We start from the raw sequence: 72,089 nt of genomic DNA, 5'->3' as shown, positions 1-72,089 counted from the left end.
AAGCACCAATCTCTTACACTATTAATAATACTGTTATGCTTGCAGACATGATCTTAGCATAACTGCCCACTGAGAGACTCCACCAGCAGCTGACTAAAACAGAGGCAGAGATCCACAACCTAACACTGGATGGAATGCAGGGACTCTTATTGAAGAGTAGGGGGAAGGATTGCAGGGCCAAAGGGGATTGGAACTCCAGAGGAAAACCATCAGAGTTAACTAATCCGGACCCTTGGGGGCTCTCAGAGACTGAATCACCAACCAAAGAGTATATGTGGGCTGGACCTAGGCCCTCCCTGACATGCACATATGTAGTAGATGTGTAACTTGATCTTCATGTGAGTTCCCCAATAGCTGGAGTGGGGGCTAACCCTAACACTGTTGCCTGACTGTGGAATATATCCCCTAACTGGGCTGGCTTGTCTGGACTCAGAGGAAGAGGATATGCCTAGCCATGGAGAGTCTTGATGTGCCAGGGTTGGAGGATAATGGAGGATAGGAGACACCACCACCACCCCCTCAGAGGAGAAGGGGAAGGGATATGGGGGAGGGACTGTTTATAAAGTGAATAAATTTAAAAAATAAACTGCAGACACCATTGCATATGTCAGCAAGAGTTTGCTGAAAGTTCCCTGATATAGCTGTCTCTTGTGAGGCTATGCCGGTGTCTGGCAAACACAGAAGTGGATGCTCACAGTCATCTATTAGATGAAACACAGGGCTCCCAATGGAGGAGCTAGAGAAGGTACCCAAGGAGCTAAAGGGGTCTGAAACCCTATAGGTGGAACAACAATACGAAGTAACCAGTACCCCAGAGCTCGTGTCTTAGCTGCATATGTAGCAGAAGATGGCCTAGTCAGCCATCATTGGTAAGAGAGGCCCCTTGGTCTTGCAAACTCTATATGCCCCAGTACAGGGGAACACCAGGGCCAAGAAATGGGAGTGGGTGGATAGGGGAGCAGGGCGGGAGAAGGGTATAGGGAACTTTCGGAATAGCATTAGAAATGAATATAAGGAAAAGAATAAATAAAAAGTATTTGAGGAAAAAGAAAATTAACAAAAAATTAATATACTTAAGCACAAGAAAATTGTTGGGAGTAACATCTTGGGAATTTAAAGTGGATACTTTTGCCTTAAAAAGTGTGTTGTAACTAGGCAAACTTATTAAAAGCAAATGGACTCAGGAAAGGGATCAAGGTGAAAAAGGTCCAGTCTGCTTAGTCTCCTTTTGTGTCATATGTGAACACATATAGTCTTAATATTACTTACATGAAATTTTATATACTTTTAAAAATTCTTAATAAAGTTCATTGGTGCATCACCCAGTATTGTATGCAATACCCAATGTTGGACAAATGTGTAAATAGTTCATAAAATATAATAACACTGTTTCCCATTATAAATAAATGTACTTAGTGTATTGTAAATGCCCTAACCACGCATCATTATATATAATTTGGTGTCACTGTGAAACAAAATCAATGTGTAAGCTCAACAAACAAAAACCAAACAGACCTTAGCCAAGGACACATTGAAAAACACTATTCCCTGGGAATGGCAACTTCTGTGGTGGTCACTGGAGATACTGTATCCAAGTGGCATGAGATGTGGTAGAAACAAGAAATGAGGCTGTCCTCCTATCTGCATCCTGTCATGCTGCTCTAGTGTATATGAAATTGTAGTTGTCCTGCAGGCAGATGAGCTGTAACTCCCGGCTAGTCAGGTGTCAAGTGCATCAATGATAGAGCACCTACAGCACCAGGCATAGGAGTGAGGTCCAGGAGCTAGACAGTTCAGGAAAGGGGACATTGATTAATAACAATGATGGCAAACAGTTGGGCTTCACCCTTACCCTGATGACCTATAGGAATTTTTTTTCTCCTGCTAGCAGGGACTCCCTTCCTGATGATTGGTTCAGCCTAGTTAGATATGCTCAAGGATAGACCATGAACATCCTATAGTAAAGTTGTAGACCTTCCCTTTATGTGTCTAATCTATCCAATCAGAAATAATTGGATACAGAACTATCCCAGTCCACCAAAAGCATTAGGGCTCCAGGGGAAAATGGATTTCAGTCATCCCTTGGCTCTATGCTTTGTGCTCTCTCTCTCTCTCTCTCTCTCTCTCTCTCTCCTCTCCCCCTCCCCGTGTGTGTGTGTTTCATAAACTGAAATAAAATTTGTTTCTTATTGCTGCCTGCTGTCTCTGAGATAATTTCCTGCCTTTGGACTCATTGCTTAGCAGAGAAAATGAAATCTATCTAAACCCCTACACAGTAACAGGATGTCTCAATAAGTAAAATCTCAAGAACCCCTTAAAATGGTGACTCTGGTTTTATACTCTTTTCCCAAAATATATTGGGATGAGTAATGGTAGACACCTACCATTTGAGTATGTGTTTGTATGTATTTGTATACTTATATGTGAAAAGTATTAATGTGTATATGGAAGTTGTATGTGTGTGTGTGTGTGTGTGTGTGTGTGTGTGTGTGTTTTCCGTGACTGTGACACTCAATAGTAAAAGAAAAATTAAAAACTGAAGATTATGTGTTAATTTTTAGCAACAGAAAATTGTAATATGAACAAACAGCATGACTAAGACAAATAAGTGAGGATACCTAAGTACTTTACTACAGTTAACTCTGCCATGAGAGCAGAACACGCACTTTCTTTCAAGTTGTCTCATAATATTCTATTTCCAAATTGCATGTCAAGGACTGCAGGTGTCACTTGCTCATGCATGAGGCCCTTTGTTTAAACCTAGGTCCAGCACACAAAAATTATATACAGCCCAATCAATGAGAGCAGAAGACGTCAGACTCACGTAGTCTCTATGATTGGAAATAGATAAAATACATAGCTAACACTACTCAAGGTCACTTGGCATTTTTAAATTTCCAACAGAAGGAACTTTTTGTTCTGTTCAAGTAGTTGGATACAAGAAAAACATTTTAACCCATAGTACCAGCTCTCCTCCCAGGCATTGAACCTCAAGCTGTGGCAGGGTAGTGCTAATGTGATTTAACCCAGCATCTGTCAAGTGCTAAGAATGGCTCTTTTAGTCTATTAAGTTAGATCATCACTATTTCAGCTCGCTCCTCTGAAGAGAAAAAAGGGAACAGAACCTTCCCAAGGTTCTGGTGGTCATTGTACAGTTCTCTCAAGTCAATAGCCTCAGTGTAATCAGAACAAAGTAGGCTTCAATTCCACAAGGAAAGTGTCTGCCAGCTCATTGTGAGCTACAAACGCAGAAATGTGTTCAGTTGTTTGTCATGGTTTAGGTTGGGCTGGGTTGGGTTGGGTTGGGTTTTTATTTCTCTAAAGCTCCAGAGATGGGCAAGCCTTTTCTTGAAATGACAAATGACAGACGTGAAGTGGCTGGCCTCCCAGGTCAATATGAGACAATATTTCAATAAAACTGTTCTCTTTTCTAAGCAAGAAGTCACCCCAAGGAGTAAGTCCTGAAATTAAGACCCACAGGAGCTCAAGAATCCTGTTATATTCCTTGTCCACAAAAAGAAAAATAAAACATTAAAAAAATGATAAGATTAGAGTGTGAGGAGAAAATGATAAATTTCCACAAAAAAAAACCAACTGGTAAAAAAGTTATAATAACATTATCAACACCAAGAGATTTTCAAGTTATTCTGCATGACAATTGTCCCTTTCATCTCATTATGTCACTTCTGTCAACAGTAACAATGCATAGCCTCTTGTTCCTCCCAAATTCTCAGCATGCCCACTTCTACCTCCTGCAACCTTCCTATGCTCCACATTCCTGTGCTCAGAGCACAACAGTTAGAAACTGGGAGACTGGCCAGCTTACAACTCTCAGCACTTTTATCTTACTAGGATTTCCCAGAAGCCATGCGGATGAGGATCATACAAATTAGCCTGGTCTTCTGGCTCTCGGCAGCAGGAAAGTGTCTGTTGATGTGATTTCGGTATTGATGGATACCGACGTTTTCCAGAAAGAGGATGGCATCATTTTCCATATGCAGGAAGCAATTTCTCAATGGAGATTCAGGCTCAAAGGCACAGGAAATGTAAAACGGTAGAGTTAAAAATGATGGTCCACGGGCAGGGTATTGCCAAGCAAAAAAAAAGCATTTTTATGAGTCTTCCAGTCAGGAGTCAGCACTACTGGTGAAAAAAAAATTCCCAACATTTAATAATACTAAGTGTCTTAGTCAGGGTTTCTATTCCTGCACAAACATCATGACCAAGAAGCAAGTTGGGGAGGAAAGGGTTTATTTGGCTTACACTTCCATGCTGCTGTTCATCACCAAAGGAAGTCAGGACTGGAACTCAGACAGGTCAGGGAGCAGGAGCTGATGCAGAGGCCATGGAGGGATGTTCTTTACTGGCTTGCCTCCCCTGGCTTGCTCAGCCTGCTCTCTTATAGAACCCAAGACTATCAGCCCAGGGATGGTCCCACCCACAAGGGGCCTTTCCCCCTTGATCACTAATTGAGAAAATGCCTTACAGTTGGGTCTCATGGAGGCATTTCCTCAACTGAAGCTCCTTTATCTGTGATAACTCCAGCTGTGTCAAGTAGACACAAAAATAGCCAGTACAATTGACCCCTTGTCAACTTGACACACAAACACATCACTAGTAAGCCTCAACCCTTACATTCTTACTCATCCCCAAGATCTAAATAACTTTAAAAGTCCCACAGTCTTTACATATTCTTAAAATTTCAATCTCTTTAAAATATACATCTCTTTTAAAATCCAAAGTCTTTTTACAATTAAAAGTCTCTTAACTGTGGGTTCCACTAAAACAGTTTCTTCCTTCAAGGGGGAAAATATCAGGGCACAGTCACAATCAAAGCAAGACTCAATCTCCAACTGTCCAACGTCTGGGATCCAACTCACTATCTTCTGGGCTCCTCCAAGGGCTTGGGTCACTTCTCCAGCCATGCCCTTTGTAGCACACACGTCGTCCTCTGGGCTCTAGATGCCTGTACTCCACTGCTGCTGCTGCTCTTGGTGGTCATCTCATGGTACTGGCATCTCCAAAACACTGCATGACCCCTTCAGTCCTGGGCCTTCAATTGCAACTGAGGCTGCACCTTCACCAATGGCCTTCCATGGCCTCTCACAGTGCCGAGCCTCAGCTCCTCTGCATGACCCCTTCATGCCTTCAAAACCAGTACCACCTGGGTGACCCTTACACATTACCAAGTCCCACTGCAGAAGGAGTACAACCTTGCCTATCTCTGGAACACAGCCTCTTTGTGCTTTCAGAAAACACTTCCCAGAAGATGTCACCTCAACGATGCTGGTCTCTTCTTAATCACCGCTAATTTCTTAGCTCCAGCTAACCAGTATCAATAGTCCCAGTAATGCAAAGTTTTTGCTTTAGTAGTTCTGGTATCTTGTTAATCACAGCTGATTCTTCAGCCCCAGCTAACCAGAACTACAAAATCTTCACAATCAAAACAGCAATGGCCCTGAAAAGTCTTTAATTTTCCCTCTGAAATTTCACAAACCAGACTTCCATCTTCTGCACTGTTCTCAACATTATCTTCCAAGCTCCTACACAACATCTGACAGAGGTCTTAACAACGAATGGATCTTCAAGCCCAAAGTTCCAAAGTCCTTCCACAGTCCTCCCCAAAACATGGTCAGGTTGTCACAGGAATACCCCACTCTGCTGGTACCAATTTGTCTTAGTCAGGGTTTCTATTCCTGCACAAACATCATGACCAAGAAGCAAGTTGGGGAGGAAAGGGTTTATTTGGCTTACACTTCCATGCTGCTGTTCATCACCAAAGGAAGTCAGGACTGGAACTCAGACAGGTCAGGGAGCAGGAGCTGATGCAGAGGCCATGGAGGGATGTTCTTTACTGGCTTGCCTCCCCTGGCTTGCTCAGCCTGCTCTCTTATAGAACCCAAGACTATCAGCCCAGGGATGGTCCCACCCACAAGGGGCCTTTCCCCCTTGATCACTAATTGAGAAAATGCCTTACAGTTGGGTCTCATGGAGGCATTTCCTCAACTGAAGCTCCTTTATCTGTGATAACTCCAGCTGTGTCAAGTTGACACAAAAATAGCCAGTACACTAAGTAAGTCCTGTTGAGGAATCTGGTTTCTCAAAATGTTTGGAATCCTAAGTAGGACAGGACCTGGAGTGAAAGTTCTACCGATGAGACGCATAATCTCTCTTGTCTTCATCTTCCCCTTTTGTCTGCATTGACACTCTAACAGGAAGGCAGCCTCTTCCAAAGAGGTTTCCTACACTGGGCTGCATGGATCCCTAATGCATGTTCCCTCACTGAATGTATCTATGTGTGTGTTAAATGTACTCATCATGAAGACTGCTAAACTGAATTCAATCCCTGGAACCCACGTGGTAAAAAGAGAGAACGGACTCCTTCCTGAAAATTGTCCCCTGACCTCCAAAGAGCTGTCAGCTGTATACCTGCCAACGTGCACATAAATAAAAAGTATAAATACATAAAAAAAAATTAAGAGAGTCAAGATTGAGGTCTGAGGATATGGTTCTGTCAGTAAAGTCCTTACCACATGAGCATGAGAACCTGACTTCAGAAAAAAATAAAGTGCCAGAAAAGGTAGCAATGGGTAAATGGAGACAAGAGGCTGCCAGAGACTCACTGACCACCCAGTAGAAAGAAACTGGTGGAATCAAAGTTCAATGAGAGACTCTGTCTCAAGCAATATGGTAGAGAGCAATAGAGGAAGATACTGTACATGTGTGTGCATCAGTATACACAAATACATGCCTACACAGAGGCATACACATGCACACACACACAGGGACACAAACTGACACACACAAGGGGGGGAGGGAGGGAGGGACAGAGAGAGGGAGAGAAAGAGAGCGGGAGGGAGGGAGAGAGAAGGAGAGGGAGAGAGAGGGGAGAAGAGGGAGAGGGAGAGAGAGAATCAGGATTGAGAAGGTATCTTAGATTATTATTTCACGGTGGTTGATGTAAATTGGGATATTTACTGGACTGGCCTGTCTGCACCCTCTTCTGCCAAATGATGCTTTCGTGTATGTATGGCTTGGGCTTTTAAAAATGAGAAATCTGTACTACTGTTTTTACTGAGTCATATTATGAATAGAAGTCCTTGTGGGATTTTAGCTAAACTTAAAAAAGTTATAGTTTTGTCTTGTTTTTTTAAATCAGCCTATTTTCACAAACTTCCACAGTGAGACTAATTTCTTTCCAAGCTCCACTGAGTAAAGTCTATTCTTCTAATGGAAAGCTAATTTTTACTGCCTTCTCTGATAGAGATGGTTTCCTTAGCTAGAGACTATTGTGGTGCTCAGAATACAGTGGGGCTGGAGCGGGTATAGCATATTAAAATGCATAGAGAGAAAAGTCCGAAGAACCATTGTGTCCACTCTTCGAGGCACTGGTGAAGGTGCAGGGATGGAAGGAGGAGAGTTCTTTCCCACGTTGGAGAAATCCACACACAACTTCCAAGTGCATCATTCTTGAGCAGACATGATGGAACCTGGTGGGGTTAGCTCTTCCACCTGGGATTTCCTCGGAACAGGCTTTACTCAAATGTAAATGTTTCAGAGCTGGAAAAAACGTCTCGGTGAACGGAGTGATCCGTAGCATGCACATGGAAGAGACACACCTGTAACTATAACACCAAGCAACCTGAAATAAGAGATCCTGAGAAACTACAAGTATAGTGCAGAGCTGAGGAAGATACCCAGAATTAACTTCTGTCCTCCACACTCATGGACACATAACACATGAACACACAGCAAAAATCTTTTAAATATTGTGCAAAATAAAGAAGAAAACTGTGTTTTGTTTCCAGTTTTATGCTAAAGACTTAAAGCATCCAAATTAAAGAGAAGAAAGAAGGAAGGAAGGATGGATGGAAGAAAGGAGAGAGGGAAGTGAATAAGAAGGAAGAAAAATAGGAAGAATAAAGAAAAGAAAGAAAAGAAAAGGGAAGGAAGGAAGGATTTGGCAGTTGTAAGCCAAAAGCCCAGTACAGTATGCAGCAGCAGCAGCAGCAGTATCTTGGAAATCTATTCCTCCTCCACTGCAAGGTGACAGGAAGGATACTGAGTGGCAAGTCAGCTGGCAGTTCTCCTCTCCATTATAAAATGCTCATTGCTTCCTTTCTGCTTTTATTATTTCCCTCTTACAGACCTAATCATTCATCTTTCTAGCAGTTGGGTCAGGAAAAAAAAAAAAACAAGAGAAAAGAAAATGAAAGATGAAAAGACACCCAACAGAAAAGCATGAGTTGTGTAGAGAAAGCAAAATTGACGTGGGGGAAAAGAGAAGGAAGAGATAGAAGATCCAAGACTCAAGCAAAAAGAATTCAGGGGAAGGCTAGAGAAGAGAATGAGGGAGGAGGGAGAAACTGAGTGTAGCACCTTGCATCTAAGTAGAAAACAAATGCATGGGAATCGTAAGAAATATTAATCTGGTTGATTAATTAGACTCTGCTCAGTAGTCATTCCAAAGATAAAGTTAATCATATTTTTGGATCGGGCTGGCTATAAGGATTGGACCAGATAGTCAGTGATGTGGATGAGACTATAGTCAAGCAATAAATCTGCCTTTAGATTTGTGTTGGTACCCACTGTCCCTCATATCAAAGTTTTCCTAGGTCAATAGTGCATATTTGGTGTGAAAGTCAGACCTGTGAAACAATAATAAAGTGCAATGTGTTTGAAAAATCATAGTTATAGAATAATAAATTGGAGTTTGCCTTTAAACCAAGAACTTCCCTCATGAATTTGTAAATTGAATATTCACATGATGAGGGATTTGGAAGACACAAGCACATGTGAGTTCCTATGGGGAAATCACCTGCTTCCTGGCCGAACTTAAAAAGGATGGAAGCAAGCACCTAGTGAGGACTGGGGTTCTGCTGGGGGAGGAGACTCTTAAAGAGACTAGAGGAGGAGTGTGACTCTTGGGGAACAGGAAGAGGCAAGAGAGCTTGGCCTTCTGGGAGCTTTTTCCTATTCTCTACCTCCACTATGAAGAAAACAATGAGATTTAATGATGGTGGCTGAGTTTGGCAGTTGGGTACACTGAACTAGAGAGGTCTGGCTGGCCGAAAATGGAAAATGGAGTCGCAGACATGCAGTTTCAGACACTGATAGTCAGCCAACCTGACTACACTAAGGTAGGTTCTCAAAGGCATTGCTGTTTCACAATATGCCCGGTCCTCCTCAGGATCACCCTCAGATCATGAAGTGCTGATATATCCATCTTCTCTCCTGATCAAGAACTCTGACTGGGCTGGATGTTGTTTCTACCTTCCTAAAGAGAGAAACAGGAAGAAAATCTTTGCAAAAGGTGTAAAGATGAAGTAGCCATAAAAGGTGTGGGGGAAGGAAACAATTACCTTGTCCTTTTGAGACACCTGAAGAGGATTCCTAGGCATGGTATAAAAGACGAATGAGGGCACATGTGGGCTTTTGAAAGTGATAGCTTTGGAGACTAAGAGAGAATGGAAGTAATATAAAAATGAATGGTTGCTAGACCCTAGGCCTTTGAAAGCAATAATAAGTTAAACTTAGATATGACTACAGGGTTTTCAAGACTTAAACAAGCCATGACACACTATCCCACAGCAGAATTTTAGAAGGAACCAACATTCAACCTCAGAGCCCAAGTGTGGCCAGTTAACTTCCTCCAGCACCTACACCTGCTTCAGATTTTAGGTAGTGGATAAATGTTGATTTCTATCTCAGAGTCTGCTTAGCTGAGGCACATCATCATTCCTAAAGTGAGATGTTTCTGAGACAGGCTTGGATATCCCATGCCCTTCCACCCTTAGCCAACCTGACTACACTAAGGTAGGTTCTCAAAGGCATTGCTGTTTCACAATATGCCCGGTCCTCCTCAGGATCACCCTCAGATCATGAAGTGCTGCTTTATAAACACTAATACTATTACATGAGTGCTACATTTAAGAGCAGCTCCTTGGGCTGTATGCTCTGGTTTAAAAATCTCAACTGCAATCCCCACAGTAAAGATGAAATAGGGGAATGTGGGTCCCTTGCTGGAGTTTGCACCTCTGGGATGAAGTGACACTGTGTTGTGGACAGCTCTGAGCTGCTTGTATTTTATGTTAATTCCACTCTCCTGGGAGAGGCTGCCAGGAATGAGGAATCATGTGCTTAGGTGGCTTCTTGTGAACCAATCCCCTAATGAATAAAGGAGCCAATCACTGGAGTGACTTCCAGGTTGGACTGAGGAAGAGAGGAAGCAGGAACAGGGACAGCATATGGGTAAGATGTAGCTGCTAGAGTTTCCTGGTATTGAAAGAAAGATGAAATTTCAAGACCTGTAAGTCATATAAAGTACTTAGAAATTGCTGGTTGTTTGTGAGCCTAGAGGCTGCCTGGGGCTGAGAAAAAAGAAAAACAAATCCGGGCATGCCCTATAGTTAAAACATTCCTGGGAACAGCTTGACCATAAAGATAAAGAGGAATGTGAGGACATAACAGGGCTATCTGAACTGAGTCAAACTGACCAGATACTCTGCTAGCATTGATAAACATCCAACTCACAGAACTCTGACACCCTGATCTGCACGTACATATAATTTTTCTGCTGATGTTTGAATAAGCCAATAGTATGTCACTATGCTGAATCCCCACCCCTAAGCCCTTTACCCCATAAAAACCTCTAGCTTTCGAGCCTTGTCATTGAATCCACTGTCTCCTGCGTGAGATATGTTTCGATCCAGAGCTCTGTCATTAAACTACCTCGTGTGTTTACAGCAAGAAGGATTCTAGTGTTTCTTTGGGTGTGCTCTCTCTCCCGAGACTAGAGTTGGGGGGGGGTCCCCGAAAGGGGGTCTTATAGTATCATGGCAGATCCACAAGGATTTGCCACCAGAGGAATCCTATCTTAATAAGGCTTACAAGATCAAATTTTAGTTGTTTCGACCAGAGATTGAGTTACCTTTTTCTGAACTAAGTTTGCGTTGCATTTTCCTTTATGCTGCAGCTCCTCTGGGTTAAAGGGAGAAAGGTACAGTGGCAAAGCATGGGTTTGCCAGATGTGTACCACAAAGGCCCTGGGGGATTTGAAGCAGGGGTCTGGCGTGGTAACAATTCACCAGTGAGAACCTAGCAAGCTGGGTGGAGAGATTGTGGAGTCCTGAGTCAGAGTCTCCATGAGATAAAAACAGGTCAGCTATTGCCCACCAGTGCATGACCAGCCAGGCTGCCAGGGCAAAGGAGCCTGGTAGTGGGAACTTGGAGACGGTTTAATTTTTTTAATTAATTAATTTTAATTTGTCACAATAACACTGGGACCCAGCAGCAGGAGGCTGCTCAGTTCCTCCTGTCAAGCATCTACTCCCTATCAGTGTAATAGAGATTGCTTTCCACTTAAAAACAGCCCTTAGAAGTCCTAAACTGAAGCCGGGCATGGTGGCACACACCTTTAATCCCAGTACTCCGGAGGCAGAGGCAGGTGAATTTCTGAGTTCGAAGCCAGCCTGGTCGACAAAGTGAGTTCCAGGACAGCCAGGGCTATATAGATAAGCCCTGTCTCAAAAAAACAAACAAACAAAAAAAAAGGTCCTAAGCTGTAGTATATTGATAACATTCTGGTGTTTGCCAAAGATTATTGTCCAGAGAATATCTCACAATCAAAATGGTTAAAGGGGCATTGAAGTTGAAACCCTCTGCATTGTCCCACCAGAGTAAAGTGGATCATGTGGGCAACAATTATGTGATGATCTTTTTGATAAAGGCGAACCTTAAATATAGCATTCTAATGCTTTAAACCTATTCCTTTTGTTTTAAAATTTTTTCAAATTTTGTTTTAATAATTTCATTATCTCAAAGATTTAGGCCATCTAACCCTACTATAGGGAACAGAAAATATTTGGGGCATTTAGGATTTGGACAACAATCTGGCTTGAGTCAGTTAAAACATGACTAACACCAGAAATTCAGGGGATATAACCTAATTGACATTAGATATTCAGGAACCTATAGTTAACAATGATATGTTTTATTCCTGGAATAATGCCACTTTTGTGTGTTTTACAGAAATATGCCCTAGAGAGCAGAGGTGAATACCCTCCACATCTTGGGAAACTATCCACAGCTTGTGTGCTGGACTACACCAGGTGTCAGTACCATGGGTGAAGCTCACATGTACAAGGGTGTTGCTCCCAGCATCTCACTAGTACTCTGTGTCCATGAATAAGCTTATGTTTTGTCTGCCTCTATCTCCTATCTTCTTCAATCTTCCACCTGCTGATGAAACTTTCCTGACTTCAGAGCCTGAACTTCATACCTGGTGGCTGTTGAACAGCTTCCTTAGGTGACTGTTATTTCAGGCTGAAGTCAAAGAATGCTTAAGCCATGTTGGGAATGTTCTCAAGAGCTTTTTTTTTTTTTTTTTTTAACTTGCTTCTGCCAGCACACTCTCACTCTCCTGTCCCATTAGCCTTCATATTAAAAATGTTTGGTTTACTTTTTTTGGTTTTGAGTATAAGATGCTAGTGTGACTTCAAACACCAAGTTATTTAAAGTCAGAAGCATGCCCATGCTTTTAGAAAACTCATTTGCAGGAGACCAGGCCAAGAGAGAAGGCTTTTCTTGGTTTTCATGGGCTGATGAGTTTTTTGTTTTGCCAAGGATAGAGAAGAGCATTTTCAGTTATTCCAGCTCATTTCCACCTTGTCACAGCCAATCCTTGTATACCCAGTATCTAGAGAGCCAATGAAGCATGTAGTCATTGGCTTCCAAAGATGTGCGCTCGCTCCATGATCACCACCACCAAGACAGATCTAACAGCTCCTTTACCTGTACTTCTCATGTTCCTAGTCCGTTATTCTTTTGTATGTTCTTTTGAGCTGAACTGTCCCCTTAAAAATAGTAGCCAAGGTATCTAATTGTAATGCAGAGATAGTTTTTTCTTTAACTATCTCCCACATTTATTTTCTACCACACTATTTACTAAGTATACCTTAGAGAGTCACATTAAAAATTATTTTTATCAAAAATCTCATTTTAATAGACAGGAAGCTCTGACTTGTTGTCGAACCCTGAATTATTGTCCTCATTTTATAAATGTGGTCACTCTCCCAGCTCTCACAGCTGTAGATGGTTTATTGAGGCTATTATTTGAATTGACCACTACGACTACTTGCCTTACTTGGCAAGGGACTTATCTTCCTGCTAACTCATAAGAACAGAGCTACAGTTTTAAAACAGAGGTTAATAGACAATAGAAACTTGGTTTTTAATCATTCTACTGTATGCTACTTGAAAATACAGCTGCAAGCCAGAGAGGTGCATGCCATGCATCACAGCACACCTAGGAAATTCTAAGTCTGGACAGTTGTAAATCTGAGGCTAGCTGGGACACCCAGCATGACCTTGCTTCAAAACACAAAACTCCAAATACAAAGTAAACTATTTAAAAAGAAACAAATGACAACTACTTTCCCAGTAAGTAGAAGAGTCTGCAGATCAGCTGGCTTGGCACCTTATTTGACAAAGATGTTAAGGATATGAGAAACAAAGTACACTATACAATATTGCTATTAGTCAAAATAATCAAGCAGCCAACCTGTAATCTCTTATGTGCCTGAGACATGTGCAGAGAGCATGGGCTAAAAGGGCAGTCGCTGCTTCAATGATTTATAACTTCATGAACCTGACAAGCACTTTGTCCTTTTGCACCACTGATATTTTCTGCATCTATCATATGGTCTCTACCATTTAATTCCAGGAAAGGGCCCCATCAGTGAGTGACACTAAAACACTCTACATTCTAATGGCAAAATATTTTCCGAAGGGCAACTAACGTTAAGTTAGCAGGATTAAACCGAATCCCACTTACTATACTTAGAGATTATAATAACCTACCTGAGAGGTAGATTAACGAAGAATTTTCACCAAGATTCATCTTACCTTTACTTTGGTAAAGAAACTGGGAAAAATTGAACTTAATAGCATTTTTTCTTTTACCAAACAGCTTACTACTATCTTTCAAAAGGAATAAATCAAATCTCCATTACATCAGTGTGAAGTGTGTTCAAAGGAGACACCTTGCCTTTCTGCCTTTTTTATTGCTACAGAGGTGGGAACAGGTAAGTTGAGATAGTCTTCTGTAAGTCGTAGGAGACTGCGGAAGGCCAGCAATCTTGGAGAAGTAGCAAAGTCACTAAGTAAATGCAGGAGACTGACCAGGGCAAGTGCAGTGAGCTCATACAGACAGGGCAATGGGCTGTGCTGTTCAGAAACCCTTGCATTAACCATGCGTACACTGCATAGATTTCACCAAGTCCAGGTACAAAAAGTGGAGAATGAACACTCAAGAGAATAAACACAGAAGAAAATTATTTTTTAACAAAGTAATATTTTCAACTGCTTTCACAAATGCTTTTATGTGAAAATATTCATATGAAAAAGCAATACACCACTCTGTTTCACTTGGTCATCACTATCTGTACATTTTGACACAAATGGAACCTGACAATCAAATGGCAGTATATAGGCTCAGGGTTATATACAATTCTGTGATCAGAGAATTCGTAATGCAGGCAATGTAGTACTTGAAATGATGCACTGATTTCTCATTTCAATTGCTACACATCTATTTGAGAGCACAGAATACATAGGTAATGGAAAATAAATACACTGGGCTAAACAATCAAAACTATTACAAAAAATAAACACACCATTTTTATAATATACTGACTCACAAATGAACAGTGTCATTAGTATAAAAATTGCATTTCTACAAAGCTTTCCAAAGACAAATAAAATTAAACCACATTAGAAATGAGTCAAAGCCACAGGTGAAAATCAGTCTACACAAAACTTTAGAGAATAAGCCTCTGAGATCAACATGCTAGGCTGAAGCTGTCCAAGGTTTTTCAGTTGAATCTCCTGCTTTGGGTAGCTGCTCAAAGAACTGACCTAGCAGGTTTCATGAGACTCCACCTTGGCTTCTGCCAGAAGCTACAAACTCACAAGGACCAAGTCAATGAGGTAAAGAGACACAACACTGAGAGAGTTCTTGTTGGCACAAAGATTTACACAAATACTTTCCAAACAGTTGAATGATTTGACAGGCTAGTCAATCACAAATGTACAATACTGGCAGGAATAACAGCAGGACACTAAGAGGAAAAACACAGAAAATCTGTACACACCAGCAAAAGCTCCATTCTCTCTCTCTTTCTCTCACTTCATGCTTAGGATTTTAATGCTGAAATATCTTTCACCCTTTTCAATTCTTTAAAACTTCCCTTTGACCTCCATTGTTTCCAAACTCACAAAAAGCCACATGGTAGATATTCCCTTAACTAGCATTTTAATCTCCTCCCCAAAAGATGTTACACAGTGCACTTATTCAAGCTTACATATACTCAAACCACATGGCAATATCTTAATTATCAGCCAGGAGTTGCCCCTAAAATGTGAGAGTGTAGCTTTTCAGCTGTCCAAAGCTGATCTGTGTCAAGCTTGTTTGCCTTCCATTGCACTAGTTATTATAAATAACAGGTACAGATCCTATGTACAGGATGAGACTGCAGTGGCTGCCACACAGCACAATGGCCTATGGAGTGAATGAGACATCTCTTCCATGTTCCATGATTAGCCTTCAAAACAAAACAATAACAACAAAAAAGTGAACTGCCTGTGCATTGCTCCCATAAGATTCGAAGCAAGTCAGTGTGGTTCAGCGTGGTTAAGGAGGTGAAGGGTTAAGAAAAAAACTAAAAGAGGTAATGGAATTTTCAGATATTCCAATGAAGAAGAAGGCACCTTTCTCTAACCATCTGTGCATAAAGCACTATACACCCTCATTCCACAATCGCTATCTCATTCACCAGATTTTAACATCCAGAAAATAGCAATCTATAATTAAATAGCAGGTACGGCAATGGAAGGGAAGCATGGTTTTTGTTTTAGAAAATCATATTTTCATGCACTTCACTTCTGGATTAAATTTATTATGTACACAAAAATGTATTAAATGTTTATCTAATCTTAAGTTGTTTTTCCCTTTAATTTTATATGAACAAAGTATTGAAAATAAACCTTAAGGCTTCATATGGAAAGAAATTAAGGTCCTGGACTATTTACTAGAAACCCAATTTTTGCCAGGATGTTAAAAACAGAAAAGCTAGGAAAAAATGATTCCTACAAATAAATATAATTTTAGTGGACTGGACCCCCTTCTCCATGACTTTTTCTTCCAGCTTCCAATATCTTTTAAGTATAATTAAGAAAGGAAATATAATGCAGGCGGTGGTGGCGGCGCACGCCTTTAATCCAGCACTTGGGTGGCAGAGGCAGGCAGATTTCTGAGTTCGAGGCCAGCCTGGTCTACAGAGTGAGTTCCAGGACAGCCAGGGCTACACAGAGAAACCCTGTCTCAGGAAAAAAAAAAAAAAAAAAAAAAAAGAAGAAGAAAGGAAATATATTATCTCATTATATTATTAGGTAGTATTTGAGGTCCAAATGGAACCTGGTTTTAAAACATTTACCAAAGCCAAGGCAGACTGTAATCCTTCAAGCTTTCCCTCTTGTCAAATATCCCATTAAAACCCAGTATGTCAATTTGGAGGAGGGTACTTCACAGAACAGAGATGCAAGTCATCCCTTTCCCACCACTCTGAACTTGGATTTACTATTGCTTAAACACTCTGACTCCATGCATCAAGGAAGGATTACAAGGGAAGGAAGGAAATATACTGGCAGAAGAGAAGGTGCAGCTCAGCTCTATTAGGAAGATGAATAAGTACCACAGAACCATGACACTTTTGAGTAAGGATGTATCGAAGGACAGAAACATGGAAGGGCAGTAAGGTCTCCAGTTCTGGGATGGCCTCAGCCTTGAACTGACAGTTAACTAAGTTACAAAGATGAAATAAAAACATTTATAAAGAATGGATTGTCACAATAAAATCTTTCTTTGTGCAAGGTTTGTAGCAGCCTTGTGCAGTACAGGAGGGCAGATTCTGAACCTCCACTAACAATGACCCTCCTGTTGGCAGCTAATGCAAAGAAAGTGTCCTCTAAGCAGCCAGAGAACTACACTACATACCCCTTTTTAAAATGATGAAACATTTTGAATTTCACAAACCTGTACTCATTATTCTGACTCAATCCAAGGGGGAATAAGATTGAATTTAGTCATCTTTCATATAGCTAGAATCTAATTTTATGGATTTATTCTCAGACTTGAGAGGGTAAGAGAGGAGATAGAGTTTTTTTTTATAAGGAATCTGGGTTCCTTGATACTGATATTGGATTGAGCAGGGAGAGATTTATAATCACACAATTCTCCAGAGGATCAAGGGAGATAGAAACAAATAAAATCTTTTACCTACTGAAATTGACTTTCATCAATTTTTTTTCACCAAAAGCACATCACTAAAAGCAAAGCAGACATGCCTTTTCAGTTGTTATTAAAGTGGTTCCAGAGAGGTTTCTTGAGATGGAAACTAACCACCACAGACCTGAAGTCAGCTGTATAAAAATACCTTATAGTGACCAGACTTAGAGCACTTTGGATTCAGAAAAACAAAGATTGTGGCTGAAGAAACTCTTGAAGAAGTTATCCTGTAACTATAGGACCCAAACAAGATGTTGCTTGTACCTGTCCTATGAAACTGCTACTGCCTTTTGAATTTTCAGAGAGTACAGCATGTCTTTGAGACACTTGGCAGTCTTAGCCTCCTCAACTGTGGTTCCCTCAAGCTTTACATCAAGTAAGGGTAATCCATGCAGATCACTGCTGCCTGCTCTTCTCACTACAGAGCAGCTGTGAACCATGGGAGTCTGCAAGTGCAAGGTGGAAAAGTCATAGAGATGAAAGGTAAGAAACAAAAGACAACAGAGACCAAAAGAGCTCAGAGGACTCCCAAGCTCCATGCTGAAGTTCTATCTATACCCAGGTCTCCACAATTTCTAGCCTCAAGACAGTGCTGGGGAGCTGTGGTACCTGATGTTTCTGACATGACTAAAACACAGCTTAACAATGAAGGCAAAGACTTCCTGAACTTCAAGGATGCTCTGGATGCTGTGGTTTTGCTCTCACTTTATTAAGCAGCAGCCTCACTTCTAAAGGTGCTAATGAGAACTGCAGAGAAGTCCTCTGATTTACTCTTTGGCTCCCAAGCACATCAACTTGTTCTCCACAAGTCCCCACAAAGTTCCTAACACTATGGTGGCTAAGTGCTACACCTCTCTTACGACACTGAGGCTTACTACTATGTAACCACAGGGCCAGAGATCATCTTTTAAAAGTGAACATTGCTCATCCAGAAAAACAAAACAAACAACTAAGGATTTGGCTTAAACTGCAGACCAGAGGGAAACGGACTTCTTTTTTGGCCTGTATTTTTAGAAATGTCATAATGTAACCTATGATCCCTTGTTGGCATTCTGACTCTTGCGCTGCCTCAGGGAGTCTTCCACCATGTCCTGAGTGTCAGCTGGGTGAGCTTCGTCTGCCTTTGGGGACACACTACCCTCCTTCACAACTCCTTGCTCATTGGTGTCACTTCTCTCCTCATCCATGATGCCTGCCAAGTTGTCCTCTTCCTCATCTTCTTCTCCTTCATCCTCATCTCCAAGGTCCTCTTTCTCTTCCTCATCATCCACAAGACTGTCTTTATTTTCTTCTTCATTTGAGTCATCCTTTTCTTCCTCTGCATCCTGTAGCTGCTCAGCTCCTTGAGCCTCTCCAGGACTCTGCTCCTGCTCTAAGGAAGGAAAAGAAAAAACAAACAAACAAAAAAAAACCTCTGGATAATAAATGGCAACTTTGTAATTAACTCACTGTTTAACCAGGAGATGAACAAATAGGGAATTTTTTTTTTTTGGTCTTTTTGGGGCAGGGTCTCTCTGTATCGACCTGGCTGTCCTGGAACTCACTCTGTAGACCAGGTTGGCCTCAAACTCAGAAATCTACCTGCCTCTGCCTCCCAAGTGCTGGGATTAAAGGTGTGTGCCACCACTGCCTGGAGAGTTTTAGCCTCATCTAAAAATTTCGTATTTCCCTACAGGAGCACCACTGAGTGTATGATAAGGCAGATGGGAATGGAGTACAAAGTTTTGTTTTATGGTATACAGTATGTATTGCATGCTGTATAAAATACTAAATGACTCACTGGTCATAGCAACTATTTCAGACAAGCCAATAAAAGTCATACTCCCCAGGAGTTTGAGACCAATGTCAGGAAGAAAAGATCTCCTCTTATCACAAAGTTAAATTGATAAAATATGTTTGGGAATACTAATAGTTACTGAATGAACTTCATAAACATAGTATCATCTGGGCTAGGCTTGAAACCAGAGAACTCCTGCAGCAGTTTACACTGGCTGCCTTTTGCACTCCAAAATGCTGAAGGTCATATAAGATTGCTAGCTATCTATGAAGTCTTGAAATCTTCAAGAACTAAAGATATAACCTTATCTGAACCCCTGAGAAATTCAACACTACAAATAAAGGGCATCAGAGTAAGGCCTGAAGTAGAGTGAATAAATGCAGATTTGGCATAGTGACCACTGTCATAGAGATTCAACAAATGTCAGCTCCTCTAAGAATCTTTCATTCCAATTCAAGAGTAAAAGTTGTTCACTGAAAAATACGGGGTATAAGCCCAAGGAGAAAAGTGCAATCTTCAATATAAAATATTTTCTAATTTTAAAAGAGGAAAGTAAATTTTATTCAAAGTTGTCTGGAGAACACATCTTTAGAGAACTCAGTGCAGGTTACTGAAGATCAGGGAGAAGTGGAAAGCTATGGCCAAAATGCTGAGCCACAGAATCTACGGTATTTTATGGAGCTCTAAAAATTCTACCCATGAGAACTCCTCGGACTTACCACAGCGTTCAGAGGAAGCTCTTGGAAGAGGCACACAGAAACATTCTGAGATCACCACCAGGATCTGGAAGAAACAAAGTTAATTTCACACTGAGTAGAGAAGACAAACTACCAAGATGCCTCAATATCAGATGTGTGTCCCTTAACCAGTTCTCCCCTAGCCAGACACTTAGCAACTAGTCAAAGTTTTCAGAAAGATACACTTGACTGGAAGACCACTCCAGGGTATAGAATTCTTAAGTATTTCAAAAAAGTAACTGGCCATATATAAGCAAATTCTGTAATACTGAAAGCTAAATTCTATTTTAAGCAGAGACTGGCTGGATCCACCTCTGATCCTGATGCATGAGTAGTAGATGGGGAGGTTTGGGGGAAGGACTGGAAAAGAGGTGGGAGAAGCTGAGGTTGGGGTGTATATATGATAGAATAAATTAATAAAAATATATTAAATAATCTAGTCAGGTTTAGATATTCATCTGGAGGATAGGAACAAGAAAATGGTCTGTCATGTAACTTGTTAGATATATTCTTTGTCTTTACCAGAGTGGTCAAAGCAAGGAGCATTATGTGAAGTTATAGCCAACTTGGTTGTTTTGGGAAATGATTACCAATTCATGTACAGTATTTATTCCTTCTTTGATCACTCTGTATATTGTTTGCAGCATTAATCTTCAGAATATTTAAGAAATAAGACTAGAGGGTGATATTTATGGTTTTCTCATTATATTACACATTATCATTGAAACCAAAAAGTAAATTAACTGCTTAAATGACAGAAAATTCTATTTATATACTTTCCTTTAATGGCCACCTTTTAATTTTACATGAAGTCCTCAGCTTAAAGGACAATAAAAAAAGACTGGCAAAGTCTTACCAGACCCATGAACAGGCCAAACACCAATGTGGCAATGACGAAAAAAACGTAAGAACACCATGCAGGAATTCCAAGGGTCACTGTGAAATAGTTGTGAAGGTGCTGCAATCAAATGAGAAATGAAATGTTTACTTGAAGTGCGGGATTCTCTAGCTGTATCTCGTCTACAAACTGTCTCTCCACTTATGTGACCAAAATTTATACTCAAGTGATTCCTAATGAACACGTCAAATTTTGTAGCACTGAGAAATAGTAATTACCAAAATTATATCTATTAAGAATTATTCTTTAGAGTTCAGGATCTTGATATAGGTCTGGTCAAATTACTTTGCCAGCTCCTCCTTCCATAGCAAAAGATTTTCTAATACCCTTTATGAAATCATTACCTCTTCCTCAGTACTTAATACTAACATGGAATTTTTTAAAATATAAAACCCTTTGGTTCCTTATCAGTTGTTACATAAAGCAAAGTGATTGATGCCTTAGAGTATGAACCATTTAAAAATTTCCACACTTACTTTTTATAATGTTAAACAATATGTGAATTACATATATGAACTGTTCATTTCAAATCCATGGGTACTCAGAGGTAGACTTCCCAGGTTCATACTTCCTCATGTCAAGTCATATTGTTTTAGATCATAAACTACAATCCAATCAAATAGTAGGCACATAATTAAAAGGCTCCAAGTTAGATTTCAGCAGCCCATAAAAACAATTCTTCCCAGAATTCGCGAAAAAATGATGAAAATGAGCCCAAGTTTCTAAATTAATCCCATATTTCTCAAAATCTAAGTCATCCCTATTAATTTTTTAGTTTATATTAAGAAACTAAATATTCTATTCTGACCTGTTCTAAAGGAGAAACATTTAAACAAAACAAAAATTTATTAAATGACCAGAACAATCTGACAATCCAAAGATTTACCATTTAGGAATATCTGGTGCTCATATAGTCTGGTAGCAGAGTCCATATTGGTTTTATGGGCATGTACTATGCAACATCATGAAAGGATCATGGATGCCAAAGTCTCAGAAACCTGTTGAGGCAAGAGAATATGGATTCTCTACAAAGGGAGCCCTAACAGTCTATTGTATAAAGACATGAACATGAGATGTAAAAACAAAAAAAAGTGGGCATTAGCCAAGAAAAGTTGTAGAGACCCCAAAAGAAAGACTATGTGTATTCTAGGTTTACAGTATTAGAGCTCTTTAGAGCCCAGAGAATGTCAGCATGAGTGCCAAATCTAGGAACCAGAGTGGCAAGGTATGGTGGTTGCTTATCCACTGAATCTGTCTCACTTTGATCAAATCATTCCTTGCTATGCCACCATTTCACCACCAAGAATGTCTTACCATATGCTAAAAATATCCAACCTGCTCTTTTACATTATAAGAGCTCAGGGTTAAGAGACTGCCCTGAGTCTAAGAAGAGACTTGATAATTTTTAAAAAGCACTTAACAGTAACTACGAGGACTTTTAAAGTAGGGCTTGTATGCCTCTTGTCATATGGGTACCAGGAGTAGGGTACAGTTTGAATATGTAAATGTACCCCACAGACATATGTTTGAATACTTGGTACACACCTAATGGCAGTGTTTTCAATGGCTGTACAACTTTAAGGGAAGAGGACTAGTCAGTGAAAGTAGGTCACTAAAGTTAGAGCCTGGCCTCAGTTCTGACCTGTTCCTGTACAGAAATTTGAATCCAGCAACATGGCTACTATGGCTGGAATACAGACACGCCCTTAGATCAAACCATTAATCTCAATGCTGTCTAATTGAGGGACAAATGAGATGATTTGACAGAAGAGGATAAGGCCAGCTCTCATGAGAACAGCACAGGCACTCGAGGCTATTTAAGAGCACAGTGGAGGCAGTCCAGTTCCACTCAGTTCATGCAGCAGAGCCAGGTGAAGCCAGAGAATAAGGAGGAGCCAGAAGATTAGAACAAATTGACAGAGTTAGTTTCAGGCCAAGCAGAGCAATTCAGTGAGAAGCTAAGAGAGGCCAGATTAAATCAGTTAGCTCGGGGAGGAGTTTGAGCCAGAACAGCTGAGTTGAACCAGCCAGCCAGAGTTCAGAAAGAACTAGAAACGGTAAGGATATTAAACAGAAAGCCTGTGAGATGACAGTTACTTTAAGTGAATAAAAATTACATTTACACTTTCCTCCCTCTCTCCTCTTGCCCCCATTACCACCCCCTCTCTACTCTCTAATATTTTATTAATTAGTTGAGAATTTCATATATTTGAGCATATTCAATACCTCTCTCTCAACATCCTTTATGATCACCCTCGTCAACTTACCCACCCAACTTATTTTCTTTCACCATTCTTTCTTTAAAAAAATACCTCTCCTGGGCATATATCCAGAAGATGTTCCAACCGGTAAGAAGGAAACATGCTCCACTATGTTCATAGGAGCCTTATTTATAATAGCCAGAAGCTGGAAAGAACCCAGATGCCCCTCAACAGAGGAATGGATACAGAAAATGTGGTACATTTACACAATGGAACACTACTCAGCTATTAAAAAGAATGAATTTATGAAATTCCTAGGCAAATGGATGGACCTGGAGGGCATCATCCTGAGTGAGGTAACACAATCACAAAAGAACTCACACAATATGTACTCACTGATAAGTGGATATTAGCCCAGAAACTTAGAATACCCAAGATATAAGATACAATTTGCTAAACATATGAAACTGAAGAAGAACGAAGACCAAAGTGTGGACACTTAGCCCCTTCTTAGAACTGGGAACAAAACACCCATGGAAGGAGTTACAGAGACAAAGTTTGGAGCTGTGTCGAAAGGTTGGACCATCTAGAGACTGCCATATCTGGGGATCCATCCCATAATCAGCTTCCAAACGCTGACACCATTGCATACACTAGCAAGATTTTGCTGAAAGGACCCAGGTATAGCTGTCTCCTGTGAGACTATGCCGGGGCCTAACAAACACAGAAGTGGATGCTCACAGTCAGCCATTGGATGGATCACAGGGCCCCCAATGGAGGAGCTAGAGAAAGTAACCAAGGAGCTAAAGGGATCTGCAACCCTATAGGTGGAACAACAATATGAACTAACCAGTACCCCCTGGAGCTCGTCTCTCTAGCTGCATATGTATCAGAAGATGGCCTAGTCCAGTCATCAGTGGAAAGAGAGGCCCATTGGTAGTGCAAACTTTATATGCCTCAGTACAGGGGAACGCCAGGGCCAAGAAGTGGGAGTGGGTGGGTGGGGGAGCGGGTGGGGGACTTTTGGGATAGCATTGGAAATGTAAATGAAATACATAATTAAAATAAATAAATAAACACAAAACAAAAACTAAAATGTTACCCAAATACTTTGGGGTATGGGACCTAGCCTCTCTCACTACATGCTGAGATTTTGTCTGGCTTGAGCTTGCCCATGCCCTTTGCTTGTAGTCACAGCCACTGTCTGTTCATACATACAACTGCCCTGTTGAGTCTGGAAACCACTGTTTCCTTGTAGCCATACACCACCTCTAGCTCTTATATTTTTCAGCCCCCTCTTCCTCAATGATTCCCGAGGAGAGGCATGTTAGATATGCCACATTTAAGACTGAGTACTCTGTAGGCTACTATTCTCTGCACACTGACCCGTAGTGGATCTCACTGCAAAAAGCTTCTCTGATAAGGGCTGAAAACGTATTAATATTGTTTATAGCAATAAATTATTACAAGTTATTTTAATACTGTGTTCATTTAGCAGAACCATAGTAATAGGTTTTCCCCTAGGGTTGATGACTTACCTATCCACAGGTTCCCAGTCCCCATAGTGCTGCCAGGTATGGGTTCCATTTCAAGGAAAAGGCCTTAAAGCCAATCAGGAAATGGCTGGTCATTCCTGTTACACTGGTCACCATTGTAGCTCACAAAGTATACAGTGGGGTAAGACTAATAATGAATTTTCTCCTCCAGTAGTATGCATAGCACCTTTCAGCACTATGAGAGTGAGTAAATAGAATGTAGCTTCTAGGTTAGTACCCATTTGAATTCGCCATGTTTTGTGACTCAGGTCGGTGGTATCTTCAGCAGCAGGTTATTACCACCAAGTTCTGGAGAATAGCCAAGAGAAATGGCAATAGCCTGTATGCTGTAGGTCTATGGGATCCCAGTGGCCAACTGCTCAAAGGGAGGTAACTGCAGGTTTTGTTTGCATATGACTCTTCTACTGTATCCCTCTTATAGAGTAACTCTAACTCCCTTTAAATTCTTTTTATTTATTTATTTATTTATTTATTTATTTATTTATTTATTATATGTAAGTACACTGTAGCTGTCTTCAGACACTCCAGAAGAGGGCATCAGATTTCATTACGGATGGTTGTGAGCCACCATGTGGTTGCTGGGATTTGAACTCGGGACCTTCGGAAGAGCAGTCACTGCTCTTAACCACTGAGCCATCTCGCCAGCCCCAAATTCTTTTTTCATATGTATGTGCATATAGTTTAGGACCCTTCTATACTAAAGGCCTTTAGTGTTAGCTTTCCTTCCCTAGAGTTCCTCTTCTACACTAATCTACTATCTCCCACCCCATTAAATCAATTTCTGTCTTCACCTCTGCAATGTCACTAGGTGCAAAGCCTCTACAACCATGTCTGGAGCTCGAGCCATCATGTCTACCTTCAGTGGAACTGTGAACTGAAGTAAATTCTTCTTCCATGAATTTGTTTTAAAAAGTAGTTTCCAGCTCTTAATCTTTTAAGAGATATTATTCAGCTCTGGCTTTAGGTTAAAAAAAATGTATATGGTAGGAGAAGGAACTCATAAATATAGTAAATGTTCAAATCCTTTTTTGTTGGTTCACCACTTAAAATATATCAAAGAATGCATTCAGGATAAAAACCTTCTGAATGTGATATTTGAAAAAAGGTCTTTACCCAAATCTCAGACCTAAGAAAATATCTGGAAATTTATAGTCAGAAAAATAGTGTCCACTGGAAAAAAAATATGGCATGTGCTTTATCCAAGCGGTATTGCTTGCAACACTTGAAGCTACACACTAGAGAATTATTATATATTTGAGGAAGTTGAGAAAACATTTAAATAATCCTCAAATCTTAGGAAGTACCCAGTGTTTGTGCTGAGAGAAACTGAAAATGCGACAATGAAGGAAATCTTTCATTAAAAGTTTTTACTTGTTCACTTTCAAATATGTCATGATGGAGAAGCTAGAAGAATATGGAGTTGTATAAGCTTTCCTGGAGACTGAAACGATCTATTTCAAAGAGAAGCTGTGAAATACATGCCTCAAAACAGCTAATGAAACTGACAGCATTCTGTATGTTTAACTCAAATGAACATACTCAAATTATACTTCTTAAAAGAGGATTTGACAAACTGAGCTACAAAGATAGGATGCTTTTTATCCTGTAGAGATGCCTACATATATGTGGTTTGTTCCCAATGTCTAGTATTCATTATCTGTATCATATGCTGGTTTTAAGTTTCAGGATAGCAATTGTCTTTGAGTCCCTTGTGCTCTCATTTTGCTAACTGCTTCCCCTAAGTCCTGTATGTAATTCCAATTAAATCTCATTGGTTTAACAAGTTAAAAAAATGTATATGGAACAGTTTACACTTTTCTTGATGTGCCATTGTCATTACTGGGCACATCAGGCTTAAGCTTTCAAGTATGTCAAGAAGACTGAGGACACCGAAGGCCACTATGTCTCATGGATATATTTCCCAACTTGCTTTATGAATACCTGCTGTTTTAGCTTACACATGAAGATTTAATTAAGTGACTGTGGATGAATAATGTGTAGTTGAGCAGTGTCATATACCTTTTCTCCAAAACAAGTGATTAAAACACTCAAAAAATGTCTTAAGTGATTTTTAATACAAAAAAAAAGGGTATTTGTCTCCAAATCTTTGCATTCTGGGTCCAAGATGGCTTAGTATTTGAAAGCATTCTCTTATTTTAGTAAGTTTTACTTCAAGTTTCTTATACCAATTTATCCTTCAAGGGATCTATTTGAACTTCTAAAAATATTCTGTAGTACTGTGATTTTCTTCGGTAATTATTGCTAAAGACTAATAACTAAATAATTATTACTAAGCACTAAAATTAATGAAGTTGTTTTTAAAACTACAGAAATAAAATTCCATGTTTCCTCTGAATTCAAATAGCTTTAGAAACCCTTATAAAGACTGGAATTGTGGTATCATGAAACTATATATGCAGTTGATTATAAGAGATCCAGTTTAGCTTTAGATTTTATGTTTATTTCATTTTTTCAAGAGTGAGAATTTATTTTCTAAATAATATTTCATATGATAAAACATAATTTTTGAGGACCCTTGTCCCTTCAATCGCTATAGAGACACGCTGCATTTTAAAAGTGACACGCTGCATTTTAAAAGTGATCATACTTTACATATGCCTGCTTAAGATTACATATTTAGCAAAATCAACTTCTGTTTACATTCTGTTAAGGCCTATTGATGTCTAGGTTATCACTTGATCTTCTGAAGAATCTCTGTATGTTCATGCTTTTCTTTGTACTATTTTCCCTCTTAGTGAATATTACTCAATATCCTTGCTTGGACTGGGTGGGACTTCCCTTGGAAGCTCTGAGGGAATCATCAGAGTATTTTGACTCTCCTCAATGTAGACTGGACAGAGAATAGAATTAAACTTAGATTCCAGCCAGTTTATCATTAATGTTGATCTGAAGACAGAGACTTTAGTCCTATATGTATTTCCCATAAGTCTCATAATCTCAGTGCCTTAAAAATACCTTACTTATTCCTTCAGAACTTCCAAAGGCTTTGTAGGTTTCTTTTCCTTCTCATTTTAGAAATTTCCATCATAAGCTATATATAAATCCTTCTTTATTAAAGTCATTTCCATCTTTAGATCATTGTAACATTTATAAATGTTACTACCATAAGATCCAATAAGCTTGACAAATAAATTCACAATCTACTGTGAGAGTATTTATTCAGAGATGGGGAATAAGCAACTTATAGCCCCTGTTTCTAAGTTCTCAATGTCACCACATTTCAAAAGTCTCACACTGGCGGGTGTGGTGGCACACGCCTTTAATCCCAGTACTCGGGAGGCAGAGGCAGGCAGATTTCTGAGTTTGAGGCCAGCCTGGTCTACAAAGTGTGAGTTCCTGTCTCAAAAACTCCAAAAAAAAAAAAAAAAGTATCACACTTCCTCCTAGGATAACAGTGAAATTATTAGTTTTACTTATAGAAAATTGACAAAGTATTTCATGTGAGACTGTAGATATCCTGCATTCAGTCATATTAAAAATACTTTACTCAGTATGTCTAGAGACAAATTCACATTACCTAAATAGTTATCCCCTTTCCAAATTGTAAAAATACTGGCCAGCCATGTCCTTTTTTTTTTTTTTCCCCCCTTTGGTAGAGGTTTAGTAACATTTTGTTTTGTTTTGTTTATTGGATATTTTATTTATTTACATTTCAAATGTTAGCACCTTTCCTGATTCCTCCCCCTAGAAACCCAATATCCTATCCCCCTCTTCCTGTTTCTATGAAGATGTGCCCGCACCTACCCACCCACTCCCGCCTCCTCACCCTCATGTTTTCCTACACTGAGTCTTCACAGGTCCAAGGGACTCTTATTGAAGCCCGACAAGGCCATCCTCTGCTACCTATGTGGCTGGAGCCATGGGTCCCTCCATATGTACTCCTTGGTTGGTGGTTTAGATCCTGGGAGCTCTGGTTGGTTGATAATGTTGTTCTTCCTATGGGGTTGAAAATCCCTTCAGCTCCTTCAGTCCTTTCTCTAACTCCTTCATTGGAGACCCCATGATCAGTTCTGTCTCTTTAATTATGTCTTTTAGGTTAACATACTAATACTTTCTCAATGTTATATGTTTTCATTACATAAAAGTATCCTACTCTATTTTATTGGAAATATTTTAAAATGTCAGCTGATTATCCTGAACTTTATTTAATATATAAATATATATTATAAAATATATACTTAATATAATATATAGGTATAACACATGATATATAACTATATAATTAAATATATTATATTTTATATAATATAAAAATACCTAAATATATATAACAATATATACAAGAATACATTACATATAATATATATGGTATGAAGTATTTTACCAGATGTCTAAGTTAGAGCTAATCTTTGCTACATATACTTGTATGAAGGGACATACATATACTTGTATGAAGGGACTAAACTAAGATCGTTTCTATCAGTAGCCAGATCAATACCTCCATGAACAGGTAAATTCTTCTGTGTCTAGGAAGGCCAACACTTACTCTAGACATCTAGATTGTTTCAGCCAGCACTACATGGTCTGCTGTGTCCCAGAAGGATAGAGTCTTAGGTTTGGAGTTCATCTGCATCACATGATATACATACACTCTTCAGGAATTCAGGACCAAGGTCATGATTCCTTTTACACATATTTTAGAATCCTTTTAATACTATTCTTGCATGGAAGCAATCAGTAAGGCCTCATTAGGCTAAGGTTTCTTGTCTCCACTTATAGTATGAATAGCTACAAGATGTGCTCTAACAGCCTTCTGCAGGCTTCAAGAACGGGACCTTATTGATGTACAGCATCTGAATATAACTTGCTAAGAAAATGTATAGACACTGTGGTAATGGAAGAAAAAGATGGGAAAAGAGATTCCCCCATTTAAATCACAGGAAACACATATACACGCATGCATGCATGCCAGGAACTCCTACAAATTTTTATCTTAAGTCTACTCTTATTAGCCTTAGATCAAAAAGTAAATAACATATTTAAAGTGTTGTTCACAAATAGGAAGCAAGCAATTCAAACAAAATATACAATAAATCTATGGCAGTAAGCTCTCTCTACAGAGAAGGAAACAAATGGTCAAAGTACATACAAAAACCAAGAAATAATTCAAACAATTGGCCTAAATAATTGTTGTACTTTGAAGTGGCTACAAGTCATTATATAAGCACATATAGCAGTGAGTGTTTTACACTAGTGGGCCACAATTCTTTTGGTGCTTGTAACTACTATACAACTCCATCACTCTAGTTAACAATAGTCAAGAAACATCAGATGCTATAATAATAATGGCTGCTCAAAGAAAGCTTTGTTTCTAAAACCAGGAAGCCCTTCTCAGGCTACAGTTTGCTGCTTGTAGATACACAGAATGACTTTCGTGCCTGCCTAGACAATCTTTGATCTATAAAGAGATTTTGCAAGGGGAAAATGAGATAAAATAGAGCCATATCACATAAACCTTTTTGCTTTTATAAGGACTCATCACCAATCTAATAAAATATGGGCCTGATACAGCTTCCATGAGTCTATCTTCAAATTATTCCTTTCTATAAATATATATTACTATGATGAACCAAACATGAAAGTAGTTTTATGGCTTAAGAATTGTTAAAGTGCTTACAATTTTCTTTTTCCCATTGTTTATAAGCTGTATTTCTACTCTTTAAAAATATATATCCTCAAATATAATTGTTTATAAGTACTCACCCAAATCTTGCCAGAGATGCTAAAAAGACCAGCCATTCCAGACATCCTACAAAAGAAAGAGAAGAATCCTGGTCAGATACAAAGACAAAACGAAGCAAAGCTCAGGCCAGGTGCCATACCTTCTCTGAGCCTGTACTTGCTCTCTCTCCTCCATTCACTTCAATTCTCGAAAAGGTTAGCATTCCTGGTCATTACCTAGACCACTCTGCTCTAAATACGTTCCAAATCTTTGACCCCTTACCCTTCCATCATACAAAAACAACAGCTGTGAATAAATTATATATGAAGAAAGACAACATATCCTGGTGACAAAAGTAAAAGCTCAATATTGTCTAGTATAGTATCTTTCATGATATAACTACCATAAAAGTTCCTTTGCTTTTTCTTTATAATCCTTACACATCCTCACTCCACAAGCACTGTGAGCTAACAAGCACTCTTTGTATGTCACTGTAAAATCAGAGGGCATTAGATGACTGGCATGGACCACCCCAGTCGGATATGGGGGTCTCTGAGGTGAGAATTCTCGAAGGCTAGGTGGGTAAGGATTCAGCATGATAATCAGAAACAAACAAAGAGGCAGTCTGAATCTGAATGTATTTTGCTGCTCTCAAGTAAGGGTTATAGAAACAAGTATTACAACTCTGAGAAGATGTGTTTAATGAAGCAATCACGGATAGGACAGATAACATAATTGCCATTTGGTACAGAAAAGCACAAAAATCATTCAAGGCTAGTGTCATATTTCCAAGAGCAGGTTAATAAATTTTTATGGTCAGTTATTATTTAATATCTAGTACCTAAATTTTTGTGAGTCTTCAAGATGTAAATTTAAACTATTTTAATTCTTTTTATTTAAGGCTTTCTTAATCATATACCAAAGCCCACTACCGAAGATATACATGTAGTCATATGAAATTTTATTGTTGGGAAAGTTTATATCTATATAATACTATTATGTAATTTTGAAATGATTCATGAAGTAAAGCACTGGTTTTCCCAGAGACAAGGTCATGGCAGTGATTCCATCTCAAGGGATGGTTTCTTATTCACCTTTCTCACTTAAAATTTTATCCTAGGTTATCAGGAACATCTCACAAATAAAAAAAGGAATAGAAGAAGATAAAACAGATAAATTGCCATGAGAACTACAGCTCAATGCTTTGTTCTGGCCAAGAGTTCCACAACCAGTTCCCGGAGGCCTCCTCCTTTTGAAGTTTTTACATCAGTCTATGGAACTTGTCACAAAGATTCTACCGGGGTTGGTGTGGCAGGTGACCACTTTCATCTTTCTATCACCAAGTATGAACCTGTTGTATAACATACCATCTTTGTATCAACAGCAAAGTCTACCTGGCCATTTTATCAACCTATGATTGGATCTTAACCTGTTTGTTTTGTTGAGGACACAATTCCATCTTCCCTTCTCCTGCATTACCAACTAGTCTACCTCCCCAGAATCAGTCTCTTTAGCATGAAGACATGTCACACTCACCTCCATCTTTTATTCTGAGCAACTCTAACCCTCACAATGTCCTCAAGCTTCAGAACAAACTCATCTAAGAAGCAGTCCTCTCTTGCAATTCCTTCAGTGGTATGTCTTGAGATCCTTTAAATCTGGCTACATCCTAACCATTTGCCAAGGCCATAACAATGTCACCCTGCTGCATTTTATGCCTTTGTCAGACTTTATCTTTCTTTGCTTCCTGGCATCATGGGACACAAGTAACTACTATTTCTTTCTTCAGTATCTTTTCTTTAGTTTCTAGAAAATGTTTCACTCTTTTTTTCCTTCTGTCTCACTAGTACTAATTTTCCAATTTCCTTTCTTAATTTTAATTATACACATTTATTGTATATATATGTAAATACACAGTTGGGCTACATGTGGTAGCCATAAGATAATTTGCTTGAATCAGTGCCCTCTTTCCACAATGGGAGACCGAGAGATCAAACTCGGGTCATCAGACTTGGAGGCAAATATCTTTTCCTCCTGTGTCCTCTCACTTGTCAACTTGCTTTTGATAACTTAGTGCTTAGTCGTTGACTTTGAGGAGGGTCATGGATTTATTCCAAGAACACTCACTACTCTTTTACTTCTTAGATATTCCTTTTCATTCCAAGACTTTAAACACCATCAAAGTCTTCTCTAATCATGTTCATCAATTCTCCACAGGAAACTACACACACACATCATAACAGCTTTACAAAGTCTATATCTCTACCAAGCCAAACAATCTTTTTTCTTCTTCCTTTTTAAATAATTTTTATTAAGACCTTGAGAATTTCACACAATAAATTTTGATCATATTCACCTCAACCCTTCCCAGATCCATCCCTACCTCCCTGCTCCCTTGCTTCATGTTGTCATTATCATCTTACTTCCTCCTCCTCCTTCTTTTTTCTAACCTATCAACTCCAATTAGTGTTATCCATAAACTCCTAGGTATGGGGCACCCTGTGGAGATGCTGACATACCAGAAGCCACCCTTAGGAAAACTGCCTCGCACTTTCAAAAAAGAAGTCCAGTACCATCCATAGCTCAATTTATAGGTGAGGGTGCATGAATCCTTTCCACTCCATGCTAGAATGGTGACTGAAAGCCATAGTCTTGATTTTAAATACCCCAAAGCTATCTAGCAGAGGATGTTTTTCAATATTTTAATTAAAATATAACTGTTTATCACTTCCCCTTCCCTTTCCTCCCTCCACCTCCATCACAAACCATGTCCCCTTACTTCCTCTCAAAATTATGGCCTCTTTTTTTTTTTTTTTTTCAACGTCTAGCAGAATCTTGATGGTGGGAAATAACAAGATTCACCAATTATTAAACTCGACTCCCAGAGATTTTTTTTTTCTTGTAAATGCCCCTCTTCATGTTATCCAATTCCACCTTCAAAATCAACTTTAAATGTACTAATTTTCTCCATCTCCACCACTGATTACCCCCTGATACAAGCTGCCTTTCTTTTGGCTGGATACTGTAAAAACCTTCTAGCTGCTTTCTCTTCACCTTTTCTTTTTCTTTTTTCTACTAGTTTATTTATTCCCTTTACACCCCCTCTCCTCCAAATCACCTCTTCATATAGTCCCTCCCCACCTCCCCTTTTCCTCTGAGAAGGGGGAGGTCCCCTGTGGGTTCCAAACTACCCTGGCACATCAAGTCACTGCAGGATTAAGCACCTCCTCTCCCACTGAGGCCAGACAAGGTGGTCCAGTTAGGGGAACAGTAACCAAAGGCAAACAGAGTCAGGGACAGGCCTAGCTCCAGTTGTTGGGGTCCTGCATGAAAACCAAGCTGCACAGGAGCCTAGCATAACTTCCCTCTGAGAGGTTCTACATAGCAGCTGACTGAAACAGATGCAGAGACCCGCAGCCAAACAAACAGAGTTCAGACAGTCTTGTGGAAGAGTTGGGGGATTCAGAGGGCATAGGAACTCCACAGAAGACCAAAAGAGTCAACTAATCTGGACCCTTTGGGGCTCCCAGAGACTGACCCACCAACCAAAGAGCACATATGGGCTTGACCTAGCTGCCTACATATAAGTAGCAGATGTGCAGCTTGCTCTTCAACTATTCTTCAATAGTCCTCTCCAATCTTTCATCCTAAGAGTCAATTTCTTTTCAAAGGTACTTATAGAAAATAACTAACTAAATCCTTTCCTGACTGTGGTCACAGTACCTGCACAATCTATCTTGCACAATCTATCTTCAGCCTACCTCTTACTCAACTTAGGCTCTGCTCCATCCTTTCAGAGTGCTCCACTCTGCCACCATGCTGCTACCCAAGAACTCCACAAAGTCCTTTCTCACACTGAGGCTTCTGTGTAGGCCACAGTCATCCTGCAACTATGCCAGCCTTGCTCTTATCTGAGCCACAGCTCCTCCTGTCCTGGAAATCACACCACAATTCTCCCTTCAGAGCTACATTTCTTAACACCTCCTCAAGTAGGCCCATGACCCTTGTTTTTCCAGCCTAATAATAGAAAATATGCTGCTATTTTTAACAGCTCTATCCAAATGATCATATCCCTCTAGTTTGTTTTGCAATCTGTCATACTAGCTTTAAGTTCTCTAATAAAAGGAGTGGAGAAAGCAAGCCTATGTAGTGAAGTCATAAATACTTGGCTCTTACAATGTCTAACATAAAAATCAGTGTCCAGTTATTTGTAGAATGAAATGATGCCAGAGGTGAGTTAATTTTAGGATAAACTTCATATCTCCAAAGCACTAACACATGTGCCATGTGTTAGACGAACTATTACATATATTGTTTCCATGGTATTAAGGATATTTCTTATACATGTATGTGCAAACTAGAACTACTTACTAAAATGACCATTCAAGATGAAAGCCAGATAAGGAATGAGTGAATGCAGTTCAGCCTTACCTACCTTCCTAGATATTAGCAAAAACTATCCTCAGGAAATTGTGCCAGACAGCCAAAAATACCAGTTTCATGTTCAAAATAAGTCACAAGAATCCCTGAGTATTGTAACTCAAGAAACATTGACCTTCCAGATAATAGCAACCAGTACTCAATACCACTTTTGTAAAGAGGAAACAGCTGGCATGGTTTGCTGCAAAAGTTGGAGAAGTTTTCTGTAACACCTCCCTCCAATCTAGCCATTCAATTCCCAGTACACTAAAACCACTTGACGTACATGTGGGTCACAAAACAAGAAACACTACATGGGTCAATCAGTCTTAGATAAGAAGAACTACAAAGAAAAATCTACACTTGTAAGGTCTATACACTAACATGAGACCTATTGATAACTTACGTTAGAGAGGCTGGGGACTTCCAGCCAGTGAGAGGCTCAACTGATTGCCATTTCTTCTCTAATATGTAATTCTGTAAATCTTCATAGATTCCTGGACCACGGTAACGGCGGAATATCCCATCTTTTGCACTATAAATTATAAAATTAAGCAGAAATTATATAAATCAAAATAGGAATTACATAATAATAATGAATTATTATTTATCATACATGTAAATTCTGCTTGAATTTTAAATTAGCTCATATGAGGAAAATACTGTACCCAGACATTAACCCAGAAGGCATGTGTTATTTTAATCTAATACAAATTAGAAATTCTAAAACTTAAAGCATATCCAGGGATCCATCCCATAATCAGCTTCCAAACGCTGACACCATTGCATACACTAGCAAGATTTTGCTGAAAGGACCCAGATATAGCTCTCTCTTGTGAAACTATACCGGGCCCAAACAAACACAGAAGTGGATGCTCATTGTCAGCTATTGGATGGATCACAGGGCTCCCAATGGAGAAGCTAGAGAAAGTACCCAAGAAGCTAAAGGGATCTGCAACCCTATAGTTGGAACAACATGATGAACTAACCAGTACCCCGGAGCTCTTGTCTCTAGCTGCATATGTATCGAAAGATGGCCTAGTCGGCCATCACTGGAAAGAGAGGCCCATTGGACTTGCAAACTTTATATGCCCCAATACAGGGGAATGCCAGGGCCAAAAGAATGGGTATGGGTGGGTAGGGAAGTGGGGGGGTGGTATGGGGGACTTTTGGGATAGCATTGGAAATGTAATTGAGGAAAATACGTAATAAAAATAAATAAATAATAAAAAAAAAGAAAAAAAGAAAAAAAAAGAAAAGCACATGACATTAAAAAAAAATTCTATTTCATCACTGTATAATCTGCAACTATAAGCTAAATTTCCAGTAATTTTTAATCAGTCAACTCATTTACTAACAAACTTGCAACCAATTACTTTTATTTTTTCTAGCAAAATAGCCACTGTCATCACATTAACAAATATTGTATTGACATTTTCAAACTCATGTCATCCAAGTTTCTACTTTATGATCAAAAACAAAGCACACATCTCACATCTACCTCTAACCCTTCCTTCTCCCACCTACTCAGCCCAATCCTACTCAGGATTCACAGGAAGCGTCTATACATTCCCTTTCCTCTCCATTCCTAATGTACTGCGGGGTGAAACTGACTCCATTGAACCTGCTTGGCCAGTATCTGGAATGACCCCAAGTGCTATATCCATGGAAGAGCTTTTGCCATTTTCCCTTCACCTCTCATTAGCATGGTTCACTAGTACCTACTTAACATATCCTCCTGCAGTGCTGAATTTTAGTCTCTGTAAGATAATAAACTTAATAAAACTTACTGAAAAAATGCTGGGAGAGTGGTGACAAAGAAGCGGCCACTCAAACCTAGGAAAAACATAAACAAAAACAGTTAAAAGTTAAACTCCAAGTAACTTAAGTATCCAGTGCTGGGAAGTAGCATCAAGACTGCTATTATGGCCATATGAACAAACATCACTGGAATTACTGAATTACATTTACTGATTATCTTTTGACTTAAAAAGAAAAAACTTTAGTCACTTTTCTTTCCTAATACTTTCCAGTCACTGACAGAGACATGTTTCACATGTTACCCTAGAATTTTCTGGTTTATGTTTTACCTGAGATTATATGAAAGTTAAATGAATATATTATATAATAGATACAAGTTAATTTTCTCTACTAGTTGTTGAGGCTTTAGATAATCTCCCTACTAGTTATTGTGGCTTTAGATAATCTTTTAACCTTTTTATGTTCCAGCTGTCTCATCTATATAATGGGTATATTAATGCTTAATTATTCTACAGTTATGTGAAGAACATAACACAGTCCCTAAGATAGTGAAGACTCAACAAATTATAGGTATTGACTACCCCAACTGTCAACGTAAAAAGAACAGGGTATTATTTATTGAGAAGGAGGTCCCTTTTAGATTCTCCTTTGTATAATAAAAAGAACTTCAATTTCTGGAGTCGCTACATTTTACACTATGTAAATAAACCAGGAAAGGCAGGGTATAAACCAGAAGATATAAGGTGGTTCAGAGTCCTTATAAATCAGTTCAAAAGTCAGAATTATATCCAGTCCTTACCGTATTAGATTTTTCAAGAATCTCTTAATATAGTATCTGACTCAATATGGAGAGTTGTTTTGAATATAGAGACTGCTAAACTTAGAATGATTCTGAATTGACTTCACTGTTTATGCAACTACAACAAGTGATCATAAGTAAGAATCATTCATTGTATATAACACATTAGTTCCATATAAGTCTGCCAGGTTCTCTGACACAAGGTAATAATGAAATTGATCAGCTATTGTTATGAAGTGTACTGGAGGTTTCAGAATTTCATTAAAAAAAAAAAAACAATAGAATGTTAACAGCAAAGGTTTAAAAAAAGACTTTTCTATCACCTGGAAGCAAGCCAAGGCAATTGTAAGGAAATGCCCTACTTGTTCTTTATACATCCAAACTCCATTACCTATAGGAAGTAACCCTAAGGGTACCCAAAGAAAGGAAATTTGGAAAACGGACATGTTTCATTTTACAGTTTGATAAACTGAAATATGTCCACTGTTCTATAAACACATGTTAAGTATCTCAATGAGCAACTACCTTAGCTTCTGAAAAGACTGATTTGTATCTGTTGAGGCCTGTTTTGTGACTGATTTTATGGTCAATTTTGGAAAAGGTTCCATGAGGTGCTAAAAAGAAGGTATATTCTTTTGTTTTAGAATGAGATGTTCTATACATATTTATTAAATCCATTTGGTTCATAACTTGTTAGTTTCACCGTGTCTCTGTTTAGTTTCTGTGTCCATGATCTGTCCCTTGATGAGAGTTGGGTGTTGAAGTCTCTCACTATTATTGTGTGAGGTGCAATGTGTGCTTTGAGCTTTAGTAAAGTTACTTGAATGAATGCGGGTGCCCTTGCATTTGGAGCATACATCTTCAGAACTGAGAGTTCATCTTGGTAGACTGTTCCTTTGAAGAGTATGAACTGTCTCTCCTTGACTTTTTTTTTTTTTGATAACTTTTGGTTGAAAGTCGATTTTATTTGATATTAGAATGGCTACTCCAGCTTGTTTCTTGGGACCATTTGCTTGGAAAATTGTTTTCTAGCCTTTTACTCTGAGGTAGTGCCTATCTTTGCCACTGAGGTGCATTTCTTGTATGCAGCAAAATGCTGAGTCCTGTTTATACATCCAGTCTGTTAGTCTATGTCTTTTTATTGGGGATTTGAGTCCATTTAACTTTAAGAGATATTAAGGATCAGTGACTGTTGCTTCCTATTATTTTTGTTGTTAGAGGAGGAATTATGTTTGTGTGGCTATCTTCTTTTGGTTTTGTAGAAAGATTACTTTCTTGCTTTTTCTAGGGTGTAGTTTCCTCCTTGTGTTGGAGTTTTCAATCTATTATCCTTTGAAGGGCTGGATTTGTGGAAAGATATTGTGTAAATTTGGTTTTGTCGTGGAATATCTTGGTTTCTCCATCTATGTTAATTAAGAGTTTTGCTGGGTATAGTAGCCTGGGCTGGCAGTTGTGTTCTCTTGGTGTCTATATGACGTCTGCCCAGGATGTTTCAGTCCTTAGAAGGGGGAACAAAATACTCACAGGAGGAGGAGGGAGGGAGGGACTCAGTAGGAAGAGAGGAGGGAGAGGGGGAAAAAGGGGGAGACAGGATTAGGTATGGGAGGAGGGAGAAATGATATACAGAGGGTCAGGAAACTGAACAGAGGCATGTAGGAATGGAAGATGGGGAACTGGAGATAGCCACCAGAAAGTCCAAGATGCCAGGAAAGTAAGAGGCTGCCAGGATCCAATGGGGATGACATGAGCAGAAATGCCCAGCAAAGGGGAGAGAGAACCTGTAGAGACCATATCCAGAGATTAGGCAAGGCCCCCCTGTTGGGGGATGGGGCTAACAACTCATCTCCAAATTTTTATCCCAGAATTGCTCCTGTCTAAAGGAAATACAGGGACAAAGTGTGGAGCAGAAACAGAAGGAAAGGTCATCCAGAGACAGCCCCACCTGGGGATCCATCCCATACACAGACACCAAACCCAGACACTATGGTGGATGCCAAGAAGTGCTTGCTGACAGGAACCTGGTATAGCTGTCTCCTGAGAGGTTCTGCCAGAGCCTGACAAATACAGAGGCAGATGCTCACAACCAACCACTGGACTGAGCAAGGCGACCCCAATGGAGGAGTTAGGGAAAGGACTGAAAGCTTTCTTACAGCTAACCATTTTTCTAATTTTCTTGGGCCCCTAAAAAGGAATTCTTCACCCCAATTCAACAGGAAGCAATTATAAAAATATCACTGTCCCTGTCCCTCAAATTGGGATGGAGAATTTTGGTATTTTATGCATTATACATATGTAGGGGATTACAAATAATTATGGCCTTGAATAGGAAGTAAAGAAATAGGTTAAATTCAGGAATTTCGTTTCTCTTTCCCTTCCTTTTCTCTTTCTTTCTCCCATCCATCGGTAAGGAAGAGGGTTGAAAAGAAAAGATCTTTTCCCAATCTGTTGGTTGCCAGTTTGTCCTACATACAATGTCCTTTGCCATACAGAAGCTTTGCAATTTTATGAGGTTCCATTTGTCAATCCTTGATCTTAGCTATTGGTATTCTGTTCAGGAAAATTTCCCCTGTACCCATGTGCTTGAGACTCTTCCTCACTTTCTTTTCTATTAGTTTCAGTGTATCTGGTTTTATGTGGAGGTCCTTGATCCACTTGGACTTGAGCTTTGTACAAGGAGATAAGAATGGATCAATTTACATTCTTCTACATGCTAACCTCCAGTTGAACCACACCATTTGTTGAAAATGATGTCTTTTTTCCACTGGCTGGTTTTAGCTCCTTTATCAAAGATCAGGTGTGTGGGTTTATTTCTGGGTCTTTAATTCTATTCCATTGATCTACCTGCCTGCCACAGAACCAATTCCATGCAGGTTTTTATCACAATTGCTCTGCAGTACAGCTTGAGGTTGGGGATGGTCATTCCACCAGAAGTTCTTTTATTGTTTAGAACAGTTTTCACTATCCTATGTTTTTTGTTATTCCATATGAATACCTGAGTTATACAGAAAACAGGTTGCTGGAGACAGGCAATGTTTCCTTGTTCAGATGTGCTATGAATACATCGATGGTCCTCAATAATCTGGAGACTCATAGAATACAGCATTTAAAGATGTTTTTCTTAACTTAAGGGCTTTTTGACACTGAGGCATGTCAACACCTGCCAGCACCCCATTATACTTCAAAGAAGATGGTGAGCATCAAAAGCCTCCACATGGCATTGCTTCAATTGTGGCAAGCTAGCCACTAGGCAAAGAAAATGCCCTAACTTCGTAGGCAGGCAGACTGTTGTTCAAAAAGGGCAAATGGATCCAAGGAGGCTGACTGCCAACCTCTGCCAATACGGGGTGAGCAAGTTCATCATAATCCCTGCTTTACAAAAGGTCTATCAGATATTCTGGGCCAGAAGGCTGAAGATAGCTTCTCCAACGTGTCAGGATTTTCCCTGTCCAATCACAGTAAAATATTAGCACAGCAGGAGACCTGTGGTTGGACAGGGAAAAGGGAGGTGGAGGTAAGAGTTGCAGAGACAGAGTGTCTCGGGAGTGAGAGGATGGCCAAGATGGAGGCAGATGTGAACCAGCTTGGCTTTAACCAGCCACAGGTAGTTATAATATCATAAAGGTTAGAATATTGGGATAATTTGTCTAATCTAGGTGGGTAGCTTGTATTTATTGTGTAGGCATCTTGTGCAGTGAGAGCTTGCTATATAAATCTGACTGGTTAACTATAAGTTTTAAGAGTTTTGATTTTACCAGGTTACTGGATATTGCGATATCTAACCATGAGGTTGACAGTTCTATCTGGTTACTGGGATGTGGGACTGCCAACTACAGGGGTTTATGGCTGAGAAAGAACTAGAAGCTCCAGGGACAAGTGAACCAGAGCAATCGGGTACTGAGAGACCAGGTGCTGTGGGAGCAGGCTAGAGAGAAGAGCCTGGTGGAGCCAGTGTTGGAACTGAGGTGGTTGTCGGGGCTGGGCGTAGTGGGGGAACAAGCCATCCAGTTTTTTAATATTTCCTGCTACACTCCAGCATCATAGAGAATATTGAGGACGGTCCAAGTAGTCAGCTGACTTTATCCTTTCTATGAATTTTTAGAAACTGTGTCCCTGTGCTTTCTGCATACTCAGATAATATTTATTCAATCTTACATCTCTGGTAGTGTTGAAGACTAGATAGATATAGTCTTAGATAAGCTTAAGATGTTTAGGATTTAAGAAGATGTTCTAGGTCTAATATGTTTTTAGGATGGTAATGCAAGTTAGAGAAGAAATGATTTAAATACAGAAGTCTGAACTCATCAAGATATATTAACTGATAATACACTTACGGTTGCCAAAAATAAATGGACTGGACATTGTGATTGTAACTCTTGTAATTGTTTCTACTGTATGTTGTTTACTATTATAAAAGAGCTTTTTTACTTAGAAAAAGGGGGGGGGGGGAGAAATGTACTGAGTTGGTTTGATGCTGTTTGAATTCTAATGCTAAATACTGGTTTTTCAAGATGTGGCTCCCCCTAACCTTCATCTCCTCACAAACATAAAGTGATCCTATGTGAGCCTTCCTCCTAGAGCCTGGGATAGGGCAGTGGAGGAAAAAAAAGGTGGTACTAGAGGTTCGAGTGAGAGGTTGCAGGTACAGGGAAGAGAAGGAAGAAGCAGGTGAAGGAAGCCCCTGCAGACCAGGACTGCATGGCCAAGAGAAACAGCAAGTAACAAAAGACTTTATAGCTGGAGAATAAGTTAGTATAGCACTAAGCCTGCCCAATGTAGTAGGCTTATAGCTTGTGAATAAAATACCTAGACTGTGTGACTTTTATATGGGCTTGTTAGAATTATAAATTCTTTCCACAGTCCATACTACAGTAGATGGCCTCACATCCATACACATATGGGTAGCAATAAGTAAACTTAGTAAGTTACTAAGCAAGACAGAAAAGAAGAATAAAAGAAAGACAGGTACACGTAGTTGAAAGCAGGACATGTTGAGGAACTGGGGGAATCCAAGGGAAGATGGGATATCTCATCATATAGATATATGAGAGTCCCTTAGAATAATTTTTTAAAACTATAAAGAACATTTAAAAACAAAAATAAGTAGGCCAGGCATGGTAGAGCAAGCCTTTAATCCCAGCACTTGGTAGGCAGAGGCAGGTAATCTCTGTGGGTTTGAGGCCCCAGGACAGCCAGGGTTTATTACATAGAGAATCCCTGTCTCAGAAAAAACAAGCAAGCAAGCAAACAAACAAACAAACAAACAAACGAGTTTAAAATGTAAGCCAGGCCCAGTGAGACTGGTAATCCCAGCACTACAAATCTGAGGAATGACTGACTAGTCTATATATCAAGTTTCATTCCAGTCTAAAACTAAAGTGATGCCCTATCTCATAAAATGGAAAATAAAATAATATAAAGATACTTGTACTATTCCATTCCATTAATGAATATTTTAAAAGGTTTAATGTCCTAATTATTTTACATAATTTTGTGTATTTATAAAATTTCCAAGTATTGTACATGAATCATACTTATTTTCATTGTTTTCGCAACTCTTTACTAAACATAAAGCACATATGATGTCACTATCTATATGTAAAGGTAAACAGAATAAAGGCCTCCCTCACTCAGCAAACAGTTACTAAGAAACTTCTTTGAAGAACCCTGGTAGTTCCTGAAGATAACTCAGATGAGGAAAGTAGGTCGTGTTCTCACAGAGGGAAAGATTTTCACTCATCACAATCATGGCCTGATAGAGACATTATACAAACAACAAAATGCATCAAACTCGACTCACAATGACTGCAAAAACCTCTCTATCCTATAAATGTAACTTCCAAATCAATTATATTTAGAAGGGTACCTGTACTTAGTGTAGAGAAAGAACGTATCAGGAGAAAATAACATACATTCTTTTAACACTTATTATTTCTACCTACCTCTCTTGCTGAACAATACCAACAAAAATCAAGCATCTATGTAAATCATCTGTTTGAATTTTCTATCTCTTGGGTCACTTGAAATTTGATACACTGAAGCACTGACAATCTGTTTTCATTATTTTTATAAAATAAATCTGTATTTACATAATACTTCCTACCCTAGCTGGGCTTGCTGACTTACTTATGCTTCCTCACAGAATGAGGGGTGGAATAGCCATTCACTCCCCCCAGTTATATGGAATTCTGCCCTAACTGCATAGGCCTTAGGGAAGGGCTAGAGTATATAGGCAAGGAAAGACTAAGGAAATAGACCCCATCTATACAGTAATGAGGGAGTCATCATCCTTATTGGGGTAGACCATCTAGTGTGGCTGCTTTAGGGATATCCACACTTGCCTGTAAACTTGTTCTGTAAAGAAGCCTGATATTAGTTCTCCCATGGTGAACTTTTGCAGAATCAAACTTTGGTCATTTGGATCTTAGAAGGCGACAAAGGGTAGAAGTTTCCTAGTCCTACCTAGGGTAACAATTCTGACACATTAATGTAGTCAGCAGACTATGACCAAATCAGACTTGAGTTTGGAAAAAGCAACACCATTGCTCCTGATAGGGATAGTAAGACAGCTGAACCTATACTGTTCAGAGGTTGGAGCATTTACAGAGGCTATTTTAACAATTTTCATGTGGCATGTGGCCGATGTGCCCTTTGCAAAAGTGGTAGTGGCATAGGCAGTGTGAAGGTTAGAGAAGTATCTCACTAAGGTTTGAGGCCCTCTGAGCAGGAGATATCCATAAGGGGATATCCTAGGCCGGCATTCTTATAAGTGCAATGGAGTGCCATGCCTGCATGATAAACACTCTGCCAAGTATGAGAGCATGAAAATGAAGCTGCTAGAAACCATAAGGTCATTAGTTGGAAATCCTAGTGGTAGGGTGAGTTATCTCCTAAGAAGCATCAGGCATAGAGACCCCAGAAGCTTCCTAGGCTACTGCCATTGTTATTGATTTCATTCCAGAACTGAATGGTAAAACAACTCAATGGTAAGATAGCATCACCATAGTTTATACTTTAGGACTTGGAGAAGTAAGGCTAGTACTGAGACAGAGTGTTCACTTCCCTGCAGAACAGTTTTTACAGTCTGTAACTAGCATAGTCTTTTTCAGCTGTGAATTCTTCATGCTTCATGACAAAGTATCACACAATATGTGCCAGACCCTAAAATAGTGACACAAGTAGTTACAGACAGAACAAGTGTTCTGATTGGACTTAAGGCCTGATCCACGGGTAGAAATTCATATCTGATACTTGAAACCTAGACAAAAACCTGTGTGGCCAAGGAAGTCATAGGCCCTAGTGAAGAAGCAGATGCTATTTCTTTGTTAAATAAATATGTACCAGCTAAGGTACTGCCTAACATTTGTGTCATGTATACAATCAAGTTATTACTTGACTCAGTGTTTTCATTTCCCATCTTTCAAACTTTTCCTTGCTTATATTTTTTAGGAGGAGTAATACCACCCAAGACTTGCCAAAACTCATGCTCTAAGATAGGGGGACTAACAGAGATCCTGGGGTTCAATGCCTCACTGAAGTTGGAGAGGAATTGTCAGACATCTATGTCACCCCTTCCAAGGCTCAGAGAACCTTGTGGAAGAGAATGGCAGAAAAAAAAATTAAGAACCAAAGGAAAAGCTTGAGTGAAGTGTATAACTATCTGCCATGCCAAACTGCTTGTTGACTGTTGATATTCCTCCATGGAAGGAGGGGCTGGGAGAAGCTTGGATCCAGCCACTTCCCACAACACCCACAACAGGTTATATGCAACTCTGCCTGCTTGAATGTGATCCTGGGGAAGTACAGTCATAACGAAGTTACCAACCATGCAGAAGTGCAGACCTTCCCAATGTGGCTGCCTTAACTCATTGTGCTGGCTACTTTTATGTCAATTTTAAAAAACTGCAATCATTTTAAAAGAGGGAACCTCAGGTGAAAAAAATACCCCTGCAAAACTAGCCTATGGACAAATCTGTGGTGTTTTTGTGTTTGTTTGTTTGTTTTAATAATTGATATGGGAGGTGAACTAACCTCACTGTGCTGGTACCTGTGTTGATAGTCCATGGTGCTTTAAGAAAGTAGGCTGAACAAGCTATGAAGCAAATCTGCAAGCAGCACCCCTCCATAGCTTCTGCTCTAGTTCTTGTTCTACCTTCCATGAGTGATAGACTTATAAGCTATAAGATAAAATAAGCCCTTTCCTCCCCAAGTCTCTTTTGCCTTGGTGATTGAGCACAGCAATAGAAACTCTTAACTAATATACCCATGATCTTTAAGAAAGCCTATAAACCTAGTACTCCTTTAGAATAAACTCTGGTGGAATCCAATTCTGATTAGTCATTGGTACCTTAGGAAGAGGTTGCCTAATCTACCCCTAGAGCAAAACTTCTCTGTTCTCTCAGAATTAAAATGTGAAATTTAGAAGGAGGACTGGAGATACAGCTCATGCAGTGGTTTTCTATCTGGGTTCAATCCCCAATACCACTCTCCACTGACACCACCCTCTCAGGAAAAAGGAAAGATGGAAGGAAGGAAGGAAGGAAGGAAGGAAGGAAGGAAGGAAGGAAGGAAGAAGAGAAGAGGGAGAGGGAGAGAGGAAGAAAAGGAGAGGGGGAGAGGGGAAGAGGGAGAGGGAGAGAGGAAGAAAAGGAGAGGGGGAGAGGGGAAGAGGGAGAGGGGGAGAGGGGGAGAGGGGGAGAGGGGGAGAGGGGGAGAGGGGGAGAGGAAAAGGAAAAGGAAAAGGAAAAGGAAAGGAATTACAAAAGGAAGTACACTCCTAAACCTGCAAAGAGAAAACAAAGTTTGGACATAGTCTTCCATGCCTTTTCTACTGTAACTTCTGCTTTAAAATAATACTGCAGCAAAGCATTAAAAAGGACATAAATCTTTTTATGTGAGGCCACTTCAAGTTATTAGTTTTCAAGATTTTTTGTTGTTGTTGTTTTTTTGAGACAGGGTTTCCCTGTATAGTCCTGGCTGTCCTGGAACTCACTCTGTAGACCAGGCTGGCCTCGAACTCAGAAATCCGCCTGCCTCTGCCTCCCAAGTGCTAGGATTAAAGGCGTGCGCCACCACCGCCTGGCTCAAGATAATTTCTAATGGGAACAATTTAACCAAAACACTGCCACAGAATTTTGAGTTTAATTTAGATAAAAATAAAATGTAGCATATTAATCCAGAATATGTAAGATTTTAATTCCATATCATAAAATTTATCTAAAACACATTTTAAAGAGGAACTAAAAGCTTCCAGGAAGGATAAGATAATGTCAGGAGCTGTACTGTGATATGCAAAGGCAAGTGCAATCAACTCCTGAGGGTAAGTCAGCCTAGATAAAAGAGTACACAAATGGAGATCTGAAACAAATACAAATTTTATATAAAAATATCTAGTGATATTCACATGGGTGGTATTATTTTAATTGCTCAGTCAGAATATTGATTTTGTATAAAGTATTAAGAATGATTTCAGGCAAGATGTCCTCTCTACATCAGTTGATAGACACTAGGCTTTTTCAAGTTCCTGACTACTCTACTATTGAACAGCAATGAACATGAATAAGCAAGTATCTCTATAGTAAGGCAGAGTCCTCTGGTTACATGCCCACGTGGTGTAGCTACATTATGTGCTAAATCTAGTTCTAGTCCTTTGAAATCCATGCTGACAGTAGGTACACAGGTTTGCATTCCATCAGCAGGGAGTAAGTACCTCCTTTCCCGTGCCGTGCCAGCATTCAGGATCATTTGTTGTTTTGATCTCAGGCAGTATGAGGAATTAAAATGAAATGTTAAAGTAGTTGCATTTCTCTAGTGACTAAAGATGTTGAATGCTTTTAAAACTGCTTCTCAGCCATTGTGTTTCTTTTCTTTTTCTTTTTGAAAACTATTTAGTTCCATACCCCACCTATTGACTGCTGTCTCTGTCTCTGTCTGTCTCTCTCTCTCTCTGTGTCTATCTCCCTCTCTCTCTCTCCTCTCCAACCCGTGTGTGTGTGTGTGTGTGTGTGTGTGTGTGTTTAGTTGGGTTTTTTTGTCATTGTTTTGTTTTTTGAGTTCTTTGTATATAAATTCTGACAGATATATACCTGGTAAAGATTTTTTCTCTGCCCCAAACCTGATCCTTCACACTTATCTTCTCAAAACATCTTATAACTCATCTATCAAGAAATTCTAGTCTCAAATCCAAAAATTTAATCATTATGGCTTCTAATTCATCATGTTCTTAACACTTGCTTACTGAACTAATCTCTCAAGTATACTTATTACCTGTTTCCATTTCTGAGCCCTACCATTTTTTTCACATATCAACTAAAGGAATTCTTTTAAAATATAAGTCATGCCAAGTATCTACTCAAATCCTCTAGCACCATCCTTGCAAGTATACTTTGTAAATGCACACTTGGTGCCATGGCCGACAAGAGTACTTTGGTTCCTGGCTATACTCAGCCCACTGGCCATACTATTTTTCAAGGTAGTCCAACTGGCACATGGTATTTGCTCTGCCTGGAACATTCTTCCCTCAAAGACTGATGAAGTCTGCTGTCTCCCTTTATCAAGATCTCTTCCTGTTAATAAGCAGACCTTCCTTGCCCTTTATATCTTAAAAAAAAAAAGAAACAAATGAACAAAGGAAGAAAGGAAGGAGCGAGCTAGATACTTTTATCTGTTTTCCCCCTTTGTTTTTATTATTATTTATTCCCTTCATTAGAATGTAAGCTGAATAAGAGTTATATATGTCTTTTTTAGCCATTTCTAAATCATTTGTCCCTAAACTCAAATATCCAGGATTATTTCTAAGCCCTAGTAAAAGCATTAAACTAGTAATTGAAAGTAAAATTATAAACTTGAAAAGACCATAGCCAGTATCATACAATCATGTATCACTTAAAGATAGAGACATGTTTTGAAAAACCCATTTTCAGGTGATATGTTGTTTTGTGAATATAACAAAATACAGTTGCACTGACTAAGGTGTGTCTATATTTACTACATTCCCTACAACTGGAGCTACTGTGGAACTGGAGACATGGACAGTTGGGAGCCACCATTTGAAGCTGGAACTGACTGGTCCTCTGCGAGAGCAATAAGTACTCTTAACTAAGTCATTTCTCTAGCCTCTCCAGCAATTTTTGATTTCGTAATTGCAGTTAAGTTTTTATAATTTAAAAGAATCATAGATGGGTCTGGAGAGATGGCTCAGTGGTTTAGAGCATGTGTTGCTCTTGCAGAAGACCTAGGTTCAACTCCTGGCACCCCCATCATAGCCCATAAACATCTCTAATCCAATTTCAGTGGATCTGATGCCTCTTCTGACCTCCAAGGGTACCAGGCATGTACATGATGCACAGATGTACGTGTAATCAAACTATTCATACTCATAAAATCTAAAAAATTTTTAAGGAATCTTAAGAGTTTTCCCTTAAAATGTGTCTTAAAACATCAGACAATGGTTTCTTTACTATTATGGATGCCACAAGGGAGAGTTATTTTTCCTTCTTTGGTAAGTATTTCAACGGCTGTCAGTTTACATTTACATAAAACAATGTGGCAGAAATAAGCATTTTTAAAATACTTCATAACACATTTTTCTTTATTCTTGATCTACATGCAATGGAAAAAAATAGCAAAAATTCTACATTTTAGATGGAAACCTATTAAATTAAACATTAGAATCATTAATCTACCACTAAGCTATTTATCTAATTTAAACCATACTGAACTCACAAGGAGATACTAAGGACTAAAATGTGAATAGGATAGCTACATTTTAAAGAAATCCATCATAAATTATGTCTAGTGGGTCTAACTCAAGTTTACACTGAACACCATCTACTAAAACATGAAAACAAATTGTGGTAGTTTGTTCCTCTTATAAATGGATGCAGTAGCTAAAAATAGAATTCTAACACAAAAGAATACTACTAAAAATTGAAAACATATATGTTTTATATAACCCAACTTGTGTTTTTATGTATAATAGTTATTTTTAAACTAAAAATAGTAACATAATTTATCTTTTCAGAATTTAAAATTACTTCATATTTCACAATGAAGGAAAAAGTAATTCTTGATATTTATAAATTATAGCTAACATAGTCACATGGAATGACTCAGGAAGCTACCAGTCTAAAACCCCAAATGATGTATCTATTAAAACAAGAACATCACAAAGAGAAGGGGGGAGGTGTTTCTTCATATTTAATGTATTTAGTGTTGCTAAGTGCTCAAGCTTAATTTCACAAATGGTGCCACTCAGAGCCTTCCGATGAAATGCAACATGAAGTCACAGCACTACCTGTGGAGTACTCTTCTGTAACCTGAACCGAATCACATCTCTACAGCAAGCTTCCAGTTTATAGAAAACAGGAAAATAAGTTATTACCATAAGAAAATATCTGTACATCATGGACTGTTCTCTTAAGTGTATTAATGCCATTAAAAAGAGAGGATAATTCCAAGTTGTGAGAAACTAAAAACAACAAAATTCAAGTTATGAAACTTGACTGGATCACAATTCAAAAAAAAAAAAAAAAACTATTAAAAAAAAACATGGGAAACCAGAGTTAACAATGCTAAAAACACGATGGGTGAACTATCATGATATTTACAACTTATTGTATCAACAAATAGTAATAATAACAAACATATGTGTGTATCTGTATGTATACATGTATATAAATCTGTAAAGACCCACATACACAGACACAAATACATCAAAATGTAATCTACTGCTTCTAGCTGGAATGTTCACCATCCTACTTGGCAAATCTTCTACATACATGAACATGTCTAAGTAAGTAGCTGCTAAACATTCCCATCTGTAGACCACATTTACAGTACCTGGTTCTTGAATGACATCCACCTTTCCCACACTGATCTGAAGTGTTTCTCCATTCTTTGCAAAAGTCTCCCATTCAGAATCAGTCTGCTGGCAGGATGGACACCATGGAGCATAACTGTAAAACCAGAAGAACTAATCAACACAAAATATGTGGAGTAAAATCTATAAACAAAATTAACAGAACATTCAAAGATAAATTCTTAACTAAAGAGGAGAATAAAAGCAAGCTTTCCAAAGTTATTTGACATAGAAACACAAAAGTGTATTATCTCCCTTCATGATTTTATATACAAATATTAATTCTATTTAAAAATTGGGAATATTTTCAAAATAATCTCAACATACATTTCCTCCATGTAATTTTTTAAAAATAAATGAATTTAGTTTTATCCTCTAGCTTTGATCTTTGAGGCAAATATGTTCCCAGCACCCAAAGTAAAATAACATTCAAGGATGTGCCGTTACTAGCCAAGCCAATTTCAGATCTCTCAAGTCTACAGAAATGATAGGCAGAGGCCAGAGACCTATCACTACTGGGTCCGCTAGTATGTTTCCAAGTATATACTTGATAAGTTCTTAACTTTTCCAAAGAAAAAAGAACTACTCAATACTTTTTAAAACTGAAAACATTAAGAATCTGGGCCTTAAAGCCATAACTCTGCTTTTTACATGTACTGTTCAGTTAGAAATGGGCAATGATATCTCATAAGAGCCTGCTGAGAAAGAAACATCTGTGCTAAGACCTAAGGAGAACAACCAGCCAAGAGAGGATTAACAAATGTTTCAATCTAAGCAGGAAAATGGTATACAAGAAGAATCTAACACTGAGTAAGAGAAGGTGACGATATTTTTCACAGCCTTAAAAAAAAAAAAAAAAAAAAAAAAAAACAAGGACTAGGGAGATACAGCTTACTGGGTAAGAGCACTGTTGTATAAGCATGCAGACCTGAGGTTCAAATCCCTAAATCATGTGACATAAGAGGAGATAAGCGTTAAAAAACACAAAAAAGTTAGGAATTAAATGAAAGGTAGTATATATAAACCAACATAAAGAAAAGATAGCATCAGAAAGTGTTTAAGGATAGCAACTAATTGCAGTGAGAGAGAAGAAATGGGAAATAACACTATAAAATAATACATAAAAATAAATGAGAGGGAAGGAGAGTACATTAAAAAAACCTAAAATGAAAGAAATTCAAATAGTAATAAAGTCATTTTGCAGCTTTGTAAAAATGTTTCAAAATAAATATAACATATTATCACAAATTCATTTTAACTGGTATTTCTCAAACAGAATAATTTTCAAAACTGAAAATTCAAGTCCAAGGACCACAAACATTGATTTTTTAAAAAATACAAAGAAAACTTCACTAATTAAATTTTGTAATAGTTTTTCATGTCTCAAATCACCAAACATTGCTAATATTTAAGAGCAAATACCAATGTAGGCATGAACTGTAACACAAGAGCTTGTCCCAAAGAATGGGAGTGTATATGAGCAAGTGAAGAATAAGAATTTAAAATGATGTCAAAATTTTACCAATACGATCACAAAGCTTTCTAACTCACTTCTTTACAGAAAACATATACATTTTATCTGTAGTCCTAATAATCTCGAAATATAACCAGACCATCTGAAAAGGCACTGACTTGAGAGGTCATATAAGCATGTGTAATACATGAAATATTAGTGTGTGTATGTGTGTGTGTGTGTGTGTGTATGCAAGTTTGTATGTGGTTATACATATACATGCATGTGTGTACATGTGTATAGGTCAAAGGTCAACACTGGGTGTCTTCCTCAATTGCTCTCCACCTTATTTTTTTTGAACCAGGATCTGTCACTAAGCCTACAGCTGACCTGTTGAATAGGGTAGCTGAGAAACAACTATCAGAGGTTCTCCTGCCTCCAGCTCCCCAGAGTCAGAATTAGAGAGAGACGTGGTTAACTGTATCTTGTTTCTACATGGTCGTAAGGGAGCTGAACTCAGGTCCTTATGCTTGTGTGGCTTCTCTCTTCTACACATTCTGGAGTAGCTATTTTGAAAGAACTCTCCAAAATGTATTTAGAGTAGGCCTATAGTGGTTATGGGAATACAAATAGAAGTTTTGGAGTTTTCTAAAGAATGAGGAATATAATCCAGTAACACAGGAAAATAGATTAAAACAAAACAAAAAAAAAAAAACAAAAACAAACAAACAAACAAAAAGACAGGAGGCACAGTAGCTCTTCTGAACCAGTTTCTGGTATCCAGAGAGAAACAGAATGTAATAGTTTAAGTTCCTCCCTTTCCATCCTCACTTCCTGCCTACCAATTCTTTTAAGACAAAATGCTTTAAAAAAGAGAAAGAAGAAACCATTTTACATATGTGTGTGTGTGTGTGTGTGTGTGTGTGTGTGTACAAAATGCAGCTAGACACATACCAAGTCCCAGGAATGGATTATAACTATCTAGGTTGGGGCATTTTAAAACAATAAAATAGGAACCATACAGTAGTTGTTAGTTAGCACTAAATTGGAAGCTTACTGGGACTTACAATCATCTCAGTTTTATTGTTCTTATTTCTTTTCCTTAAAAAAAGCAAAGAAATAAAAAAAAAAAAAGGACCCACTAAGGAGTTAGTAGCAGATCTGAGGCCTTTTCACTGGGACTGCTTTTACACTTCACATAAAACCACTTAGTCTAACTGGAAAACCATCTAGATAAACACCTGAATAAGGAACTTTGAAATGATAGCATTATCTATAGAAATAGCTGACAAAAGCTGTTTCTCAAAGCTCTGAAATACTGCCAGCTTGGCAGTGCTAACATAAAGCTTACTGTTTTTAACTCTAGCACTCAAGAGGCAGTGACAGGCTGATTTCTGTGACTTGGAGGCCACTCAGGTCTACACAGCCAGATCCAATCTAGCCAGAAATACATAGTGATACCCTCTCAAAAAAAAGAAAAAGACATTTCTCTCAAATAAAATAGGCCCTCATTTCCATCCAAATAGGTTATTCATATCCATAGCCTTATAGTTTTACTGATCTGATGATTTAACTGGAGTACTGCATTTTGAGGTCTAGATATCTCCATAGTTTGAGGGGATAAGTACCCATTATGTTCTTTAATTTACATATTTTTTACTCTGATTTCAGGCATCCACTTACAATCTGAACTGAAGAATTCCAAATGTGCCCTTGGATAATTTTTTTAAAAAATACAATTTTGAGAATATCTATATCCTCAACATAAAATTAATTACCAAATGGTAGTGATAAATCTGTATTACCTGAGACCACCTGCTATGGTAATGTGGTCTCATAAATTATGTTCCCAGACATTTTTTCATTTTCCCTGGATGCCCATGAGTCTATGAGCCTTTTCAGATGACTGTCCCCTTCCCTGGTATTAATTTCATATTACAATCAACATAAATCCCTTCCCTTTGTCCTGACAGCTTCACGTAACCTTCACGCATGGCACTACGCACCACTTACAGACTTATTTCCCTTTATGCCATTGGCGCAATCCAATTATGATACTGACTCAAAAGTCCTACCTCTAAAAATTATGGCGTCGGAATTTAATTTCTTTTTTAATTTAGCCACCCGTGTTTATGCTTTTGCCCCACAATGACATCTCAAGGTCTTCCAAAGGAAAAGTAGTATTTCACACAAACTGGTCTTCCTTCCCTGTTGCAATGGTTTATTTCAACACACCTTACCTAGCTGTATGCATCCCTGAATAGCTGCTCCTTTTCTAATATGGCTATACCTCTGAGGACTTATGGTTTTCTTCCCCCTGTCCGACTCCTCCCCCTGGTGAACTGCCTCCTCCACTTCTAAAACACTTCTGGCCTAATGCAATGGTGAAAGCGGCTAAGGATGCAGGCTTTGCTTCTTCATCCGCAGCCTGACAGCGCAGGGCAGGCAATGTGCGCATGCTCAGTGCGAAGGCCGCAGCCCGCCGCCGCAGGTGCTGGCAAGCAGGGACGTCGCGGCCCGGGTCTAGCCCGGGTTAGGACGACGGGCACCGCGAGGACGAAGCGACGTGCGGGGAGGGTGGGGACACTCACAATTTCAGCATCCACTCGCCCTCCATCACCAGCGTCCAGTTGGAGGCGGTCATGGGCTGCACACGGCTCTCCTCGGCCGGCAGCGCGGCCTGCTCGAGACCCTCGGCCGCTGCCGCCGCGAGCCAGGCGGCCAGGAGTACCGGGACGCAGAAGCCGCCTGTCATGGTGGCGCCTGTGAGGTAGCTCGGCTCTCTGAGGGCGGGGAGCACTGGCTGGGCTTCTCACCCCAAGCAACCGCCTTCACAGAGGTCTGAGGAGAGGCCAACCCGCCTCTGCGCCGCGCTCCCAGCCACGCCTGCCGCGCCTCCCTCAGCCTCTTATCTGCCCGCCTGGCAAGGCCACGCCCAGCCACCCTGGCCACGCCCCCAACGCACTGTGGAAAGGGGGTTGCCAAAGCAACCGCCTGCAGTTTCCCAAGGCAACGGCCTGCTCTTCCTGCTGACTGACTGGCTGAAAATAATACAGATGACCCAATGCTGTTTAACCGACTGCTTGCTGTTTCTCTAAAGGGAAACGTGGCCATTGGCTAAATAAACCCATCCCCCATTTCATGTTAACAAAAATATCCAAGAATTGTGGAGTGGACCATGGCGACTGGAGGGAAGGACAATTTAAAAGCTCTCTGCATGCACACACTTCTGGAGCAGCCTTGCCCAAACAGATAAAACTAGATTAATGATAAATCTAGATAATGCAGCCTTTTAAAAGATAATTTTTTAAAAAAAATTATAGACTTTTAAAATACATGTATTAAAATGAATCTGTTCCTGACTATTGCTACTTGCAGTGAAATGGACACCATTTTTCTTCCAGCTACAGTTTTGTCAGACCTAGAGTCAGAGACATACATGATTTCTGTGTATTTACAGATACACATTAGGCAAATCTGTACCCTGGAACTACCACACCTTGGTGTAACACAACTGGAGGGCCCATGAGCTTATTTAGATGTCTAAATTGTAAGATTCAGTGGTGCAGCTAATGTACCTACAAATGTGATTTCTGTTCCTAGCATAAAACACAGCTATGCAATTCAGAGTACTTGAGAGTACTTAAGGTCAGCCTCTAGTCCGTAATATAGGAAAGATCAAGTTTGCATGCAGAGGTGTTGTCTTGTTGTCTGGATAAAATGTTATAGTGTGCACATTGAGCCTACAATGCTGGTAGAAAGTATTTTACTGTGCTTATAAAATATTCATAAACAGGAAGTCTACCATTTTCAGTGTAGCATTTTTAGCACAGAGACAGAGAGAAGCAGAGAGAGGGGAGAATAAATGGAATGCTTATGCTTAGAATTAACTGGCTTTAGAGCATGGGGGGGCTGAAGATACAAAGAGCAAGAGCGATGCAAGTTTAGTCAGTGTTGAAGCTAATCGCATCTTTTTCATGTATACATTTGTTGGAAGTGAGAAATCAAAGAGAGAAGCGCAAGAGGCACAGAAGAAAACATTAGTAATGCATTTCTCATGTCTAGCAGAAATTGTTTCCAGAACAATCCCATCTCCTGCATTTCGGATGAAAGAGGAAGATGCTCTGAGGATACTGCAAGGATTGTAGGAGGGGCTTGCCTTCTAGGAAGCACAGAGTAGGATAGGGGCATAGCTGCCTGCCCCTGCTATGGCATCTGGATCCCTGTGCTTCCTAGCCACAAGATCTAGGAGGAAAAAAGGACTAGCTCTGTTTCAATACAGTTGACATTAAAACATGCTCTGAAAGGTAGCTGTGCAGATGATAGAAGTATAATTTGCAAGGCACAATTCAGGATAGCTGGTTTCTATTTGTAGGCAACAGCATACTATAGCATTGATAAGGCTCTATATTTTCAAAGTCAAAATCATTTAGATGTCACACGGTCTCCTTCAGAATGCAGCTTTGGTTTTGTTCAACATTCCCATAAGTCCCTGTGCTCCAGTAACAAAAAGCTATGTCCCATTGCTGAAGCCCATTCTGCTTTGTTTCCTTATCTCTCCATTCTCCTATTGCTCTTCTGCCTCCCATCACAAAGCTCACACTGTTCCTGCAACAGCCCTGGCAGAATGGAGTTGCTAATTTCAAAACCAATAGCTGTTTGTCTCTATCACACCCCTGTCCCATGCAACAATGACACTTCCTTATCACCCTATTGTCTTCTCTCTTCTCCAAAGGCAACTGAGAACTGTCCAAGGTTATGGAGTTACTTTTGTGTCTCCTATAGGGTGGATTCCTTTTTTTTTTTTTTTTTTATGAAAAATAAATTTATTACATAACACCTTGTTTTTAAATAATGTTCAATTTATTTTATTCAGAATTCTGTGTAATTCATGTAAAATAGTTTGACACAGTACATTGTATGTTATAGCTTTTTATTTTCCCTATAGGGTGAATTCTTACAGCAGTGCTTGGGAGACAGTTTCTGGCATGACTCTGAAGGTCAATCAATTCCTGATATTCAGAGCCATGTGTGCCTTTCTCTCTTCTTGAGTGTGAGTTGGGCTAGTGACTCACTCCTAAGTCCTAAAATGCAACAGAAGTTATGGGTTAGATCTTCCACAATAAGATCACAAAAGCCCAGGGACTTCCATCCTGCTGACACTCTTTGTTCTTGCCTACTCATTTTGATACCATGTTTAGGGGCAACAGAGGGAGGCCTCAAACCAACATCCCACAAGGAACAGAGGCCTTTGTACAATAGCCTGCTGGGAACTAAACCTCGGGGACAGCAATGTAAATGACCAAAATGGGTATCCTTCCCCAGTTCTTGGGAGAGGGCACAGCCTGATAAGTGATCCAGAGCTTCAAGCTGAAGGTCAGGTGGGTCCTATATGTAAGGAACTGAGATATTCAATGTAATTTTAAGCTACCAAGATTCAGAATAAATTGTAACACACATCATTTTCTTAAGTTTGCAGGCACTGTTTGACTAGGTTGGTACTATACCCCCTGGCAGAAAGGAAGATACTCTAAGAGACTCTGTGTGTCTCTCAATGGGACCATCCAATTATTGAATCAATGTTACCCCTCCCCCACCCAGACAAAGGGGGGATTTCCCGAGGAATCTCAAGCTGGAGAAGGGTAGGGCATCAGCAGGGGGACCATATCTTCCTAAGAGATTTCACACAGTTCTTACAATTTGTCAGACTATCTTACAGGATGCAACTGAACCCCAGAAAATGATGGGTCAGTGGTGAGAGAGTCAACACTTTGATGAGGACCACTTAGAAGTGTATGCCCTTGGCCTTCTATATAAACTTTGATTTCACTTCAGGACCCCAGACAAAGACTTAAGGAGTAGTTCACTGGATCTCGTTGTCTCTCTTCCCAATATGGGAGTGTGTGTGTGTGTGTGTGTATTCGTGTATTCGTGTATTTATGTATTCCTTCTTTCTAACAGTCCAAAGAGGGGTATATACTTTGGTATATACTTTGTCAGCCCTTTAAAGTCAGGCAAACCAGTATGACTAGTTCCCATTAAAGAGTTGTAATAGGAGTGTGAATGTATTGCTCTCTAAGTGATGCACTCAGACACATGTGTAAGACATCCAGATGTCTGTAGTGGTAAGTTGGTTAAACCACTTTGGCTCCTGGCAGGTCCCACCAGCTAACCTGCCCAAGAACTCTCTGGATTCAAGAATGAAAGACACACATACATCAGCTTAATTATGATATGCCTTGACTAGTTCAATGGTTGAATACTTCTAAATCTCCCTGGAGCCAGCAAACACTCTCCTCTGGTATTCCAGGCTTAACACCTCCTAAATCCATATTTTATCTTTGCTTCTCTGGCTCCTTCTAGGCAGCCCCCTATCTTTGCTGCCCAGGATGCTTCTGGGCAGTTCTTCTGAGGACTATTTTCCTTTTTGTACCTACATTTCAGCCATTACTCCCTCCTGTCTGTCCTATCCCATCTCCTGGCAGTTCTCTCTTTCTCTTCCCTGTGTTCTTCACCCAGGAACCTAGAAGTCCTGCCTCTTTCATCTTGCCCAGTCGTTGCTCTTTATTGATCAATCAAAAGCCAATTGGGGATGGGGACCCTAGCATTTAGACATGCTGATTCCCAATTTGGAGGGGCCAAATTAAAATAAAGCATTAGAACCAATTCCTAAGAAATATCTCCTTTGCCTGCTACAGAAACTTTAGAGAAAAGTTCATGACCTGATAGTCTACAAGGGAAGGGTATTTTGAATGAATGAGCTCTCTTCAGCTGCCCAGATGTCTTCCCGGAACCTCCATGTGTTTCACATAGGCAAGATACATATTTAATAATGATAGTTATTAGCATGTTAGCATTTCTTCTAGGCTCCATCCAACAGTTACTTAGCAACAGCCAGCTAGGAGCCTGGCTTGCTATAAAAATACTATTTGGCATTTCACACGTTCTCTCTCCTCTCTTCTCTCTTCTCTCTTCTTCTCTCCCCGCAGCTGTCCTTGGCCAGCCTCTTCTCTTCTTTATCTCTCCTCTCTCTGTGTTTTTCTCTGTCCCCTCTTTTACTCTGCCTCTACTCCCTTCTCACTACCCCCTTCCTATGCCCTCAAATAAACTTCATTTTATACTAAACCCCTTGGTACCTCAAGGGGAATGCTAAGGCACCCCTGCCCCCAAATTATGCCACATTGTATAAAACATGTCAATAGTCTATATAACTAAGCTATTGCTCTCTAACTCACCATCCCAGGACTCATTTCTCTTGTTTCTGGAGGTTGGTAGATTGAACTGAGTTGGGGTATTATTATCCTGTGTTCCTTTACATAGAATCACAGGATTGGAGGCCGAGCCTACAGTTGGTTGAAGTAAACTTCATTTGCACTAACTACTGGCACCTGATAGGAATGGTTAGGAGCCCTGAAGCCTGATCATGCATCTCTTTTCTGTCACAGGGTCTACTTGGCTAACTTACACTTCTTCACAGTATGGCACTTTCAGGGCTGCCCTGCTTATATTTTCTACAGCAAGATGGACCATCTAGTGATTGCCATATCCAGGGATCCATCCCATAATCAGCTTCCAAACACTGACACCATTTCATACACTAGAAAGATTTTGCTGTAAGGACCCAGATATAGCTGTCTCTTGTGAGACTATGCCGGGGCCTAGCAAACACAGAAGTGGATGCTCACAGTCAGCTATTGGATGGGTCACACGGCCCCCAATGGAGGAGCTAGAGAAAGTACCCAAGGAGCTAAAGGGAACTGCAACCCTATATGAGGAACAACAATATGAACTAACCAGTACCCTGGAGCTCTTGTCTCTAGCTGCATATGTATCAAAAGATGGCCTAGTCAGCCATCACTGGAAAGAGAGGCCCTTTGGACTTGCAAACTTTATATGCCCCAGTACAGGGGAACGCCAGGGCCAAAAAGGGGGAGTGGGTGGGTAGGGGATTGGGAGGGGTAGTATGGGGGACTTTTGGGATAGCATTGGAAATGTAAACAAGGAAAATACCTAATTAAAAAAAAAAAAAGAATTCCCAAAAACAGGCTGAAGATGCACTGCTCCTTAAACACTTGACCCAGAAGTCTGAGAATATCACTTCTACTACATTCTAGTAGGGGAAGGGGCATTGAATGCCAACCTAAAACCACAAGGAGAAGAATTAGACAAGACCCCTTAGTAAGAAGCAGCAAAAGAAATTTTATCTATCTTTAATTTGTCAAAAAAGACCCTTACGGACAAGATGGCTCAGCATGTAAAGGAGGGAACTTGCCTCCAAGGACGTGTGTGTGTATGTGTGTGTGTGTGTGTGTATGTGTGTGTGTATGTGTGTGGTGTGTGTGTGTGTGCGCGCTATGGATGAATTCACTATCTCCTTTTGATGATTCTCATAGGAGTAGTGCTGGCATTCTCTGTGTATTACCGGGATGTATTTCCACAGACCAGAATGGATACTGCCTCTTTTCTTTGTCCATCTGTAAGCCAGCTCTGCCAGCTGCTATTTTGGGCAAAGAGAACTTGAGAATGTTATCTTCAAGCCTTTGGTTTGACATCATATATTTAAACACTCAGCACTCAACTGAATTTTTGTTAAACTTCTTCAAAAAAGATTCAGACAATATGATAATATTTATATGAAGAAATCTGTAAGGATCTGAAATCTTTTGGACTCTGAGCCATTTTTTTTCCCTTGAGCAAGTGATATAAGAAAACAGTCCTCTGAAGAGCTAACTGATAAATGCCATTTGTAGGAGCCTTCTTACATGGTTACCAGCCAAAGACTTGATATGATAGGTAACTTGAAACTTCCCAATGAGATGAAGAAAATCACAAAATCCTACAATAATAGGGCACATCAATAATATACATTGGTTTTCCTATTGAAGAAGATAAAAGTGATAAAAATTAAGTAAGTTAAGCTATGCTGTAAAATGAGTTTGCAAAGCACAGGCACTTAATTATGCAAACAGACTTTTCTAGATGTGTTAAAGGAACAGAGCTTGAAGGGATAACTTAAGAAAGATGCAGTAATATGTCCTAGAACTGATAGCAGGAGATGCCAGGTATGATGGAAATTAGCTGAAGTGTACGATGATGAGTGACTGGAAACAAATCATAAAGGAACAAGAAGCTCCAGGTCCATGTTCTGATGAAAGAAGGTCAGCTTTCCTTACACCCTAATGCAAAAGAAGAACTTCATATAAAAAAATATACGGAAACCATTTCTATTCCTGTGCATGGCTAAGAATTAATTCAAATATGTAATCTAGACAAATATAGCAGCTGTCATGGTTTGAATGAGAATGGCTCCCATAGGCTCATAGGCTTGAAGACTCAGTAGAACTGTTTGGGCAGGATTAGGAGGTGTGGCCTTGTTGGAAGAGGTGTGGTCTTGTTGCAATAGGTGTGGCATGGGGATTGGCTGTGAGGCTTCAAAAGTCTCATCATTCCAAGTGCCTGCTCTCTGTCTTTTACTTGCAGATAAAGGTCTGAGCTCTCAGCTGTTCCTACATCCATGCTTTTGTTCTGCCACCATGGACTCTAAACCTTCAAAACCAAAAGTCCATTTAAACACTTTTACCTTGGCTATGATGTTGAATCACAACAATAGAAAAGTAACCAAGACGACAACAACAAAACTATTTTTAATATATAACCTTGTAGGACATAGGAAAAATAAACCTATAGGACTTTTACATCTATACCATAGATGAAAAGCCTCCCAAAATAGCATATGTATCTAATGCTACATTATTCAAAATTTATCCAAGATCCTTTCTTTTGTTGTTGTTGGTGGTGGTGGTGGTGTTTTTTGTTTGTTTGTTTGGTTGGTTGGTTTGTTTTTGTTTTTGATTTTTTTGAGATAGGGTTTCTCTGTATAGCCCTGGCTGTCCTGGAACTCACTCTATAGACTGGGCTGGCCTCAAACTCAGAAATCCACCAGCCTCTGCCTCCCAAGTTCTGGGATTAAAGGCATGCGCACCACCGCCCAGCCCAAGATCCTTTCTAATAGAATTGGAAAAGACTATCTTAAAAGGTTATACTTAGCTGGCCACCATAGCACCCTGATATAATTCCAACACTAAGGAGACTAAGGTGGGAAGCTCTCAGATTCAAGACCAGCCAATTCTCAAACAAACATATATTAAATACAAATAAATGATTACAATAACAAAAAATGTAATGTATAAAATTAACTAGAGGGGATTTGAAAATATAACACAGTGTAGTTCTTGAGTCTCATGAACACTAAAATCTACCAAAAAGTTATAAAACAATAAAGAGATTTTAGTATAGAAAATATTAAGTAGACAAGTGAATTTGGATAAATATCCAAGATACACAAAATTACATATATGCATATTAATTAAATATATGTGTGATGGTTTGTATATGCTTGGCCCAGGGAGTGGAACTATTAGGAAGTGTGGCCTTGTTAGACTGGGTGTGTTACTGTGGCTTAAGACCCTCACCCTAGCTGCCGGAAAGAGAGGATTCTACTAGCAGCCTTCAGATGAAGATATTGAACTTTCAGCTCTGCCTGCACCATGCCTGCCTGCATACTGCCATGTTCTTACCTTGATGATAATGTACTGAACCTCTCAACCTGTAAACTAGCCCCAATTAAACGTTGTCCTTACCTTGGTCATAGTGTTTGTTCACAGAAGTAAAATGCTAACTAAGACAATATGCATTAAATATAAAATTTAAAATCTACCTATGTTAAAGGTAATATAACACAGTAAAGTAGAAACTTGCAACAGTAATAAATACTATAAAAATAAATAAATAAATAAATAAATAAGAACAAATCTCAGGTGATAAACTCATAAAGATAATTTCAAGTCATGTGAAGCAGACCTCTGATCTAAGAGACCCATAAGGAAGCTATACAACACACACTATTGCAACTCTTAGGTTTTTTCTCTTTTAGCTCAGACTTTCTCCATGACCAAATAGGTATAAAGAAATGAGCCACACCACAAACAGCTTTTTCCTAATCCACAGGAACACATGCCAGTTCAGCTTGCTAGTCCTTTAGTCAGAATAAATCATACTATGCCTAGCTAGTTTTATGGGAAAAAAGCATTGCTCTTTCATGAAAACTAATAAATAACAAACACAATGATGTCCATAAATAATCATCTGTCATCGCTAATCCATGCGGGAAATCAGACTAACCCACAGCAGTGTTAAGATAGTTTCTACATTTTATATCTCAGGAGCCTCAGATCCACTTTTGACAAATCTAAAACGCTCTTTTTGAGAGCTTTTAGATAACAATTTTATATTCATCTGCTGGACAAACTTTCCTAAGTATCACACGATGCACTGACAACATAGAGGAACTCTAAAGGTTTACTACACAATCAAGAGAAATGATGCAGATCTAAACTCGTGAACTAGTATGAGAAGTAAGAAAGAATCATCATAAATCTGAAGATCAAGAACTCCTACAAGCCATGCAGGGACATAAAATCTGAATCCAGCTGAGAGCTGTGAAGTACACATTTCTGCAGAAGATGGGTATTGGAAAGCTAGCTGCCTGTGCACTCTGTGGGCCGGGAAAGCATATCTGGTAGTTGCTAATACTTACTGATGATTCTCTGTGATTCCTTTCAGGAGAGAACCCACTGCTTTCAGAGGTAGACGTCCATGTGTAAAATCCTCAGGAGTCTCATCACAGCAGTCCAGCTGCCTGCCTCCACTCCACGATTATGCTCACTGGTAGAATAATATCTGGAAATCTGTCATGTGTGTATTTTTTTTAATTCAGCTAAATGAAAACAGCAAAGGCAAATATTGTGAATGATAGATAAATAGAATGAAAATCTTTAGCATATACAAATTATTTATGTTTGGAACAATAACTACCATGTCCTTGATACCAGAAGATACAACTGCTTTTTCTAATGCCAAAAAAATAAATGTATGAACCATAAATTGTTCACAAGCCTGTGCTAGGCTCTGTTAGACACCAGTGGTACAGTTCTCTCTGCATAGGAACATCACATTAAATAATGAGTTTTAAATATCCAGAAAATGATATCATGGAGAGAGAGAGAGATGCTGTGTGGGATCCTGAGATGGTTGGTGAGCTTTCGTCCCGCGTCACTCAGTGGCATGGAACAGTTCACAATGAGAGCACAAAGTGGAGAATACCGAACTTCAGCCTGTGCTGTTATACTTACGGAGCACATGAAAGGGAGTGCACAGAACATTCTGGCTGGAGAAATAACATCAGACTATTGGGTAAGAAGCACAGTGTAATTTACCTCAAACCGACAATGCCAACAGACAAGGAAGTTAATCGTATTTCTTATGAACGAACGGTCCTTGTTTGCCTTTCAACATTTGATGGTTAGGAACTCATGACCTGTATTTATTCACATAGCACATTTATTTGGGATTTATTTTTCCTAAAGAGAAGAAGTGACATCATCCATCCATTGAGTGTACTGCTATGCTCCAATGCTATAACATACAATAACTGAAATAATTCTGGTTTTGGTTTTATTTTATACACCTTATTTTAGGAAATATTCCTTGATATTTAATCCAAATATTTCAAGCCAAACGTAAGATTTCATTTTCCTTACATTTCATTAAATCTACAAAACAATTGTTCACTGATGAAAACTTTATGTTTCTAATTTACCCTTTTGTCCCTATGGCAAGCTTCTCTCATTTTGTTTTTACATATGATTTTGAAAACCAGTATTAGACACTGATAATAATAGGGGCACTTAGCTGGACGTGGTGGTGCACGCCTTTAATCCCAGCACTCAGGAGGCAGAGGCAGGCGGATTTCTGAGCCTATGGTGCCCCTCTCATTCAAACCACCACATCAAATGTTTTCTCAGTGACTTATAAGGGATTTTATATATTCTTAAACTTATTCTTTGGGTTACACACAAGCTATATATTCACATTCATGGCACCACTGTGATTAGTAAAAGTTTGCAAAGTTTCATAAAGTCACCTATATTTTTCTTCTCATCATTGCTAATTCTCTTAATGTTAGGTCATACATGTATTTTCTGTATTGTCTTCTAAAAGTTTTTAAGTAATGCCTTTAGTATTTTTACCTTTACAGTTTTTTAAGTGACTTTTGAAATTATGGAACATGGTGGGTGTTTTAGTCAGGGTTTCTATTCCTGCAGAAACATCATGACCAAGAAGCAAGTTGGGGAGGAAAGGGTTTATTCGGCTTACACTTCCATACTGCTGTTCATCACCAAAGGAAGTCAGGACTGGAACTCAAGCAGGTCAGAAAGCAGGAGCTGATGCAGAGGCCATGGAGGGATGCTCTTTACTGGCTTGCCTCCCCTGGCTTGCTCAGCCTACTGTCTTATAGAACCCAAGACTACCAGCCCAGGGATGGTCCCACCCACAGGGGCCTTTCCCCCTTGATCACTAATTGAGAAAATGCCTTACAGTTGGATCTCATGGAGGCATTTCCTCAACTGAAGCTTCTTTCTCTGTGATAATTCAGCTGTGTCAAGTTGACACAAAAATAGCCAGTACAATTGACCACTTGTCAACTTGACACACAAACACATCACTAGTAAGCCTTAACCCTTACATTCTTATTCATCCCCAAGATCTAAATAACTTTAAAAGTCCCACAGTCTTTACATATTCTTAAAATTTGAATCTCTTTAAAATATCCATCTCTTTTAAAATCCAAAGTCGTTTTACAATTAAGTCTCTTAACTGTTGGCTCCACTAAAACAGTTTCTTCCTTCAAGAGGGAAAATATCAGGGCACAGTCACAATCAAAGCAAAAATCAATCTCCAACTGTCCAACGTCTGGGATCCAACTCACGATCTTCTGGGCTCCTCCAAGGGCTTGGGTCACTTCTCCAGCCATACCCTTTGTAGCACACACGTCGTCCTCTGGGCTCCAGATGCCTGTACTCCACTGCTGCTGCTGCTCTTGGTGGTCATCTCATGGTACTGGCATCTCCAAAACACTGCATGACCCCTTCAGTCCTGGGCCTTCAATTACAACTGAGGCTGAACCTTCACCAATGGCCTTCCATGGCCTCTCACAGTGCTTAGCCTCAGCTGCTCTGCATGACCCCTTCATGCCTTCAAAACCAGTACCACCTGGGTGACCCTTACACATTACCAAGTCCCACTGCAGAAGGAGTACAACCTTGCCTATCTCTGGAACACAGCCTCTTTGTGCTTTCAGAAAACACTTCCCAGAAGATGTCACCTCAACGATGCTGGTCTCTTCTTAATCACTGCTAATTTCTTAGCTCCAGCTAACCAGCATCAATAGTCCCAGTAATGCAAAGTTTTTGCTTTAGTAGTTCTGGTATCTTGTTAATCACAGCTGATTCTTCAGCCCCAGCTAACCAGAACTACAAAATCTTCACAATCAAAACAGCAACGGCCCTGAAAAGAGTCTTTAATTTGCCCTCTGAAATTTCACAAACCAGACCTCCATCTTCTGCACTGTTCTCTACTTTATCTTCCAAGCTCCTACACAACATCTGACAGAGCTCTTAACAACGAATGGATCTTCAAGCCCAAAGTTCCAAAGTCCTTCCACAGTCCTCCCCAAAACATGGTCAGGTTGTCACAGGAATACCCCACTCTGCTGGTACCAATTTGTTTTAGTCAGGGTTTCTATTCCTGCAGAAACATCATGACCAAGAAGCAAGTTGGGGAGGAAAGGGTTTATTTGGCTTACACTTCCATACTGCTGTTCATCACCAAAGGAAGTCAGGACTGGAACTCAAGCAAGTCAGAAAGCAGGAGCTGATGCAGAGGCCATGGAGGGATGTTCTTTACTGGCTTGCCTCCCCTGGCTTGCTCAGCCTACTCTCTTATAGAACCCAAGACTACCAGCCCAGGGATGGTCCCACCCACAGGGGCCTTTCCCCCTTGATCACTAATTGAGAAAATGCCTTACAGTTGGATCACATGGAGGCATTTCCTCAACTGAAGCTCCTTTCTCTATGATAACTCAGCTGTGTCAAGTTGACACAAAAATAGCCAGTACAGTGGGTTTGTGCCCAATTGTCCTGGAATACTTAACAGATGATCTCAGCTTTCCCTGGGATGGTCGTGTTTTACTCCTTTGTCCTGGTGTTTATGCAGATGGTGTGCACTTTGAGTCTCTACTGTTTTGCTGAGCATTTCTTCACTGCATTAGCTCGATTCTGTTGCTTACGTAATTAGTTACATTTAGTGTTGTGAAACAATATCTTGCTATGTAGCTCTGGCAGGTCTGGAATTCACTGCAGACCAAATTGGCTTTGAATTTACAGCCATCTTGTTCCCACTTTCTGAGTCTGGGAGGAAAGGCATACACCACCATAGTCAGCTATTTTTGTTATATATTCTTACAGATTTTGGAGCTATATTTTATTATCTATCTTTTCTAGACTATTCCTGTTGAAACTGTTTCTATTTTTTACACAGAGATATCATAATTTCTGTCATACTTAATAATAATCATTCCATCTTAAATTATAATTTTAAGTAATCCCTTTAATTTTTTTCTAATTCACTTTTTAGCTCTTAAAAATACAAATAACCTAGAATGCAAATTTTGTATACACCTACCTGGCTAAATGATTATTGATTTTTTTCCCCTTTTAACTCCTGAGCCTCTGTAGCAGGAAGAGCTAAGACAGCCTCTGTCCTTTCTACTGTGCATTAATACATCCTTTGAGTGTGAACAGGCCCATAGCCAGAATGAGATATCACCCTGTCCTTAGGTAGAGCTATATAGCAAAGATGGCAGTATTTTTCAGTTTTTATGATGGATTCCAATTATATGATTTTTAGTTAATCAAACTGAAATGTATTGGCTGAAATGCAACTAAGTGGTAGAGTTATTGCCTAGCAGATCCAATGCCCAGGGTTAAATCCCTAACACACACATACACACGCACAGGCACGCACACACACACACACACACACACACACACACACAAATGGACAGATGAATAAATTCAGGTTGTGCAGATGAGGCTTTGAATGATTTGAAAGGAGAGACACTAGGCTATAACTAAGGAGACGCTCTCCTGCTGGCCTGCAGGAAGCAAGCAAGCACACATGCAATGGTCTAACCTGTCAGCTAAGGGCTTCAGTCCTCAGCCATAGCAATCTGGCCCCAGCAGCAACCTTCAAGCTTGGAAAAGGACGGTGAGCACCCCCGTAATACTGAGAACATTAGCAACAAATTATTCCTGCCATTCTGGGGCTCACAGCCACAGGAACTGAACTCATTAAATATGTAATTTTAAGCCACTGGATTTGTGCTAATTTGCTACACATGTTTTGTTACGTGTTTTGTCTATTTATGCTAAATAAATAATGAGGAATTTATATCTTGTTTGCCAGTTTTTTTTTTTTTTTAACTTAGATTACCACATTTCTTAAGCAAATAGACATGCTCTGAGAAGGCTATGTTGTGTGGTCATTTATATAGCTGATTTTGCAACTCAAAATATTACCTGCCAACCAGGTAGTATTTCCAACCTATCCCAGGTGGGACTTGTTTGAAGATTTTAATACCATTTAATTTTTATTCTGCCCCTTTAGACAGCCAGTTCAAACTTGACTAGACAGAGTAGAGTGGTTTATAGTGTAGATTTTGTCATTGATTATCTTTTGTCATGGTGTTGGCTCCGTGCTTTAATATTGTTACAAAATATCCTGTACTTATAAATACTCATTAATTAGATTGAGCAATGCTCCTCTCTTTAGAGTTTCCCAGAAACTTCTTGTCAGGAATGGATGGGTTTTTAAACAATTTTTTTTTCACCTTTTAAAAGTAACTTGATTTTTTTTTTTTTTTTTTTTTTTTTTTGGTTTTTCGAGACAGGGTTTCTCTGTGTAGCCCTGGCTGTCCTGGCACTCACTTTGTAGACCAGGCTGGCCTCGAACTCAGAAATCTGCCTGCCTCTGCCTCCCAAGTGCTGGGATTAAAGGCATGAGCCACCATGCCTGGCTTTTGATATTTTTTTAAAATGTATAATGTGTTAAGGTCCTGATACTTTATTCTAAAATTTAAGCAAACTTTTATTTTTGAGGCAGGGCTGAGAAAAGCAAGTTAGTCACAGTATTGTGTCCTTATATGTCTTGATGCAGTTTGACAATATTGGCTAAAGATTTATGCTAACTTCTGAAAATAATGCTTCTGTATGTAATTTTTTTGTCTTTCTATTTAAACACCAAGAATATGCTTGCTTCATGCAGTTGTACAAGACTGAATTATTTACCTTCCAAATATTTTAAACATAAGTGGAAAACTCTCTAAATCTAGAGGAGTACTAAAGTTTGGATGTAGCATCTTCCACATAATCATGATAGCTAGGGTGGCTATGCTAACACTCAGAAGATCTGCATAGATCACACTTGTTTTCTCAGTCTTTTGCCACTGGAGAAACCTATCTAGAGAGGCAGATTGAACACGATTCTAAAATTTACTTGAATTCTTAAACTAATCTGAATTCTGAACACTTTCAAGCTTACTTTTTGAAATAAAGTATGTTTTGTTAACCCAATTCTTTTACTTCTTTAAAAGATCTAAGAAAAGTCTCAACATAGTGGCAAATGCCCAAAATCTAATCATGCAGGAGGCTGAAATAAGAGAATCAAAAATTCAAGGCCAGCCTGGGCAGCATTGCATGTTCAAGACCACCCTACTTCACAACAGTAATAGCCACAAAAGACCCATAGAAAGAATTCAGTCACCACAGTGCTTCAAACACACTAAATCTCAAGGCATAGAACATATATACATGCTGAGCCAGTGTGCTAAATTATCATTTTGTTAATGTGTGAGTGCTATTTAGATATCAAAGCTCAGATTTTTGTGTTCATGATTCACAGGAAAGTACAAGTCATATAGTTCTACTATGGACACCACACTCAAACTCATGTTGAACAACCAAACTTGTATCTCACATATCATGAAATGAACTTAACCAGAGATGGAGGGGAGAGAGAGAGGGAGGAGGGGGAGAAGGGGAGAAAGAGAGGGAGAGGGAGTGCAGGGCAGTGGGTTAGGGGAAAGAGGGAGTGGGAGAAAACCCACCCCCCCCGCCCCCACCCTTCAGAGTTCTGGTGCTAATGGGCAGGCAGACTTGGAAGACTGCCCATGCTTTCCACCCAGCCCAGGGTGGGTGTCTGGCTGTGTGAAGCCACTGGACCCCAGCTCGGTAGGTAGTAGACAAGGGGCAGTCTTAGGTACCAGGTTCTCAGCCTCAGGCATCCCAGACACAGCTGGACATCTCAGAAGAGCTGAGAACAGAATGGGGGCGGGGGTTGGTCAGCCCTTGGCTGAAGGGAGGAGAGGGCAGAGGAAGAGCTTGGTTCCGCCTGTGGCTGGAACGCAGGAAGGTGAAAGCCTATCCCATCTTTCAAGCACTGTGGGACTTGATGAGCAGAGACAGTCTGTGGTTTTAGAGCTTTATTGTAGAAAGGCAGGGATAAAGAGAGAAGGTAGAAAGAGAGAGAGGCTGGCCATTGCCACGTGGAGAGGGTGGGGGAAGGGAGAGAGAGAAGGGCTAGAGAGTAAGAAAGGTGAGAGCTTAAAGAGATCTTGGAGGGGCAAAGCAGCTCCTTTTATAGTGGGCTGGGCTATCAGGTAACTGTGGGGAGGAGCATTCCTGGCTATAGTCAGGTAACTGGGGGGCGGGGGGAGTGGAGTCTAGCTAGAATGCCAGAAGCTTGGGACATTGTCTGCATGACTTATAGTCACAGAATTATTCAGTTGGGCCCTCTGTGGTTTCAGGCACCTGTCTCTGGGAACGTGGCTCTGTGTTCCTTTCCTTGTAGAGTTTTCTACTGGGTTGCTGGAGCAAACCTCATTCAACCAAAATAGGCTGCCTATCAAGGCCCCACAAAGGGGGGGGGGGAAGGAGGGGGAGGAGAGAGATAGATCTTGAGAATAGCTTGGATACTTAGGGTGTTTGGAAAAATTATCTGTTCCTCCCTCCCATTCTCCCTCCTCTCTCTCCCTCCCATGCTCTCTCTCTCTCTCTCTCTCTCACACACACACACACACACACACACACACACACACACCCTATTCCCCCACAGGCATGCACCTGTAAAATACAACCTCATTTCCTCTTTTCCCAAACTAGCCTCCACTCAAGAGTGGGAGGGGAAAACTATCCCGAGCTTTTGTCCCCCGCCGGCAAGAACACACTCAGGACAACCGGAATCTTCTGCGGCAAAGCTTTATTGCTTACTTCTCAGGAAGATCCCGACCCCAGAAAATGGAGTCCCTTATATAGCACTCAGCCATGACGTTTCAGCACCTGATGTGGCATGACAGCTCTTGATTCGTTGCTCGCTCATCACACCACTATTACACCCCGAGAATGGGCAGTGACTAGGAGTGAGTTCACTCTCGCACTTGCGCACAAGGCTTGTTTACTAGTTTGTCACAGCGGAGGCCAGCGCCATCTTATAATGGTGATTGCTCGCGGCACGCGCACGGCTCTCCACAGCGATTGCTCGTTGCTCGCTGCACGGCTTTCCACATCTCCCCCTTTTTATTTTATTAAATTGAGGCTGGACTAGGTCTGTGTAATTATGCCCATCCGCTGTGGCTCCTGTCTTAGGTCGTTCCTCCAATGTCACAGCTTTTCCTGTCATAGGGTAACCCTATCGCCACTGGGCCCCGTGTCTTAGGATGATCTGTGCATGAGGAAAGTTGCCCGTCCCTGGATACCGCAGTGCTATGTGACAGTAACTACTAAATGAATCCCTCAGACAAATTTCCTGCAAGATACAAGGAAAGCTGTCTAGACAGATTAGCTGCATAAGTAAAATTTTCATATTGGACACTGGTAATACACAGAGCTTCCAGTTTTCTTTCACAACCCATCTGGTATAGAACTCCTATCTGTTCTTCTGCCAGGTCAAGGCGCTGATTCAATATCATCAGCCCTCCCTTTAACTTGGTACTAGCAGAAGTTTGGACAGTGATGGCATCAGCCAGATCTGCTGAAAGCTGATTTAATTTTGTGCCTGATTGAACCGTACTAGCCATAGCATACCCTGCAGCTGTAGCAGCAGCTGCACTGGCTGAAATTGCTATGATCATGGCAGCAGTAATTCCAAAATCTCTTTTTTGTCGAAACAGAGATAAGGTGGAGGGTGTTTCCACCGGAACAGGGATCCAACGTGGGATCCGTGCTACCATGGCACGGGTGTTCTTTGTTATGTCCCAAAATTGAGAAATCCAACAAGAATCATTGGAACAGACTTCAAATGAATCATTTGAAAGAATAAACAAGAAAGGGGGGTAAACACAGACTGGGGTAGATGGATAATTAATCTGGTTTACCAAAGTTTTATTGAACCCAGTGATCTCTACACTGGTATTAGTGTATCCATAAGAGTCCTGGGAGGCAGCATGTATTCCCCAATACTGAGCAAATCTTGAGATGCCAGTAAAAGAAGCCTTTCCAACTGCTCCTCCCTGGATAAAGATCAAAGGATTGAGTTCTGTACAACTGCCATTGACTCCACAAAGCACCCACTTGTGAAAGGGATGCATTCTAAAGTCCTGTATGAAAAGTCCCTCTTTCATAACAAATTCCTTCTCTGGATCATCTATCAT

The 72,089-nt window shown here is 39.7% G+C and overlaps 1 protein-coding gene across 1 annotated transcript; it reads right to left on the bottom strand.

Moving 5' to 3' along the window:
• Positions 1–13,963: 13,963 nt before the first annotated feature.
• Tmx4 (thioredoxin related transmembrane protein 4) lies at positions 13,964–54,391 on the bottom strand. Its single transcript, XM_021156434.3, has 8 exons — positions 54,076–54,391; positions 50,013–50,128; positions 36,406–36,451; positions 35,022–35,150; positions 30,238–30,283; positions 20,715–20,816; positions 19,841–19,904; positions 13,964–18,716 (listed from the first exon to the last, which is right to left on the bottom strand). The coding sequence occupies exons 1-8, from the start codon at positions 54,237–54,239 to the stop codon at positions 18,376–18,378; spliced, it is 1,008 nt and encodes a 335-aa protein (XP_021012093.1). The 5' UTR covers positions 54,240–54,391; the 3' UTR covers positions 13,964–18,375.
• Positions 54,392–72,089: the final 17,698 nt, after the last annotated feature.

The sequence above is a fragment of the Mus caroli genome, unplaced genomic scaffold (assembly GCF_978045245.1).
Source record: "Mus caroli unplaced genomic scaffold, Mus_caroli_1 scaffold_2, whole genome shotgun sequence".
Classification (NCBI taxonomy): Eukaryota; Metazoa; Chordata; class Mammalia; order Rodentia; family Muridae; genus Mus; species Mus caroli.
The sequence above is the reverse complement of the archived record's forward strand: the minus strand, read 5'-3'. Positions and strand labels throughout refer to the sequence as shown.

Excerpts from the sequence above, each read along its gene's own strand:
- Tmx4 (XM_021156434.3), bottom strand. The coding sequence starts at position 54,239 with ATGACAGGCGGCTTCTGCGTCCCGGTACTCCTGGCCGCCTGGCTCGCG. Across the intron at positions 35,151-36,405 it reads ACTCTCCCAGCATTTTTTCA|TGCAAAAGATGGGATATTCC; the intron begins GTAAGTTTTATT and ends TATAATTTATAG. Across the intron at positions 19,905-20,714 it reads TTGGCCTGTTCATGGGTCTG|ATCCTGGTGGTGATCTCAGA; the intron begins GTAAGACTTTGC and ends TGTTTCTTCCAG.